The sequence below is a fragment of the Dreissena polymorpha genome, chromosome 16 (assembly GCF_020536995.1).
Source record: "Dreissena polymorpha isolate Duluth1 chromosome 16, UMN_Dpol_1.0, whole genome shotgun sequence".
NCBI lineage: Eukaryota > Metazoa > Mollusca > Bivalvia > Myida > Dreissenidae > Dreissena > Dreissena polymorpha.
Genome location: NC_068370.1, coordinates 9,925,420 through 9,977,474, shown reverse-complemented (window position 1 = coordinate 9,977,474; position 52,055 = coordinate 9,925,420). Strand labels below are relative to the sequence as shown.

Genomic DNA, 52,055 nt, shown 5'->3' with positions numbered 1-52,055 from the left:
TATTCCTACGTCCTCTTCAGCATTATCTCTCAGCTTGTTGGAAATGGTCTCCGGGCAATCTGTTAAAACAGATTCCAATCCATCCTTCCCTTGTGTCTCATCTTCAGTGGTGGCTAGACGAGGAGACTCTCTTAGAAGGAGTACCACTTCTTCATCAGCAACCGTCATTACATCTAATCACGGATGCGAGCAAGGAAGGATGGGGTGCTCACCTGGAACCTCTCAGTCTAATAGTTTCAGGGTTGTGGTCTCATCAGGAATCTCACCTTCATATCAACAATCTAGAAATGCAAGCAGTATTTCTAGCTGTATCTCATTTCCAGTCACATCTTCGAGACTCTTGTGTGATGGTGTCAACAGACAACACATCGGTGGTGGCTTACATCGAGGCACAGGGGGGAACACATTCTCAATCCCTGTATCTGGAAACGAAGAAATTACTTGTTTTTTGCAAAACACTCAACATTTATATTCTGGCCAAATACATACCAGGTCGCCTAAACGCCCTGGCGGATGGGTTGTCTCGCAAACACCAGATACTTCCATCGGAATGGACACTTCATCAAGAAGTGACCAACCAGATCTTTTTTCAAGTTCGGTTTTCCCCTGGTCGATCTATTTGCGACCAGACACAACTACATACTACCTCTGTATGTGAGTCCAGTTTACGATCCAGCAGCGTGGGCAATAGACGCGCTTTCGTTCGCTTGGGACCAACTGGAAGCTTACGCCTATCCCCCACCCATTATAATTCCCCAAAAATTGGCGGAAATCAGGGTGAGCTCATGCCGGATACTCCTGATTGCCCCTTGGTGGCCCAGGAGATCTTGGTTCAACGATCTTCTCAGTCTCCTGTACGATTATCCCAGGAAACTTCCTCAAAGGTCAGATCTTCTATCTCAAAGCGGCAGACTACATGCGGATGCAGTAATGTTCCACTTACACGTCGCCGCTATCAGGCAATCTCTGCAGAAGAAACGTTTTTCTGTCAGGGCTTCAACCCTCGTTGCAAGGAGAAAATCCACCAGAGCAGTCTATGATGCTCGCTGGAAACTCTTCTCTAATTGGTGTATTCGAGGGAAAATTGATCCCCTTAATCCCTCTGCTAGACGCATAGCGGATTTTCTCATCTATCTTTTTGATGATAAGAAACTTTCTCTTAGCTCTATCAAAGGATACAGATCTATGATTTCGCATACATTGGCTTTTTACTAAGTCATCACAAATCTGTGCTGATCCAGCGATTTCGGAACTGATTAAAGCTATGGAACTGAAACGTCCTGTATCTCGAACACTGGCTCCTAAATGGGATTTAGCTTGTGTGCTTGGTTCGCTTACTAAGGCTCCCTATGAACCTCTTAATCCGGCTTCTTTACAGTTCCTAACCCGGAAGACCGTTTTTCTTCTTACTATGGCTTCATCCAAACGGAGAAGTGAAATTCATGCTCTTTCTATAGGAGATAACCATCTTCGTTTTGATGCTGTCGATGGATCTGTTACATTATTATGTCAGCCAGGATTTCTTGTTAAAAATCAACTTCCCTCTATGGCTTCCAAACCCTTCAAAGTTCCAAGTATTTCTAGAACTTGTGGACATGAAGATGATGAAAGACTCCTTTGCCCGGTAAGGGCTTTGAAGTTCTACCTTAAAAGAGTAAAGTTTATTCGAGGTTCTCGTAAAAGACTTTTCATTCCATTAAAAGGGGGGGCGATGTGTCTGCGGCTTCTATTTACCGTTGGATAGCTTCATCCAGTGATTTATCCCTGTTTAAGATAAAACCGCATGAATTAAGAGCTCTTTCGGCTTCGTGGGCTTATTTTAATTACACCCCACTGTCTGAAGTGCTTCAAGCTGCTTTCTGGAGGAATCCTACCACCTTCTCCTCTTTTTATCTTCGTTCTCTTGAGTGTCAACAAGACAATTTGTATAATTATGTTGGGTCCTCTTGTTGTGGCTCAAACTGTAATTTCTTCTATGGCGTAATTACTCTAGGCCATCCGAGAATTAAGTACGTACAATATGGTACTAACGAAGATAATCTGAGGACATGATCTACTATCTCTTGCTAAAAACCCTAAATATGGGTTCTGCTGTGATGGGAAAAAATATGCGAACCTTCCCGCCGCAGCTGCAAAATCAGCTAGAGATAACAGGTATGCATTTATGATATTGAAACAAATTTTTAAAGTAAAATTCATTTAAATTATTAAATACTTACCTGTTATCGGTAAGTCCCACCTCCCACCCCGCTCATCGACATTTTATGTTTTTGTAAAGGAAAGATGAGTTGTTGTTCTTGTTTTCCGGTTAGGTTGCATTGTACTATGTTTAACCTGACTTGGTTTTCTTTATTAGAGGTGGATGATTCCCAGCGCTTAAAGTTTTCCGGATAATTAACTCCCTGGAAAGGGATTAGCTAGAGATAACAGGTAAGTATTTAATAATAAAAATGAATTTTTCTTTAAAAAATTGTATTGCTGTTCGAAACAGGGCCTCCGTATAACATTGAAGAACAAGAGATGTGTTTGTCAGAAACACAATGCCCCCAATTGCGCCGCTTTGAAGTCATAAATTTGACCTTGAAGGATGACCTTGACCTTTCACCACTCAAAATATGCAGCTTCATGAGATACACATGCATATCAAATATCAAGTTGCTATCTTCAATAACGCAAACGTTATTGCAAACATTAACCTTGGTTAAAGTTTTGGGACAAACACATACAATGACTGACTGACTGACTGACTGACACAATGACAGACAGGCCAAAAACAATATACCCCCGATCTTTCGATCTGGGGGCATAAAAAGCTTGTAAACACTTTAAAGGCTACACCTATTGTCAAATATTCATGAAACTTTGTGAGGACGTGCCCCCAATTATATTTCAAATTAGTTTGATACATGGTCACGTAGGGTTCAAACTGTTTCAAGTATAGCTATACCGAGACCGGAACAGGGTTACATTGTGTTAAACATTAGGTCATTAGTTCGACTTAACGAAAAAGTTCTGAATACTGGTACTCGTCAGGTCACATTTATTAACCAATATTCATGAAACGTGGTCTGAACATAATAATGATTTCGCCACTGAGTGAAATAGGATTCCTGTCCAAATACATGCATCCATGAGGCGGGTCAGTTTTTCTTATCTGGTTGAATGAAGACCATTTGAACACTCAAGAAATCACATATGTAACCCACTCACGTGACATTTGCATACAATCTTCTAAAAAAATGTTGTATGATGACTGGAGGGGGTTGAAATGATAGTTCCAAGTGTTGTGGCAGATTTATTGAGAAACAAAGTGAACTGCTCAGCGATTGCGTTTAATAATGGCTTAGTTTAATTGCACAAGGGCACTTGTTATTCCCCGATAAATTTGTTATTAGATGGGTGTACTTTCCAAGCTTGCAACCGTTGGTACGAAACTATAGGCAACTACTTACGGACACACTGCTTGATACGTTTTATTAAGGTTTAATGAAACCTATAAAAGCAGTTCCAAAGAACAGCTCCGAGTATTTTTAAAAATGTGAAATGTTTTTAGGTAAATGATGCTATTAAACGACGGTGTGTAGTGCCCGTTGTTGTGCCTCATTTAGCTAGCCGTGTATATACTCACCAAACTTTTATTATGCCCCCCTTTGAAGAAGAGGAGGTATATTGTTTTGCACATGTCGGTCTGTCCGTCGGTCGGTCCATCCACCAGATTTTTTCCGGATGACAACTCAAGAACGCTTAGGCCTAGGATCACGAAACTTCATAGGTACATTGGTCATGACTGGCAAATAACCCCTATCGATTTTCAGGTCACTAGGTCGAAGGTCAAGGTCATAGTGACCCGAAATAGTAAAATGGTTTTCGGATGATAACTCAAGAATGCTTTCGCCTAGGATCATGACACTTAATAGGTACATTGATCATGAGTGGCAGATGACCCCTATTCATTTTTAGGTCAAAGGTCAAGGTCACAGTGACTCGAAATAGTAAAATGGTTTCCGGATTATAACTCAAGAATGCTTACGCCTAGGATCATGAAACTTCATAGGAACATTAATCATGACTTGCAGATGACCCCTATCGATTTTCAGGTCACTAGGTCAAAGGTCAAGGTCACAGTGACTCGAAATATTAAAATGGTTTCCGGATGATAACTCAAGAATGCTTATGCCTAGGATCATGAAACTGCATAGGTACATTGATCATGACTGGCAGATGACCCTATTGGTTTTCAGGTCACTAGATCAAAGGTCAAGGTCACAGTGACTCGAAATAGTAAAATGGTTTCCGAATGATAACTCAAGAATGCTTATGCCTAGGACCATGAAACTTCATATGTACATTGATTATGACTGGAAGATGACCCCTATTAATTTTCAGGTCACTAGGTCAAAGGTCAAGGTCACAGTGACTGGAAACAGTAAAATGGTTTCCTGATGATAACTCAAGAATAATTAGGCCTAGGATCATGAAACTTCATAGGAACATTGATCATGACTGGCAGATGACCCCTATTGATTTTCAGGTCACTAGGTCAAAGGTCAAGGTCACCGTGACAAAAAACGTATTGACACAATTGCTGCCACTACAACTGACAGCCCATATTGTGGGCATGCATGTTTTACAAAAAGCCCTTGTTTTAATTACCTACCAAAAAAGCTTTTTAAATATGTTTGTTTAACGGAAAAAAATGATGAAAAGGCGTTGCTTATCGAAAAAAGTGTGACATTGACCTTTGCTAAGTGATATTGGTATTGCTTGTGCCTCACTGTCTAATAACAATAAACAATAACATCCGGGCATTTGAAAATACCGTGATGTATGGTAGAACCCTAACAAAATATCGAGTATCTTACCAAAAATTGTATTATTAGACCTCGCTGGTTTGACCTTGACCATAGATAGCTTAACCTTATATGTGGCACACAGCAAGATTAATGAGAACAATTGTAGAAAGTTATGTCTACATTATGAATAATGCAGCAAATTTGTGATATTTGACCCAACGTGTGAACTTGACCTCTCCTTTAGGGCTATGGGTCTTGCATGTGACTCGATCGGCCCCAGATGATTGAGAACTGTGGTTAGTTTCATGGCTGTGGCTCATATGTCATGGCAGGTACAGTTCAATCCACAAAACCCTATTAAAATGTCACATTGAGCATCGCTGTTTTCTTGAAAAACAGCTTGTACGCACAATTTGACACAATCTTTAAATTGTATTTTTCCATCTATGTGTGTTTGAAAATGTAATGCACATGCTGATTATAATGTATCAAACGGATATCGGAATAAACAATCGCACAAAACAAGAAACGAAAACTGTTAGATAAAAACGCTGAGGCTTACGGAGAGGATACGGTTTGCACATTCGGAGAGGTTGCATATACCAAGATTTTAGTTTACCCCACCTACGTTTTATCGTTATATCACCATGTATATATCTGTGCGATATTTAATTACCTTAATAGAAATGATAAGCGTTCAAATACTTAAATTTTTCACAATTATACAGTTTTAATCACATAAGAAAAATTATGAAATTTTAAAATAACATTTCTAACCTGTTTGAACTTTGTTTAGAAAACAGACAGTTATGTCTGGCAAAATACATGATACATGAACAGTCTAATGCCCAAGTTCATCCGTGAAATCACTAAATTACTATTTAAAGCGATTGAAAAAAAGTAATAATTTTAAGTGGATCTGCATTCAGTGCCGCTGTTGATTTCTAACGGAGATGATAGGCTTCATTTTGCGAGATAAATGATGGAGAGGTTACTGAACAATTTGACACCGTGACATTGTGAATATATAGTATCAAGTAATTAAACATGTGTGTATTTGTAATTAAATAGCATACACATAACTATGATTAAACGAAATGGGGCTTGTATTTTTATGTTATTTTGAAATCTTATTGGTCATACATCTTGGTAGCCATTGGGCGCGCATACACAATAAGATCGTAATGTATTAATTGTTTATAATAACGGCTATCAAAAATGCAATAACATCAAAAGTTTAATAGGAAACAAACTACTAAGGTATAACCATATCGTATATAAACTAGGGAAACCCGTATTATATGATTGACTTTCTTTGCCTTTTATGTGATAAATTGCCTGACTTTGCAACCTAAAACAAACGCACACTATTTGCAATCAAATGACAGTACTGGTGTGACGATGAAGAAATGGATATAAAAGCATCAATTTAAGTTTGTCAACATCACCACATTTGTGTATGTGGGTACGAAAAAAAATTGAGTACGAACATTTTGGGTACGAAAAAATAATGCCAAAATAATTGGGATACGAACAAAATTTGGGTACAAAACAAAATTTCGGTACGAAAAAATATTTCGGTACAAAAAATTGGGTACGAAAACAATTGGGTACGAAAAAAAAATTGGGGGTATTGGGATGCAGTACCCGTGGGGAACTTGACCCATTCAGCGAAACTGGGAGGCACCATTCTCGATCAAATCAATATGAAGAAATATCTTTAAAAAAGATATACGGCGTTTATGTTGTAATGTTTGCGACCAGCATAAGGAAATGGAATGAAGCGACCATGTATTTTAATGAAGGTAGTGAGTGATAATAAGATAATATATCTTACTGTATTAACAAATAAGAAATGAAGAACAAGAAGAGGTGAAATTGTATGTTCTATTGTCAATAAGTATTGTAATGACTAGGTTTTCACAAGGTGGTTTTCCCGCGATGGTTTGTTGACATCCAATTGTCCCACACATAGCCGAAAAAGTCACGTGGTACAGGCACCTTGTTTCATAATTGAACGAGTAATACATTAGTTTTAATAGGAAAAAACAACATATTCGCCACTGAAATACCATGATTATAATGTTGGAATGAAATAAAAGATAATGTGTTATAATTTGTAAAGGTGTTAGTAGAATGTAAACATAAAAGACTCGATATTGCAAGCATCATAGTGAGATGATTTTTTTGCAGAAAGGCAAAACTTTATATAAAAAATGAACAAAACAAAGTACAAAGAAACATATTTACACTAATAAACGCAAATATGGATTAGAAAAAATCAAAGACAGATATATTTCCAACACCTATATATGTCATTAGTATCGGAGGCTTCCGCCCGCTTTGTCGATAGTGGTTAACAACTGCGTACCGGTAAAGTGCAATCTAGCCTGTTTTTGTAATGTTAAGTGTGACCGCTACGGCATGAAACAATAGCTTTTTTTAATTATAGAGACATGTGATTAATGCTATACTGCTTCGTAAACTAAGGAGAAACGTTTCGATGTAATGTTTAGACGATGTTTTGTATCATGACAGTTTTTAATTTATTGTAATTAACATTATATTCATATTTCAGGTCAAATGATATGCATCCATTGTTTACGGTGATTTTTGTATTATTAGCCAATGCACAATTCGGATTTATTCATAGGGGACCTATCATGAATGAAGGTCATCTAAGGTCAAAAGTGACGTTAAACAGCTTTGCCGAAAAATAACTACATTTGGGGTTTTCCCAGCGTCACAGTGTTTGAAGTGCCACCTGGCAGTTTCGTGTCTGGTTCCTGTCCCGAATCTCTCGATAAATTTGAAAGAGGACGGGAACCAATCTGCCTTTATCAATGATAATAAGCGACGTATGCCGATTGAGAAAATTTAGTTAACTCAATCGGACTGGCTCAGTCTTTTACATAGGTCGCCATTGTGAAGAATTTGTTTCATGGTATGATAACTTAGACGAGGTGCTTCGCTGAAGCAGCATCGTCAAAAATGAACTGATGTCAATGCCTTGGAAAGTTCATTATACAGGATTAGGATACTAAATGGTTCTTCTGGCCCCATAACTCACACAGAGCGAAGAATTCAAGTATCATTACGATCCTGCATGTAGTCATCAAAACAATACCATATAATAAGTATATCTCATATGAAATAAGGGAGCTATTTCGTTTTGTATATCACAAAGTCTTGCCTATTTGCAGTTATTACTAAATTATATGACGGTTGATGATAAACTTAACCATCTTAATTGCGCACATCACATATACGTAATAACCTCTTCATTTCAGAGGACTAATAACAATTTAAATGATTAAAAGCATTACATTTTTATCATACAATATGAGTTTAAGGTAATATTTCAAATTCTTTAAAAAAACTCATGGTTCCGCCATTGTATGTGTGTGTGATAATGCTTATATTAAGTAAGAAAGCTTGCGATAATCTAGAATGCGTCTTGAAGCATCAATACTCATTTTCGTTTGGTCACATTCATGACATTCGAGCATGACAGGATCAGTATTGTCCGCTTTAACTTGTATGGATTGTAATCCAAAATTTTGTAATGGAAGTGTATGTAGCAAACACCAAAATATAAATGTAGAAGCGAGCGGAAACAAATATTTTTAATCACACGAACGAATACACCATTTGTATTAGCAAGAAAATGCTCAAGATTAACTATGCGTTAGCCCGATCAAATTTGGCAACGTTTTTTACGGGTATGCGGTTTTCGTGCAATCGTTTACAACAATAGGCATGTATTCAAGAACCGATTATTTTTGACGTGTGAGATTATTTTACCAAAGTCAGTGAAACAACACAAAAACATGATTAGAAAATCAAACAAATGCATTTATCACTTACAAACGTAATTATGCTACCGATTCCCTCTAATTTTCTAATTCAATGACGAGTAAATATGTTTTTATTGTTGGCGTGTGTATGGTTGTGCGTGGTACAATACACCACGTAATGGTATTCTAAGTATGTAAATAGTTCACAGCTCATGTATTATAATTTGATAATCAAAGAGAAGTACACATTTTTTTTTAAAGAGTTGTTTCATGCCTTTAATACTTATGGAGCGACTTTTTCCGTCTTGAACACTAATCGCTTCACTGTAATAACATTGTCAAGCAATAAATGTCGGTGGTAAAATGGAACACGCAAAATGTAAACAGACCATTCAAACAATGTTCTACGTCCTGATATGATTTAGTGTCGAAATTTCAAATTAATTGAAGTAAAATTGTTGATTTATTCTTAAGATGTCTTCAAGGATAGTGTGATAGTATTCTTCTGTTATCAGGTGAAAGTTTCAAATGCGATATGGGAGCTATGCATTTCGACAAGTTTTTATATTCAAGTATCATTCCTAAATAGATATAAATACATATAGCAAAATACTTTAATCCGAAACTAAGAAACGCATATCTCTCAGGCCATATTTTAACGATAAATAATGCAAATTAAAATTGATTATAAAAATAATTAAACACGAGTGTAAATGAGTAGTCCTATTATAGATGAAGTCACGCTTATAATACAAACCACTATAAATATATGTGTCTTGTTCTGAGAAAACTGGGCTTCATTCATGTGCGTAAAGTGTCGTCCCAGATTAGCCTGTGCAGTCCGCACAGGCTAATCAGGGACGACACTTTCCGCTGTAATGGTATTTTTAGTTTCAAGGAAGTCCCTCCTTACAGAAAATCAAGTTTAGGCGGAAAGTGTCTTCCCTGATTAGCCTGTGCGGACTGCACAGGCTTATCTGGGACGACACTTTACGCACATGCATTATGCCCAGCTTTCACAGAACAAGACACATATGATTATGATTATATGGAATTGTTGAATACATTTAAATGCACGAAGGAATGACAAAAGTACATTGTGTAATCGTATAGCAAAATATCTTATCCGCTTATATGATTAACATTCTATTTTAAATGCAGACAAGAAGCACGTTTTGCAAGAACCCGTCTTACAAAGACAATTCAACGCATCATTAAGTACGTTATGTTCACACCTGCTGTCTGCTAACACCATACACACAAATCCTATTAAATCAGTGCGCTTATTGACGATGCTGCGAAGCATCGTCTAAGTTATCATTTCATTAAAAAAATTCTTCACAATGGCAACCTATGTAAAAGACCGAGCCAGTCCGATTGAGATAGCTCGATTTTCTCAATCGGCATACCTCGCTGATTATCATTGATAAAGGTATAGGAAGCTCAGCTATAAATAAGACAGCATATTCTGGGAAAAGATTTAATAATAGTTTGAAAACGTTAATTTTAAATCAGTTATATTCAATCCATTATATGTCTATAGATCAATGAAACAACTATGCATTTTCTGTATTGTATTTGACATTTGTCGTGATTCAGTAAATAAATTGCGAATTAAAACATGTATAATTAACTTTCAACGCGATCATGAGTGTAAAGAAAACGAATTATTTCGAACCTGCCATTTGTAAACGTTTTAGCGACTATGGTATATAAACAGCATATTAGCCGTATCATATCTGTGAACAGGTCGAACCTCAAAGACCTCGTGAAGAGGCCGGTAGGACCTGTAAATAAACTCTGATTCAAAAAAAAAATCATATCTGTGATACTCGCTCTTCTGCGTGCTTCCTCATTTTGCATATTTTATAAACTTTTCAAACATTAATTACAGAGCCACATCAGTGCACATACTATGTTTGACAATTCATTCGTTTGTTGGATATTGTTTTCTGTTTTAAACACATATTAGGTCATATCGCGGAGATTTAGTAAACCTTACCATGTGTTCATGGGCGAACTCACGTATTCAAGTGCTCTTACGACTATGTGCTCATACCCACTTTCGATCGGGAATCATCATGAAATTATTGCCGTGCTTAACGAACAAACATGCCTAAGCTTACTAAATCAGAGAAAAAGAACAATAATCAAAAGAGAAAAAGTATATGCTCATGCACATGGGATTGTGAAAACACGTCCGTACACATAGCATAATTAACTTAGGAAAGGAAACAACGAAATATAAAGTTTGGTATGATATACATGTAAAATTAAAGAGCATGGTGTAATTAAAGAGCATGTCAAGTTTTGAATTTATATGCTGAAACGTAATGTTATAACCCACACACGTTTTACTGTAACAGACAGTTTTTTAAGATAAATGGTAAAGAAAATACAAGTCGAATACCTTTTTAAAGATATTTCTTGTTATATTTGATCGAGAATGTAACCCGCCTCTCAGTTTCGCTGAAAGGATCAAGTTCCCCTCGGGTACTACTTCCTCGTACCCCCAATTTTTTTTTCGTACCCTACATTTTTCGTACCCAATTCTGTTCGTACCCAATTTTTTTTCGTACCCAAAGTTTTGCTTGTTACCAAATTTTTTTTCGTACCCAAATTTTTTTCTTAAACAAATCTTTTTACGTCCTTATTTTTTTTTTTGGCATAATTTTTGTACCAAAATTTTCGTACCCATTTTTTCCTACCAAAAATGTTCGTACCCACATACACCTTGTGGTTATGTAGATAAACTTAAATAGATGCTTTTATATCAATCCTCTTCAAAAGCATCGTCACACCAATAATATCAGTACTTTGATAATATATCTCCTGCTTACCGGTATGCACTTGACATTTTACTTTACTTCTTTTAAAATTCTGTACAAACTGCACATGTAATACAATCCGTATCATCCTGCTAGTTTATTTCAAATTTCGATAATGAACATTTTAAAACTATATGTTAAAACAACAAGGAAATACAATCCGTACTTTAATATATCAACATTTTGCAAAACCGTTCTGGCTTTATTTAAACACACAAATACAGCGTTATGTGCAATGCACACATTATTTGCGACGGATGTTGTTTTGAGAGCCAGTATTTGTTTTAATAATTGGAATACGTTATGACGGATGAACGTGACTTCATTCATTAAAACAAATGCTTGCACGGATGGCCCATGGCATTGTCACTAGTCATAAAAACGACATAAACATAATAATGAACACTTGTGAATAACGCACCAATGTTGATTTATACAGAACACAAGAAGTTGTATTAATTAACATAACGGGATATTTATAGGTACCAATTATTGAAAGTGTTTTTATTACCAACAATACAAACACGAAATTTCTTCCAAGTTAGTGTCAATACGAACCTGAAATCACTTGTCTTAAGAGGTTGAAAGCAAACGTATAAATAAACATATAATGTGCATTCAATTCTAGAGTTACACAGTCATCTGGCGTTATTTTATACACGCACAACGTGTATGACACCTACTTTTGAATTAACCGAATATAAAGATAATCTGTTTATACTTGATTAAATATAATCTGCACGATACGATAATTCTGTGCATGTTGCTAATGAAGCTTTTAATGTGATTATGTGCACGTTTAATTGCCATATAGGATCTAGATTAATGGAGGGAAATTCAATTATACTTCAGGTATATAAACGTCTGCATTTTGGCTTCATTATTGAATGCTCAGAATCCTCCGAGCCACGACGAAGGTGAGTCTTTATTAACCAGTGTAATTTGCTTATAATGATAATATTTTTTAAATTATATTTTTATTTTGTTGAAAATTTATTCTGTATCATACTTTATCTTAGAATGAAAAAAATTGAATTAATTGTTCCTGAATAACAGAAAACAATTGGACATATAAACAAAGATGATTGGATAGATGATTTTTGAAGCAACGTTATTTATGCAGTAGACGACTTGTTGATAATATCCTCTAGCTGCTGAATGCTGTCACACTCAGAGCGTCTGAAGCGCATGTTCAATAAAATAACTAAAACAAACCATGCATAACATGTTTTAAGGGAGTACATGTAATGATACCATTTACCGTGTAATTTATTCTGATATCATCAATAATACTACTTATTATCATCTTGTATATTTATGTTGCAAATACAACTTGTAAAGCTAATGTTGTTGTTTTTTTTAATAGTAAAATATTTAAGTAATCGTTATTAATATAATAAATGTTAACTTATAACAACGATAAGGTTAATTACCTGTACAGCTTTTTTAATATGGGCGAACCGAATCGTGAATGACCCGGAACCTGCATCATATATTCGATTGAAGTGTGACGCCGTGTCAGGACTCGCCATGCGAAGTACCCGAGCAAAAACTGATTTTTGTTTTGACTTGAAAGCAACAACAATAACTTTGATCAAGATCATATTCATCAGTCATCGTTTACTTTATAGTAATCATCTTCATCGTCATCAACATCAACATCACCATTATTATCATCATCTTCTTTACCACCATCGTTGTCGTCGTCGTCATAATCAGCACACTTCAATAACCATTCATTTTAAAATCACTGTAATATGTTTTGATCATTTATGATTCGCGTTATTATTATCACGATAAATATAACCAATGAAATGATTACAATATTATCGTTATATTATGATTTAAACGCAATATGAAATTATAATGATCACAATGGAAATTTAACTCACCCGGACAATTATCAGCGTGTATTGTGCACGAGAGGTCTTCACATCCATGGGTGTTGAGCACGTAGTCTATCATCGAGATGACAGCGTTTGGTCCCTGTGCATTAGCTCCATCTGCACCGATGCTCTCATTTTTGTCGATAAGAACATTCAATTGACGTGATTGTCCATCAATTCTCATTCCAAAAATATGGACTTTTCTTAACGATGCGAAATATTATGACCTCATCTTGCAGGCAATCCTATTGACTGAAAGGAGCTTTTTTCAAATCAAATGCACATCAGCCTCTTGACAGCTTGCTTTGTACAGCTTATGCATGTTCATTTTCGTTGTACCGCTGTGTAGGTATATCGGTGCCGTATCGTCTCTCGGAGAGAGGAGCTGCAGGTTGTGGAATTCCGAATTCTTCCGCAATGTTGCAGAAGAATTGGACCACACGCTCGACATCTGTGAATACCAGAGCATGTTGTGGTTTCCTACCAGTATTTCCATGCCGGCGTGGTCCCGGACCGGTCTTGTTCAATGACTGCCTTATTGATTTTAATGCACAGCGTCCTTTGTCAAATAACAATCTGAGCGTGTATGCACATATTTCCTGACCGCGGTAAGTGTATTTGCCACGAATTTGCATTCTCTTTTTCCCACGCTTTGTAGAGTCATTTGTGGGACCTTCGGACAAACAGCCTTTAATGTACATTTCCTTTTCTTCCCTCGTCATTTCCCGCGTTTCAAGAATGTGCGTTCTGATTAGGGAGGCATCATATTTCTCGTGGCATTTCTTAGCACACCCACAGCCAGGTTCATGGAAACGTCGGATGCTATTATCCTGTGAAAACGCATCACCGTCATAACTATCATCATCGTCATTGGAGTCACTGCTTGATTCCACAGGCTGCCCAAAAACGAAGGACCCAATGCGGTTTTTCTTTACGGCATTACTTGCATCTTCAACCTGGCCACTGTAGTCATCGGATGACAGTTCTTGAGAATGTGCAGGCGTACACAATGGTGTTCTGCCAAAATGCTCAGAATAAAGACCGGACGACATATCGATTCTTTTCTGTGCATGAAACATAAAATAAAATAAAATCGCTTCAATTAACATTTCATTAAAATACTTGTTTTATTTAATATTTTGACCTAAAATAATTATCTAAAAATACTACAGACAGACTCTGTTCTTCAGCGTGGTGCGAATCTGGCTTACCATCTGAGCTATTGATGCTGACATTTTTGCGCCTCGCACAATAAGATAAGGAAATGAAGTAGAATCATTTTACAACAAATAACATATTTCAAACCTCTGTCGTTAGTTATAACAATAAAAAAAATATGTAATTTATGATTAATTTTGAAGAAAACATTTAATATTTATTGTATTTAAAAACGAAAATGATAATAAATTTACATTGCTGATGTTTTCTTTTTTCACAGAATTCGGGATTTAATAACATCATAACCAGAACAATGTCGTCTGTCCGGATATTGGTTGTCCTCATGGTTGTGTGCATCCTCTCAGGGAGTTTAGTGCAGAAGGCAGAAGGTATGCCATTTCAATGATATGTGTCTTAATTTTTAGTTTCCTTCTTTAAATCGATGTTATTATTACAATTGTTATTATGGACTTATTAAAATTTGTGATATATTGCAGTCGAAATATTGTATTGAAAGAGGCAATTTAACGATATAACTATAGACCGAAACATGCGATTTAACGAAGTTTTTTTTCTCTCGGTCCCTTCATTAATTTATTAATTAAAATATGTCAAAATATATTAAGAATATATGTGCAACTGTGACTTTCCACACCCTATCGCAAAGATATTCATACCTGACTCAAGCCGAAATAAAATACAAATTATTATGTAGGTTTTATTTATTCACAGTTATAAATGCAACAAAAACATTCAAATCATGTTTCGTATAAGCTGAGTCGTATTAGTCTATACATATTATTGTCTAATTATCAAGAACAAATACTTAGAAAATAACATACGGAAGGGCTTGGCCGAACGTCTTAAATTGACCAACTAGCCACTTTTCCTGTTGGTTCGGCCACCTAAGCGTTCGAAATTGCGCATGCGCAACTTAAATATTAATTCAAATTGGAGATGATGAGATCTAGAACTAAAAACATCCGTAAAACGCAAATAAACCGAAAATTTTGAACTCAAACTTGTTAAACATCGATATACTTACATGTATATGTTGACAGTCGGAAGTCTGTATCTGCTGAACGTTTACTATTGGTTCGTGAATTTTATTGGTCGAGCGCACGCGCTCAATTGTGAGGCTCAAGAATGGGGCATTGGGTTGTAAATCATTCACTGATGTTCAAGTCTCAATTATGTAATGTAATAATTGTCTCAATAAATAAATAATCAGTGAACACAATTGTAACTAAGCAGCAAAAACAGCAAATATGCACAAACTGTGAGTAATTAATGAAATTGAACAAATGAAGATTTGATTCGTTGGTACAAAAGTCTGCAGTAAGAAAACAACTGAACAACGATAAACAACATCGACAATTTAAATGCAATTAGGGCACAGAAAATTGTCGCCTCGTCTGAGAACAGACTTGGCATGACAGAATTCCAAGTGAACCCAATGTCCACACTCGTCGCACTGTCCCCAGTTGAATATCTTTAGGTGTGGTCGCTTGTCAACATTGATGGGCGTGAATCGCTCGCAAACGCAGCAAACTTCTGTGTCGTCAATATCTGACTCGCTTTCAGAATTGTCGGTTCGGTTGATGATTTAACCGCTTGTAGATTGTTTGGGGCTTGTTTGTGGCAGGTTTGTCCTGGATGATGATGGTGCCTTGCTTTTCTTTTGTGCGTCGTATATTTCGAGCGCATCACTGGTGAGTAGTTTCCCGCCAGGCTTCGGTTTTGGGGTTGTGGAATTTTGCTTCCCGCATTTGCATTTGCAAGGGGCTGTTGTGCTGGTAGATTCGGATTTCGCCCGAAGATACTCATCCACCGCCTCTTTGCCAGCGCGTATCGACTGCATCTTGAGCATTGGTGTCTCATCTCGGAACGATTCACACGGCAAGAGCTTTTCCATCGGAACAGCATTTTTGTTCAGGGGATGCACGCCGGTTTTTCTAAAAGCGGAAACTATGTTCCAGGGACAGAGGGCTTTCAAGTACGCCTTACATGCAATGCCTGCTATTTCGTATTTCGTGACGATCTTGCCTTGATTCGCCTTCATGTACGAAGCACATTCGCTATAATAGAAGCGCTTGAACGGCCCAAACACTCCGACATCAAGGGGTTGCAGGACATGCGATGTGTGCGCTGGCAAACAAAACAGGTGGATGTGTCGATCTCTGGCCCATTTCACCATCTCTTGGGAAGTGTGTGTGCTGTGCCCGTCAAGTAATAGAAGTACTGGTTGGCTGCCGTCTCCTCTATTGACGTACTTCAAAAAGTGGTTTTCGAGGTAGTCCTTGAAGGTTGCATTGGTCGACCAACCAGTTTCCGACATGGTCACAACAGCACCGGGTGTAAGTTCTTTCGACAAGTTGTCGTTAGACCTTTTTCCTGCATTAATTATTTATGTAAATAACTACAGCGTTTAAATATTAATAGATAGTACATTAATGTTGTGTTTCAAAGTTAACATTCTTTTGCAATTAATTAAATAACATCAATGTATTGATTTACGCGACTGACTTATACTTTAAATGCATGTTTTAGTTTTATAAATACTGTACTACATAGTTATGAATGTAACTCATTTGCTTAGCATATATGGATTAAAATTTAGTTTGCTTAGATTTTAATAAACCTTTAAACACAAAATATGGCGGCAGATGGTGTCCTGGTGCGCTTGCGCACGCGATCAATGTTGTTGTTGCTGATCGTGGCGACGTGACCGCCTGCGCTTTCTCTTTGATTGGAGCGATAACGTTTGGTAGTCGATGTTCAGGAGAGATGCCCGTTTCGTCCAGATTGTATATGCAATCAGGTCTCTCCGGTAGCCCGTACTCCGCGATAGCCACTTCGAGGTTATCAAAATATTTGGCAGCAATTTCTGGAGTTGAGTGTTTGGCTCTGTTTGAATCCAACGCTGAAGGTTTCAGTGTGGATATTCTACTCTCCCATCTTTTTAAAAAGCCATATAGCCAACAGTAACTGAGTGGCTTGTCAGTAGCGCGTTTTCCAAGGTGGTGCGCCAACTCGCCTGCCATATGTTGCATGGCTGTATTACTGAAGCCGTACCCTAGTCTGGCAGAGTCTTCTGTGTGTTCCACCAACCCCAGTTCATCGTCTTCAGTGAAAATCGTTTCAGTCGTGAAGTTATTTGGATCCACACGACCACTGATCCGATCACGCAATGTCTTGTATGGAATGTTGTATTGAAGAGCAACACGAGGGATGGATATTTTTTTCAACTTTACTTCTTCAACTGCTTTAAGCAGTATGTCAGGCCTATAGTTTTTATATTTTCCATGATATTTTTGAGGAACTGCCTACAACGTTAAAAACACGCGACGTTAATTGGATATTAATCAGTTTGCGTTCAACTTTCCATTTCCCCCGTTACGGGCCTCTACTTTACAAAAACGTCGACTTTAGTCGATATTGTTTTAGTCACGTTACCTTGACATTGTAAACAAAAGTCTGGGGCAGATGTAAAACCTAAATAAGCGTAATATTTAAGGTATACTGTTATTTTCTCAGTTATTTCAGTGCAAATTGCAATTATATGAATGTGTATACAGTAAGAAAAAGCAAAATATTACCTTTTTGTCCTCATTTTTCACTTTTACCGAGAGTGCAAAATCTTCCGGATATACTAGTATTGAATTCGGACACGTGCGACGCACGGATGTTTTTATTATTGCGTCACAAAAAAATTCACGAACTAATAGGAATTCACAAACCAATAGGAAAGAAGGATACCTTTGGCCCAAGGGCCGTAATAAGGCTGTTGCCGATTATAGAAGTCCGGTCCATGTCTGACGTATCTTATCGTATATCATACATATTATCCTATTTTTTGTCCGCTAAAATTAACTTCCAAACCAGCTTTCGGAACTTGTAGTTTCATTCCAATAATAAGCAATTTATGACGGATCTCTAGTTAGGTGATTTCTTTGACAAAACACAACTTATTTGAGATGGACTCTCTGAATATTTGGGAAAACGATCTGGATGAAATGGTTGATCTAACAGAAAAATATTAAACTAATAAATCAGAATCCGCAGGAATATACAGACTAAAAATGAAAACATCAGAGAAGTAGCATATAAGACCTTAGTTAGACCCCAGGTAGAATATGCGTCCTCTGTCTGGAGCCCACATACCAAATATAATACTGACAAAATAGAAAAAGTACAGCGTAGAGCAATCCGATGGGTGAAAAACAACTACTCATTCTACAGCAATGTCACCGGTATGCAGACTGAGCTTGGCTGGCAGACATTAAAAGGCCAACGTGACCTCTTCCGACTGACCATGTTCTACAAGATTGTGTATGGCTTGGTGGCCATTTCGCCGCCATCATATCTTGAGAGGTCTATGAGGATGACTCGTCATATGCACCCACTCTCATTCAAACAAGCCCATACATCAGCCAACTACTTTAAATATTTCTTTTTTCCTTACACCGTAGTTCTTTGGAACGGCCTACCTGCCTCAGTTGTACATCAGTTTAAGCGTTGTCTTAGCCCCACTCTACTCCCCAGTCGTCCCTGAATGCACAAAACAGTGTTTTGCAACAACGTTTAACCTATAAATATGTTTATTTTTGTTTAACACTATCACACTTTTATCTTCACCTCACTTTCATGCTTTGAAGTCTCCCTTTCAATGCTTGTAAACCCTTTTATTTTGCACTGACACGCGCACCTGCTAGTAATACCCACGAGGGGAGTCCGGCAGTATTAAAAGATAGATAGATAGAATCGACACAATTTAAAACATATTTGTGATTTTAAATTAGCCGTACATACTTGGAAACTTCATTAGGAATAAAATTTTGTTTTCAAAGTATGGCGGTTTAAATTAAGATTAATGGATAGGAGAAATGGAATTGAAGTGCATATTGTAAGAATTACATTGTACGAAACATACAAATTAAGTTGTCATTGACGTAAGCGTGTCGTAAATTAAATTGTATTTGATGACTCCCTTTTCAAGCTATGTCTCAGCCTCAATCCATGTATGCATCGTTTCTCGTCTACAGTTTCAGTTTTATTTAGTATTTTCATTTGTACAATTGTATTTTCGTTTTTTTCAGATTGTTTAATTGATTGATACATGGCTTAATTTTATTAACCACGCCATTTTATAACAATCGGATTCTTATCAACTATAGAAAATTCGACAGCGACTAAATATATCATATCGGCCGAGCTGGAACGGGGTAATGACCCGCATGCGGCGTCATTTTGTTTTAAATTTTATAGTTACCAGTTGTATTATCATAACTTTGTAGAGTCAGGAAGAACATTGCTAGCATTGAAACTGTAAAAATTTTAATTACCACATTTTCTACTTTATAAATCGGATCGTTATAACGATCTCTTTAAACAGTTATAATACTATAAGAAAAACTTATATAGCAGTATACCAGTACGTACTTGCAAGTAAATAACATTTATGGAGAATAACCATTTATTATTAATATTAGATATTACACTTTATTTTCATGATTATATGTACTAAAATAAGGTGTTTAATTGTCCGTCTGGCTGGCTGGCTATTCTTTGTTGTCAATTCATCGCACTGTTAACGTCGGGTCATATAAGAAAACGCGTTTGGAAAAGGCAGACATATCAAATAGGCGGAAATTTTAATGCACTGAGTTTTATACTTTGACAAATTATCGTTACGCGTCACAGTCTATATTAATTAAGTTGATTTTAGCATGGTGTCGTTGCGCGGAAATCTGTAGCAAGTCAGAATGTTGGGTAGCAAGATGTGGATGGTGGGGTTGGATTTGCTGCCACTTCCAGAGCCCTGTGTGTGATTACAGAATTGGGTGAGAATTCGAATATTCGCTTTTATTTTAAACTAACGAATCATCTGTTTTTGTACTTGTTGATAAAAATCTACATTAGTCTTTTTCTAGCTTGTTTTGCCATGCAATATAAACTGTTTGAACAAACGTATTTTATAAGCATGCTTGTTCCTGATATTCTTCGGATAAATTACTATGTTTGTTATTCAATTCACTTTGGGTGGAATCGAATTCAATTTTAATTGTATTTTTGGATGTTATATTGTCACGATTAATTAAACATATTATTAAACTAATCCTTAATACATGTGCATGTTGTTTTCTAGTTTCTAATTTATTTACTTTCAGGTAATCAAGTTTAGGAACATGCAGTCAAAATAAAAGACTTGAAACTTGTATGCGATTATGTGTGTATTCAATTTTATTAAATTCTATAATATTTGATACAGTCGATTTTATTAAGAATAGTCTTTCGATAGTCAAGATTATTCGTATACTCGCATTTTCGAATAATCGCTTCTTTGTGTACTTGTACGTGTACATGTCTGACTTTATATTTTCAGTATCTCTATAAATATGACCTTAAGTCGAAACCAAAACTGTGTACATCTAAAGCAATATGACTTAAATAACTGGATATAAATACATAGAATTATTATTTAAAGATATTATACAGCTTTTATTTGTAGTTAACAGCGTCCATATTATCGTATAGTATGTTAATTTTGGTTGTGTGATGCTTGGCGAGTATTATGCACTTCCTTTCAGATTTTGTGTCTCTCGATGTCAAATCCTCCACGTTCACACTTGATAACTCGAGAGTATGATTGATGTTTCTAAAATGCTTAGGTGTATAACATCGTGGAAATCGTTTCTAAAAAAACGTTATCTTCCGCATAAACTTGATTCGGATAAGCGCATCTTTTTTCAATTGAATAAAGAATGCTAAATGATGGGACCGTTGCAGTTGTTCGTTACTTTACGAACACCATCACTTCGTATTTAATTGCGATTCGTACACTCTAGATTCCACTATATAAGGTTACAAAATGAACGCGGAATGCTATGATCGAGTCATACGCCCAATGCGATGTCTAGTACATTTCTTATTTTTATGCCTTCATCATAACCGCATCAACGAAAAAGTACTCCATTTGAAATTGTGTGTTTGTAGTCAGCCTTGAAATACAACAAATTCGCGCATTATAGGGACACCATATTGTTTATTTTCATGACGTCATTTTATGTGTTGCTTTCATTTACTTTATTGTGTTTGCCTTCGAAATAAAGACAGGAACATGCCAAAATGATTGGATGCTCAGCACGAACACCACAGGGCAAGTGGTTAAGGTGTTCGAAGCCTCGCGACACAAGAAATAGTAGAGATAACTAAGAGCCTCCTTGCATTGTCTTGATCGAACAGTAGGCGCTAACACGTTAATAGAACAGAAGCCGAAGGATGTGATTCGTTAACTTTTTTAGAACTGACTAGGAGATCAATCACTATAATACGAGGAGGCACTCAGTGATCTCTTCTATTTCTTGTATTATTATTCTGAATATAAGCATGCGCACTTTGTAATACACCAAAGACAAATATTTAGCTTTGTTACGTCAAAAATATAATTCTTCCGAAAGATTAGCGAATCGACCAGAAGACATTGTGACAACAATAAAAATATTTAATTGTGAACTTTGCTACAAAAGATACAATGCACTTAATCTGAGCGAACACTAACACAAATTTATGACCGGAGTCGCGGTCACTATACTACTAGTACTAAAAAATATTCCAAAAATACAGTGTCCGAAAATTTAGAAACACACTAACAATATACATCATGGACTAGATGTTGCTATAATCATGTGCATAACGTCACCTATGAATAATAGCTTGTGGTTATATATACCACGCCGTTTAGTATAAATTACAAAAATATATGTTTTCAATGTATTACAAATGATGTCATCGTGTTTGACTTTGTTTGACCGAAAGATATTCTATGGTTTTCTTTGACCACATCCTGCGACGATAAGCTGAAAAGCATTTGATAAACTGATATATATATATTTTTTAATTTGCACCCAAAAATGTGGAAATGTTGATTTCGCTGTCTTTTAAACAATTTGTCAAATGTGTCACACTTAACGCAGGAACACACATCCCTTCATTAATTATCGGGTTAAGTCACTCCATATTGCCAGTATACATGTGTATTTACCTAAATAATGCAAATGTAGCTGTCCAATTATGGCGTACCATTTGGGTCGAAAGTCAACAAGACCTACTAGGTAAAAAGAGAAATGTACGTCGACGTACAATATATACGTCGGCGTACAAAAATTGTACTTCGACGTACAAATATGAAATACACTTCGACGTATATATTTGTACGTCGAAGTACAATTTGTACTTCGACGTACATTTTTGTACGTACAAATTTTCTGAACAGCCAATCAAAACACTCGTCTCAAGAGTCGCTTTTCCTTCAGATTTATTCATAATGTTGAAAATCTATTTTTTAATTGAGGAAAAAAATGAATTAAATATCAAAATTGAAAAAAAAAAATTAAAAAAAGTATCTACTTGACGGTATTTATTCTAAAATTGTTTTAAGTAATAAATATTATTAACTGGTGAGGCCGAATATTGTCAGATCGCGAAATCTGTCAGATAAACCGGAAATCTGACGATTCTCACAGTACCCCCCGTGAGATTGCTCAGATCAGTCGCCGAGAAAAATGTCAGATTGATGAAAAATAATATTTAACGCATGGTTGTTTCAATTAAACTTAATTTCGCGTTTTAACACCTTGCAGTTATTTTCGGACATCTTTTTTTCGGACGTTGAACGTAAACACGTTGTTCACAGCAAAGATATCAAAACAGTAGTTCTAACACCATGCAAACATTTGAATTTTAAAACGATTTTCGTTTCAAATGTTATATTTATCGATGATGTACATGCATTACGTTATAAATAAATATTTTTATGCGTAATTTACAGTGTTGCAGTGTTTTAGTACAAAGATATAACATTGATTTAAGAAAATATTTTCAAATTATATATATATTATTTCAGATAAAAAATTTGAAAAACTGAATATAAACAAAATTCAGTTCCAGAAATGTATAATCCCAATCGCTGTTTTTATCATTATTTTAGCTAATTCACATGTACACTCAACTCAGGAAAATTATTGTATTATAATATATTTCACACAATCATAGTTACCACTATCATCATTTATTTAGTCTGTCAATAAGCTCGATTGGTCTTTGTCGGTTCGGCTCAGGTAGTGCTTAAAAGTACCCCGGGTACTCTTAAGTATACTTTAATGTACCCCGGGTACGCTAAATATACTAAAACGTACCGTCGGTTTGTCTGTCAGTGCAGTCTCTCACAAACTTTTCAGGGCTTTATCTCAGAAACTCAATATAAGTTTTCAACATGAAACTTTATGGGTGTATAAATATCGCTGAGGATAGGTGCCATGCACAAGAACCATAACCCGTCGCTTTCTGAAATAAGAGTTATTGCTCTTTGTTGTTTTTGTATGATGTAACTATTACTATATCTCAGATACTATACAAGATTTTAAAATGAAACTTCATGGGTGTTTATCAATGCACAAGAACCATAACCGTACACTTTCTTACATAACGATTATTGCCCTTTCTTGTTATTGTATGATGTAACTTTTCAGGGCTAAATCTCATAAATAGAACCATGCATATGAACCATAACCCTTCACTTTCTTAAATAAGAGTTATGTCCCTTTGTCGTTTTTGTATGATGTAACTTTTCAGGGCTATATCTCAGAAACTATAAATACAAGATTTAAAAATGAAATTTCATGGGTGTATAATTGTCAATGAGAATAAGTGCCATGCACAAGAAACATAACCCTAGTACATATGTACATGTCTGATGTTACTTTTCAGGGCTATATCGTAGAAACTATACACGATTTAAAGATGAAATTTAATGGATGTTAAGATATCAATGAGGAGAAGTGTCATGCAAAAAATATGTAACCCTACACTTTCTTAAATAAGAGTTATTGCCCATTGTTGTTTTTTATGTTGTAACTTTTAAATAAGTGAGAAAGGGTACAACCCTTCAAATAAACTTTTCTGTTAGTTCTGCACCCATCAATAATCAACATTTCTTTGGCGGGGGATATCAATTTAACGAATTTGCTTGTTATTATTAGTCTTAAGGTTGAAATGGACTTAACATTTTAAATAGCATTGATAATATAAGACACAACAGACTCATCAGTCATCAGTATTATGTTAGCATATCTTTAGTCAGTTACTGACCTAGGGCAAAATATAGTTGAAGTTTATCAGGTGAACATGAAATGATAAGTCATTTCTGCCATCGGGTTAATTTATTTTAAGTCAATATGTTCTTGGAATCTTAAGGCACTCTTGAAATACATCATCACATAAATAAATATTAATGTCAATTGTGATTCTGTCAAGCAATGATTATCATATCAATTATTATCTACATAGTTATTCTTTTTTCTGGCACTTATCATAATCTAACCATCTGCATTATTTTGCCAAACAGTTGGTTTTGCAATCTGAGCACCACAATCATCAATATTTTTGTGTGGATAAGATGTTATAAAAAGTTTAGGATTATAGACCTTCAAGTTTTATTGTGCTGTACTTGTTTAGGAGATGTGTAATACCAACTGGCTACTTCTGTTTTCAGAAATAAAACGCACAGAAGGATTTTATTAATATTTTGTGGAGTTCTCACATTAATCGAGCCCAAAGCACTTCCTGCTTCAAAAACATATTTTCGAGCAACAACACATATTGATATTATACTCTTGGTTTATTAAGACATCAACAATAATCAACATGTATGCATGGGCACATATAGTAAATATGATTCATATATAAATTAAGAAATGTTACAGTTGTCTGTACCCGAATAACATGGTGTCATTAATACTTCATAATGTAAATTGATGATTTTTATATTTCCTCTGATTATCCATTATTAACCGGTCAAAATGAGAAATGCATTTCTCATTGAATCACATGTTATTAAAACCATCATTTTGAATAGAAATTACACATGCAGTAACAACCAGCTGCAAACAAATTTTTGTTTCTTACATGATTACTTTTTCATGTCAAGGATAGGAAATTACACACATAGTGAATGAAATATTATCAATGTGCAGGTATCAACATTTGTCTTTGATTTAATCTTTCTTGAATAATGCATACTTTTTAACATGAAAATCTCAATTTCCAACAAAACACTAAATTAAAAGTTACAGGAAGGTGGTAAAAATTACATCGATTCAGTTACAAAGCAATGAATTGAAAAATATCTGTACATTCAAGTTAACTGTATAAAACATGGCATCACCTTAAAATCAGTATCATTATCACCTAAAATCCGCAAATGTTCAGTAAGATTGCCTTTTTAAACAAAAAATTATAATTGCCCTAAAATGAGTGATTTAACAATATACATAGAACTATCATAAACCATTTTCAACATTTACTTTGTTGTTCTATAATTTAAATAAATATGCATTTCCAAACTATTTATGGAGGTAAACCATGTACACACAAAATTTTAGTGCTCATCTTTACTTTTTAGTATTTTTTTTTATTTGAAGTTGTACATGTAGTTAAGTTTTAGTATTTTTTTTTTTTTTTTAAATTGTAGTTGACCTTGATTTAGTTTTAGTTTCAATACATCAACTACATTGTGTTATACAAACATCACACACAAAGCTATCTTGGGATGTAGGATTTTAGACGCAGGTCTCATGCAGCCACCGTTTGTAAACATCGCATGAAATCTATTTTATTATGCCGTGCTGGTCTGACAGCGGAGTGAGTCGCACAGATATGTTTGACGCACTCCATGAATCAGAAGTCTGCGTCTCACGTAGTCTCGAAATACTGAAACATGGGGCTGTCACAACATTGTGGGATGCTTTTTCCTGACCAAACTTTCGGCAGTCTGGAAAGAAAGTAAAATTTATTCATAATTTACTTAAAAAAACAACATTTGTTTGTAATAAGAAAAGCATATATTCACTAGATTAAGTGTGCACAAAAATATTCTATTTCTGAAAATAAAATTGCAAGAACGATAGTTTGACAGTGAAAAGTATTCATGTTTTATGCATCATTAATATACAATCACATTATGACACTGAAAAACAACTTTTCATACAAAATAATATAATGGAGCAAAGAGAATGCTTTTTTTCATTATATGACACATTAATAAATTAAAACATGTGTAATCTTCCTGTTTAACCTAATTTTCAGGGTAAGTTGACAAAAGTGGGACTCTTTTTGATCCTCAGGTTATGATATTACATATGAAATATCATGTCCTTTATAAATTAAAAGAAAATGCATGGCTCTAAAAACCAATGCACCAACAGAAAGGTACGATGATTATATTCTACATTCTCCCATTATTTTGTTGAATAAAAGTTAATGCAGATATTTACTAAGCAAAAAATATATTTACTAATCATATAAAGCTAATTTATTACCATCAATGCAAACACTCAACAGCTGTTTGTTGCAAGGTGGCGCTTTGAATTCCCACTTTTCCAAGCCATCTTTCACAATTTGTGCTCGTTGACACATGAACTGGCTGCAACAAATATTTTGTTGGTAAAAATCTGCGAAAATCATGTGCCACTTAAGCGGTATTCATCTATAACACATTGTTTTGGTAATCAGTTTTCAAACATATGTGAATTTATTAACACAATATTTGAAACACATACGTGTGCGAGATAAGACACAATAATAAATAAGAATGAACTAAGAAAGCAAGCTTATATTTATATATTTTTCATTTTTTAAAGTGTAGGTGAAGGTGGTCATAACAAGTTAATATTTAAGATAAAGATCCAAATATATAAAACAAATAAGATTTACAAAGTTTTTGAATATCTTGTTTGGTATATTGCCTGATGAAGGATAACTGGAACAGGTAAAACAAGAAATATCTTTAAAAAAGATATACGGCGTAAATAGTTTAATGAATGAGATCAAGGATAGCGAATGTCTTTTTCTGTGCAGTTCTTAGCTGCATCACACGCAGTACGGGATGTTACGGGGAGTTTTCGCGGCTTATTTTACATTATAACATATTGCTGGTCATAAACCTATAGATACAAAACAGAAAACCAAAAGAAGAATGGAAGTGAAATTTAAACATATGAGTCAACCGGCCACACGAAAAGTATCCGTATTTATAGGCGCGTTCTTCGAACAAACCTGTTTTAGTGGTTTGTCGGGCATTGCTATTTGATTCGATTATTAACAGTATCAATTATCATCGTGCTAATGCTTAAAGGCACTATAAAGGTGACGATCCGTAATTATTTACCGATTTTTAAATATCTTTTCCTTATTTTATGTATAAAGGTTATTAAAAAACAATATATATATGCTATTGGACATTACCATAAAAATATGAGCAATACAACTTGTTTTGAGCTCAAAATACAGTGTCCTCCAAGTCAATCGTGTTTACAAACAATCAGTTTATTTACATCGCTGTTTACTAAATCATGCCGAGCGATTCCGGCCGATTTTCCGGCAACAAATTTTGATTGGTCGGCACAAGACATTGTGTATCACGTGAGCAAGTCAAAGGTGAAGAGGCCAGACATTCAAAACAAAAATGGCGTCAATTGCAAAGAGAAAGCGTACACTATCGATTGAAGAAAAATCGAAACGCAGAAAGGATGCGAAAACATCGTATAATCTTGGCCGTATTACTATTGGAAGTGAAGTTGTAAGGTGGAGAGACTTTCAAAGGCAGCACAAATTTCGATCGAACGAGGAAACTGCCCGTTTTCTTTTAGATCAGTGAGTAGCCTACGAGTACGAGTACGAATAAAAATAGTGACTAGATCTAGTGTTGTTTACTTTTCTATTATTCTTGTTTTAGGTGAAGAAATGTTATTTCCATGTATTTGTACGTATATATTACATATTATTAGATAGTTTGAATATATACAGCGAACAAAGAATAACGATGATAATCTTCCAAACCATTTTCATTTATTCAATACAACATGTGTTGCAAGAATTTTCATGTTTGTCATAATGTTTGTTTTCAGTTTTTCCAGCTGTGGGAAGAAAGTAGAACAGAAAGCTACAACAAGCACTCCATTCAAAACAAGACCATCTGTTTTTGAACCTCCAGTATCTGGAATATCTTCCATTTCCAGTGAAGCAGAGAGGCAAGATAAAACTTACTTAGATTGCTTATGAATTTTAACCCTTTGCATACTGGGAAATTTGTCGTCTGCTAAAATGTTGTCTGCTGAATTTCTAAAATAAGCATTTTCTTCGATTTGTTTTTCAAAGAATACTATCAAAATAGCAAACAGTTTGGATCCAGATGAGACGCCAAATAAAATGATATAGACAAACTTTCAAAATAATAAATAAGATTGATTGTGAGATTTTGAAAACAAATGTATAATAAAGGGAATGTATTTGCCTAATTCAATATTGAGTAAAACCTTAAACATTACATATTTAACAAATGTATACAAACATGTATAATATGTTAGTTATCTTATAGGCTTTTCCTGCAGAACTTAAGTTCCAGATTCGATAAAATGATAAATGAATTTTTAGGTTTAATGCCGATTTTTTTTCAGACCAGATGATGTTAACCAAAACTATGAGGAAGCAGCATTTGAAGAAGAGGCATTTGGAAAAGATGGTTGTGATGATGATGCTGATGCAGAAGAAGAGTCTGCAGATGATGACCCTTGTCCTGGCATTCAAAGGCTAAAGACTGAGGCAGACAGTGTGCACTTGATAGGTTCCGCTGTCTGTTTTGCATATGTCTCGGCAATCTTGTCTCTAGCCCGTATTAAAGTGATGTCCTGTTCAGTGACAGGATGCACAGATCCAACCAATATCTGTGTCACAGATTATTTCATTGGATCAGCGTTGTATCTCAAATGGGTAAGATAAAAATCAATCATGCATTAAAGAAGGATTACAGATATAAAAGGAAAAAAGTCATTGCTAGCTACATGTTGTAAATTTATTACAACCTTCAAAGCTATATGCATCTGTACAGCAAAAAAAGTGAGTCCCTGTAACTATTCAGAAATCAGACTTGTTATGCCCCCCGTAGACAACAAGTAGAAATAGGACAACATGCGGTACTGGATTAACAATTTTATTCAAAATTCTAGTGTTTGTATATTGTTTTTCTCGATGTCGGTCGGTCTGTTTATCAGTCAGTAGACCAGTTTGTTTCCGATATACAACTAGAAGACCCATATTTCAGTTGCTAAGTCTCACTGATATGATAAGGTTTACTCGTTTGGTTAGTTTTGTTTAAACTAAAACTGAGTTAAGGCACTTTTTGGAGGGCATTAGTGCGACTAAGGAGGCCTTGCTACAACAGTGTAACATTTTGTTTATATTTACATAATAAAACAATAATTGGGGGAAATTATTATCTGATACTGAACTACAGTGACATCTCTTGTGTCATTAGAGATGTGTATATTTCTGAAGAAGGTAAATTCAAAGCATATCAGTGACAATAAACTTATTGATAGTGTCATGCCATCAAAAGTTTCATATTAAATACTTATAAATCAGAATCTAGCTGATACATTCTTATACTTGTTTTTATAAAAAGTCACCTTTATTTTTTCTTGAGCATATGGCGCGGAGTTTTACATCACATCACAAACAAGCACGAATGGATCCTGTCTCAAGGAACTGGAATAAATGGGTGTCTTCATGATCCTTTAGATGAAAACGAAGTGCGTGAAAAACCCTGGCTTTCAACTTCAGACCATGCAAGAGTTTTACAAGACCTGAGTGCTGTGATCCTGGACAAGAGATTCTTGAGCAAAGTGTCATATTACCTGAATTACAGGTAATTTGTTTTTATGTTAGTTTTTCAATATATTTTTTTGTATTTTTAACTTTATGTGATGCTCATCAGGAATTCAATAAAGCCAACATGGAAACATTTTCAAAAGTTTATAATTGTGTCCTATTATTTCAGAACCACTGCTGACATAGAAGTGTTCCACCAGTTAATTTTGATGTACTGTGCAAAGAGGTTTGCATATACACCGCCTGTGTACAGAATCCGCAACCTATTGGCAGCTATCGACCACAACTACCACAGCAACAGACCTCTGAAAACCAACAAAGATGGAGAAATAAGGTTAACTGGTTTATATTTAATTATAGCTTTTTATGTCTGTTTAGATGTAACATAATGCAGATGTAAATATGTCAACAAGTCAAGAATATATAGTTCTAGTTTTGTCCGTCTCTCTCTTCCCCATAAAACTACTAAACATGTTTACTTCAAATTTCATTGTTGAAAAGTAGATGATACTTTGTTTTGTATTTATTCCCTTTTGTTATATTTTCTTATCCCTTTCTTTTCCAAACCTCAGGAACACTCATTGATTTTCTATGAAACAATAGAAAAAAGAGTTTTTGAACCTTGTTTGAAATAATATGCACATTGTATATCAATATGCCCCTTTAATTGCATTTAATTATAGCAGCAGTAAACAAACATTTTGTGTTATTTTGAATAACCTCAAACTGATATCATACTATCAAATTATACTCATTTATCAGTCACTGTAGTTGCACAATGCATTATGAAACAATAAAGATATAATACAGGCAATAAGTACTAAACCTGTTGGTTATTTAAACCAGTATTATCTGTTGAACATAAAATATTGACCATAAGTACTTCATTCCTTTTGCAATATTTGATTATTCAAGAAATTAAATGAGTTTTTTCACTCATTTAATTTTAAATTTATTCAGTAAATAATTTTTTAGAATAATCATGATTTTATGTATTTACACAAATACTCTTTTTTTTGCCCTGATGGCGGATATTTGTGAAAAAGCCTATTGGGGGAACATAGGTCATCTGTGTCAGTTTCATGCAATAATATTGTTAATACAAATTAGTTAGTTGTCATATTATTTTTTGGTAATACATTCTTTTTTGTTGTTAACACAGGTATCACAGATGCTACAACAAAAAAAGCAAGCGCTGGTCAGTCTTTCCAGAGAAAGTAGCCAAGACCTATGGCTACGTTCCAGAGATTGCAGAAATGCTGTACAAAAAACGGATTAAGGATAAAGTAGGAATGGGCAAAAAAATGGTCTTGGAAGAAGGTGATCCAAGAAGACTGGCAAAACACTTGGCCCCAGAATCCCCTCCATCTACCTCAGCAATTGTTCAGGCCAAACAGACCAGGTTCAAGAGAAAATGAAATTGAACTGAAAAAAGAAGTACTTGGTACAATAATTGTTTGAACAGAGCAACAATAATGTTGATATTAGATGTATTGTTTATGATAAATTCTCAATAACATTGATGTCACATGCATTGTCTTTCTGATTTACATGGAGTATGATGTGAGTGAAAAAGTGTATATTTAATAGATTTAAGCACCACCTTTTTATGCCTTCAGATCGAATGATCGGGGTATAATGTTTTTGGCCTGTCTTTCTGTCTGCCATCATGGTATGTGTGTGTCTGTCTGTTATTGTACGTGTGTGTCTGTCATTGTATGTGTGTGTCTGTCCCTAATTTTTATGCCCCCCTTCGAAGAAGAGGGTGTATATTGCTTTGCTCATGTCGGTCGGTCGGTCCGTCCACCAGGTGGTTGTCAGACGATAACTCAAGAACGCTTGGGCCTAGGATCATGAAACTTCATAGGTACATTGATCATGACTCGCAGATGACCCCTATTGATTTTGAGGTCACTAGGTCAAAGGTCAAGGTCACGGTGACCCAAAATAGTAAAATGGTTTCCAGATGATAACTCAAGAACGCTTAGGCCTAGGATCATGAAACTTGATAGGTAGATTGATCATGACTCGCAGAGGACCCCTATTGATTTTCAGGTCACTAGGTCAAAGGTCAAGGTCACAGTGACCCGAAATAGTAAAATGGTTTCCGGATGATAACTCAAGAACGCTTAGGCCTAGGATCATGAAACTTGATAGGTAGATTGATCAGGACTCACAGGACCCCTATTGATTTTCAGGTCACTAGGTCAAAGGTCAAGGTCACGGTGACAAAAAACATATTCACACAATGGCTCTCACTACAACGGAGAGCCCATATGGGGGGCATGCATGTTTTACAAACAGCCCTTGTTAAACTTTGCCATAACTTTTGCAATATTGATGATAGCAACTTGATAACTTGACATGCGTGTCTATCTCATATAGCTGCATATTTCGAGTGGTGAAAGGTCAAGGTCATCCTGCAAGGTCAAAGATCAATGTAGAATATATGGGTGGGGGCATTGTGTTTCACAAACACAGCTCTTGTTGAAATATATAATATTCTCAAGTTTGAAATTTCATTCTTGTTGTTAAAAATCTATTTATCTGAAATCATAAAAAATATTTAGACTTACTTGGATTGCTTGTTCAGGGGAACTTGATTAGGCAGGTATCCATCAATGATTTTTACATGGTTATGGCCATTTTTTAACTTGGACTTTTCATTGTGAACGTTTAAGCCAAGGTCCCTGTCTAGGCAACTTTAAAGTTCTTTGGTTCACATTATGTTATCCACACAAGGGAACACATTTGTCAAGGCTAGGTAACCCTACAATTAATGGTCGCTACTTTTTTTATCTAGCACTGGGAAAAGTGAAAGACGCTGGGAGTAGACGGCTGTTTTAAAGTTGGTGGCAACCTTAATTAATTGTTGCTGTAAGGAGTCCCTATTAGTAAGATTGATTTGATGAAATGGTGTCAAATGATGATGTACCTTCAGTGCATTTTTGTGTTTGAGTTAAGGGGTTTCAAGACCAGAGGATAAATTATTTTGTGAATAAGGTTCATTGCGAAAGGCATATGGTATTGGAAGAAGCCAGGGCCAGTCATATCAAACATCCTACAACATTGGCACCATGCGATGCAATTTTTAAAGTGCCATAAATATGTAACCGTCACATTTATAATTACTTTTGTTGCACATTTTCAAATTAGCTGTCAAATATCCTTTATATTTGAAACAAACAGATCAAAATAACTTATATTTTAATATTTCAAAATTCAATCGTAAGTTAACCTTTTAGTACTGTCTTTGATTAGACAGACCCCAGATTAGCAATAGCTCGGGTGAGTTGTGAATGATATTCATTGGTGTAATGATTTAATATGTTATTAAATATTTCTGCTTGTAATTGACATGATATACAGTAATTATTTTGTTCTAAAAACAACTCCTATTTTATCATTTATGTTAGCCTTTATTGTTGTTGCTTGCTGACTGAATACAGAATTAATTGCAATGTATATTTTGCAACCATTGTCTTTTGGTTTCTGTGGAAATGTGTTTATTTTTTTTTTACATAATTTCATTCAAAATATAAGTAAAAATACCGAAGTTCAAACATAGTTACATAGACCATGGATATCAATTAACATTTTGAACACATGAGCCAAACTTTTTGTAAAGATTATAAAATATTTGTTCTAAAAACATTTGAGCGCATCACAAATTTTAGGGGCAAAGGCTACTCAGCTCGAGGTAATATTTATATCCTTGTAGTAGACATTATAAAAAAATAACATACATGTTACCTTTGTTGTAATTTTGTCAAACATGCTCTTAGCATTGAATCTTAGTATGCAGCGTTCCAAACAAAACTAGATAAAATTACTTTAATAAGTCAGAAGCAATTGCAAAGCAGTTTGATACTTGAATTTTCTGTCTTAAGTTACTGAAATTGCATGTTATTTGTAATGACTGTGCATATATACTTATGTAGTGGTTAACATGTTGATATTCTTACTGCCAATAAAAATAAACAAACTTATTTATATGCTGTTTTTTCATTTAATGCATAAAATACTCTATAACAAATATCATATACATGCATCATATGTGTTGCGTTTTGAGAAAACTGGACAAAATGCCTGTGTGTAAAGTGTTGTCCCAGATTAGCCTGTGCAGTCCGCACAGGCTAATCGTGGAAGACACTTAAACCCTAAACAAGATTTTTGGTAAGAAAGGACTTCCTTTAAACGAAAAATACCATAAAAGCGGAGTGTTTTTCCAGATTAGCCTATGCCGACTGCACAGGCTAATATGGGACGATACCTTACGCACATGCATTATGCCCAGTTTTCTCAGAATGCGACGCATATATAAATTGTTCTATGCAGAAATGTTTATCAATTACATAAAAGTTAACACAGTTTGAACAAACTGCTAACAATACAACATACGTGGACTTATTCACACAGAAAATAGTGTAACTAATTACATTACAAACAAGTAAAATGGATATACGAAATAAACAAGGAATGTTTGTGAAACATGTCTTCCCCCTAAAATGTCCATACAGCTGTTATATGTTATAAAATTGAAAGGCTAAAATATGACTTTGACCTCTGAACAGAACTAGTTACATGCAACTTCCATACCAAAGTTGAGATTTATCACTAAGACACACACTTAGACACAATACATATATATATTGAAATTAAAATATGACTTTCACCTTTGGTGTATCAATACAAATGGATACTTTTGTCTTGTCATAAACAAAAATTATACAAAATGTGAAGACGGAAAGTCAAACAGAACTTTGCAATATCACTCATACAAGGGTGTCATATATCATGTCGATAAACACCGTTATACACATTAACAATACAATTTTTCTTGACCTTGAAGGTATCAACGCCAAAATCAATATGGGTCTTATTGATGAATGCAACACCTATACAAATTATGAAGTGGGACAACAGAACTAATGACCACACTTGGACAAGGCTGTCACAGAAAGTTATTTAAATGAACCTGTGACCTTAACTTATGAGGTATCAATGCCAATATCAGTGTCTTGTTCCAGCGGTATAAAACAACTACACCAAATTCAATAATTAAGTTGCAATAAGAAATTTGGTTTACAACAAAAGAGACTGACCGACGTGAAAGCTTAATGGACCAATTTATTACATAGTTTGCAAGTTTACAATCTTACCAGAGACAGTAAGTCAACTTAAATAAACATAAAATAAAAATACTTTGACTCAGTGCGGGAACCGAATTTTGAAGGCCTTTGCAAACAGTTTAGATACAGATGATATGACACAGAACGTGGCGTCTCATCAGGATCCAAACTGTTTGCTATGCTGATAGTATTCTTTAAAAAAATCAATGAAAATGCTAATTTTAGAAATTCAGCAGACCACATTTTAGCAGACGACAAATTTCCCAGGATGTAAAGGGTTAACATTATAACATTGGGAGACACATTTACAACACAGAAAATTTGTATTAATTTTATAATTTACCAAAAATCACTATTATTAATACTTTATTATATTGTTTTATTCAAAATGATAATGTTTCATAAATAAAAAGTTGATGATTTGTTGTTTTGCAATACATGACAGGGCTTTTTTTTTTATTTGGGAAAGGGCATGGCCTTCAATTTTGGGGAATTTTTTTTCAACAAAAATGAAAAAGGGGAACACATTTCCCAAAGTAAGCATATTATTTGGGGTAAAACGCATGATTTTTTAAAGAAGTTCCCTTAGGGAAGGGGCCTTTATAAGGCCCTTGTTACAGAAGGAAAACAAGCCCTGCATGACCATAATTCAAGCTGATGCCTTTCAAAGCTGTAGGGTTAATGTCACACCTTTTCAAACAAGACGGGCAGGAACAAAACCCACATAAATTTGGAAGGGGTTAGGGTACTTGTCTCTGATCGCCCAAACACAGCATGATGGAATAACTCTTCTGTTGCCTACTCCAAGCCTTCCATGTGCCCACAGTATATATTGTCTGTAGGCAGCATGTCTGTTGGCCTTGTGCGGGTCCTCTTCATCAGCATCATCCAGCAGAAGGATGTCCCTTCGCTGCAGTCTCGCCAGTCTCAGTACTGCAGGGTCCAGCACAAGAACTGTGAAGTCCTAAATTAACAACTTGACAATTAATTTCAAAATCATTATTGTCTCATGATTTGTAAACATACACACATGCAAGTGTTATTGGTAATTTGTAGCCATTTTTAGCTCATTATTTTTTGAGAAAAAAAATTATGAGCTATTGTCATCACCTGAGCGTTGGCGTCCGGTTAAGTTTTGTGTTTAGGTCCACTTTTATCATATAGAATCAAAGCTTTTGCATTCAACACTGGCTGGCATTTTGACAGAATTATGTGCCCTTTATATACAAAGAAAATTAAACATTTTGTTAAGTTTTGTTTTTGGTCCACTTTACTCATAAAGTATCATAGCTATTGCTTTCAGACTTGCAACACTCGCTAACTATCATAAGCGGACTGTACATGACAAGTTTCATAACTCTGGTTGGCATTTGGACGGAATTATTGCCCTTTTTCAACTTAGTAACTTTGAATATTTGGTTAATTCTAAAGTATCAAGGCGATTGCTTTCAAACTTCATATACTTTCATACTATCATGATCGATCTGTACCTGGCAAGTTGACATAGAGGTCATGTTCTTTTATCATTAAAACCTTTAGATAACATTTGTCACTTACAGGCAGTAGAGAAAAGCAGTGTCTTGGCTCCCTTTCGCAGCATATTCGCTCTGCCTGGGTTGGAATTTCCCTGCATTTTCCACACACACACCAGTCTGGTGACTCAGCACCCTCAGGTGGATGGTATCCACCTTCACCCCTGGCTACTGGCTTATGAAAGTCCAATATAAGACCAGGGTTCTCATCTAGGACCCCCAATATTATTTCCTCAAGCTGTTCTCTTGGCATGGTCTTCATGTCTTCCTAAAGAAAAGAAAAGAAACTGTTAGAAAATAAACAATAATGTTATAAATAGTAATTAAAATTGGAATATCATTTTTAAAACTAGAAATGCGTTCATTGAACACGGATGCCTTGCTGACTGCCATTGGTAGCAGAAATAGACACTTTCCTGATACGCTCCAGACAAAATCCAAGTGCCAGTATTAAAACTTTAAAATGGCACTTACTCAAAGAATACAATGTAGTTATATTATGTTTTTCTTGCACGAAACTTCTCTTTAATAAATTCGTTTATCTTATGATGTGAAAAGTTAATGTAATTTTTCAAGTTATGCTTCAGGCAAACTAAAAGTATACAAATTTGCAAAAGGCGATAGGTAAAAATCTATAAGAGGTATAGTATGTTTCCTTTGCATTGCACTTCTTCTCAGTGATATTTTTCAGTCTAAAAAGTTCATAGACACTATAATTCACAGTTTTTTAGGTTATGCTTATCACAAAACTTGAAGATCAACTGCACATATTATGTGCTAGTTAATACTTACTCGAAATCTGTCTTTCCTTGTTTGAATGACAGAAAGGGCAACTTCATCCCTATTTGGATCAGCTTCCCGAACAGATTTTTTGCCTTTTCGGGAAGCCGGACCTTTGCCCTTTCCTCTGCCCCTTCCTCTGCCACGAGCTGAAACATTTTGTTATATTTTTTTAAAAAAATGGATGAACATATTTCTTGATTTTGTGGTGTTTTCTTTTTCGTACCATTTGACATACGACTATGTATGTCCTATGTATTTAAAAATACCTTAAATTTTCTTTGAATTTAAGTTTTCACCTACAAAAAAAACTAAGTTGTATATTAATTATTTTTTTACAAATGATGCATGTAGCAATTATAATTCACTGCTTTTGAATAAAGTTTGAAAAAGTCAAAAGGCATGTGTACAAAATATTTTGTTCACGAATTTCCGTATATGGTGAAAACCAGAAGTCGAAATTACCTGCCATTGCCAAATATAAGGGGTCCAAATGAAAATTCTTAGGGTCAAAACACTAAAGTAATTTTAAATGTGTTCTTTTCTGAATGTTTAATATTTTGTTATAGCTTATTTGTCATATTCATGGTTAAAAAATTTCAAAAAAGCATTATTTGTAGCAACAAAGATCATTTCTTGTCATTTTGGAAGTAAAATGATGTAAAGCTATTTTTTTGCAGGATTAAAAACGGAAAAAAAACTGCAGTTTACTTGCATCAAAACGCAGGTTTCTGCTTCAGTTGAAATCCCTGTTATTGTCCATAAAATTGACAAAAAGGGACCACCGCCAAGTTTTTTTAAGCAGCTTCCTATATATACCTGGTCGAATTGGGCTCTCTGTGGCACTTGTGCTTGGGGATGCTCTTCTTTGGGAGGCTCTCCTTTTTCCTAGACGCACAGGACTGTCAAATATGCTGTTTGAGCTTGATGATGACGTCTAAAGTGAATATAGAAAGATAACACATTTTAATAACATTTGAATCAGGTGACCAAACTTTGTGGCACTTGTATTTGTAGAATGCATGCTTCGTCTGACAGCTTTTCTAGTTGTACATGTACATACTTTTTCAAAACAGATATTTAAAGTAACAAAATGTTTCAGCTCGTGGCAGAGGAAGGGGCAGAGGAAAGGGCAAAGGTCCGGCTTCCCGAAAAGGCAAAAAATCTGTTCGGGAAGCTGATCCAAATAGGGATGAAGTTGCCCTTTCTGTCATTCAAACAAGGAAAGACAGATTTCGAGTAAGTATTAACTAGCACATAATATGTGCAGTTGATCTTCAAGTTTTGTGATAAGCATAACCTAAAAAACTGTGAATTATAGTGTCTATGAACTTTTTAGACTGAAAAATATCACTGAGAAGAAGTGCAATGCAAAGGAAACATACTATACCTCTTATAGATTTTTACCTATCGCCTTTTGCAAATTTGTATACTTTTAGTTTGCCTGAAGCATAACTTTACATTAACTTTTCACATCATAAGATAAACGAATTTATTAAAGAGAAGTTTCGTGCAAGAAAAACATAATATAACTACATTGTATTCTTTGAGTAAGTGCCATTTTAAAGTTTTAATACTGGCACTTGGATTTTGTCTGGAGCGTATCAGGAAAGTGTCTATTTCTGCTACCAATGGCAGTCAGCAAGGCATCCGTGTTCAATGAACGCATTTCTAGTTTTAAAAATGATATTCCAATTTTAATTACTATTTATAACATTATTGTTTATTTTCTAACAGTTTCTTTTCTTTTCTTTAGGAAGACATGAAGACCATGCCAAGAGAACAGCTTGAGGAAATAATATTGGGGGTCCTAGATGAGAACCCTGGTCTTATATTGGACTTTCATAAGCCAGTAGCCAGGGGTGAAGGTGGATACCATCCACCTGAGGGTGCTGAGTCACCAGACTGGTGTGTGTGTGGAAAATGCAGGGAAATTCCAACCCAGGCAGAGCGAATATGCTGCGAAAGGGAGCCAAGACACTGCTTTTCTCTACTGCCTGTAAGTGACAAATGTTATCTAAAGGTTTTAATGATAAAAGAACATGACCTCTATGTCAACTTGCCAGGTACAGATCGATCATGATAGTATGAAAGTATATGAAGTTTGAAAGCAATCGCCTTGATACTTTAGAATTAACCAAATATTCAAAGTTACTAAGTTGAAAAAGGGCAATAATTCCGTCCAAATGCCAACCAGAGTTATGAAACTTGTCATGTACAGTCCGCTTATGATAGTTAGCGAGTGTTGCAAGTCTGAAAGCAATAGCTATGATACTTTATGAGTAAAGTGGACCAAAAACAAAACTTAACAAAATGTTTAATTTTCTTTGTATATAAAGGGCACATAATTCTGTCAAAATGCCAGCCAGTGTTGAATGCAAAAGCTTTGATTCTATATGATAAAAGTGGACCTAAACACAAAACTTAACCGGACGCCAACGCTCAGGTGATGACAATAGCTCATAATTTTTTTTCTCAAAAAATAATGAGCTAAAAATGGCTACAAATTACCAATAACACTTGCATGTGTGTATGTTTACAAATCATGAGACAATAATGATTTTGAAATTAATTGTCAAGTTGTTAATTTAGGACTTCACAGTTCTTGTGCTGGACCCTGCAGTACTGAGACTGGCGAGACTGCAGCGAAGGGACATCCTTCTGCTGGATGATGCTGATGAAGAGGACCCGCACAAGGCCAACAGACATGCTGCCTACAGACAATATATACTGTGGGCACATGGAAGGCTTGGAGTAGGCAACAGAAGAGTTATTCCATCATGCTGTGTTTGGGCGATCAGAGACAAGTACCCTAACCCCTTCCAAATTTATGTGGGTTTTGTTCCTGCCCGTCTTGTTTGAAAAGGTGTGACATTAACCCTACAGCTTTGAAAGGCATCAGCTTGAATTATGGTCATGCAGGGCTTGTTTTCCTTCTGTAACAAGGGCCTTATAAAGGCCCCTTCCCTAAGGGAACTTCTTTAAAAAATCATGCGTTTTACCCCAAATAATATGCTTACTTTGGGAAATGTGTTCCCCTTTTTCATTTTTGTTGAAAAAAAATTCCCCAAAATTGAAGGCCATGCCCTTTCCCAAATAAAAAAAAAAAGCCCTGTCATGTATTGCAAAACAACAAATCATCAACTTTTTATTTATGAAACATTATCATTTTGAATAAAACAATATAATAAAGTATTAATAATAGTGATTTTTGGTAAATTATAAAATTAATACAAATTTTCTGTGTTGTAAATGTGTCTCCCAATGTTATAATGTTAACCCTTTACATCCTGGGAAATTTGTCGTCTGCTAAAATGTGGTCTGCTGAATTTCTAAAATTAGCATTTTCATTGATTTTTTTAAAGAATACTATCAGCATAGCAAACAGTTTGGATCCTGATGAGACGCCACGTTCTGTGTCATATCATCTGTATCTAAACTGTTTGCAAAGGCCTTCAAAATTCGGTTCCCGCACTGAGTCAAAGTATTTTTATTTTATGTTTATTTAAGTTGACTTACTGTCTCTGGTAAGATTGTAAACTTGCAAACTATGTAATAAATTGGTCCATTAAGCTTTCACGTCGGTCAGTCTCTTTTGTTGTAAACCAAATTTCTTATTGCAACTTAATTATTGAATTTGGTGTAGTTGTTTTATACCGCTGGAACAAGACACTGATATTGGCATTGATACCTCATAAGTTAAGGTCACAGGTTCATTTAAATAACTTTCTGTGACAGCCTTGTCCAAGTGTGGTCATTAGTTCTGTTGTCCCACTTCATAATTTGTATAGGTGTTGCATTCATCAATAAGACCCATATTGATTTTGGCGTTGATACCTTCAAGGTCAAGAAAAATTGTATTGTTAATGTGTATAACGGTGTTTATCGACATGATATATGACACCCTTGTATGAGTGATATTGCAAAGTTCTGTTTGACTTTCCGTCTTCACATTTTGTATAATTTTTGTTTATGACAAGACAAAAGTATCCATTTGTATTGATACACCAAAGGTGAAAGTCATATTTTAATTTCAATATATATATGTATTGTGTCTAAGTGTGTGTCTTAGTGATAAATCTCAACTTTGGTATGGAAGTTGCATGTAACTAGTTCTGTTCAGAGGTCAAAGTCATATTTTAGCCTTTCAATTTTATAACATATAACAGCTGTATGGACATTTTAGGGGGAAGACATGTTTCACAAACATTCCTTGTTTATTTCGTATATCCATTTTACTTGTTTGTAATGTAATTAGTTACACTATTTTCTGTGTGAATAAGTCCACGTATGTTGTATTGTTAGCAGTTTGTTCAAACTGTGTTAACTTTTATGTAATTGATAAACATTTCTGCATAGAACAATTTATATATGCGTCGCATTCTGAGAAAACTGGGCATAATGCATGTGCGTAAGGTATCGTCCCATATTAGCCTGTGCAGTCGGCATAGGCTAATCTGGAAAAACACTCCGCTTTTATGGTATTTTTCGTTTAAAGGAAGTCCTTTCTTACCAAAAATCTTGTTTAGGGTTTAAGTGTCTTCCACGATTAGCCTGTGCGGACTGCACAGGCTAATCTGGGACAACACTTTACACACAGGCATTTTGTCCAGTTTTCTCAAAACGCAACACATATGATGCATGTATATGATATTTGTTATAGAGTATTTTATGCATTAAATGAAAAAACAGCATATAAATAAGTTTGTTTATTTTTATTGGCAGTAAGAATATCAACATGTTAACCACTACATAAGTATATATGCACAGTCATTACAAATAACATGCAATTTCAGTAACTTAAGACAGAAAATTCAAGTATCAAACTGCTTTGCAATTGCTTCTGACTTATTAAAGTAATTTTATCTAGTTTTGTTTGGAACGCTGCATACTAAGATTCAATGCTAAGAGCATGTTTGACAAAATTACAACAAAGGTAACATGTATGTTATTTTTTTATAATGTCTACTACAAGGATATAAATATTACCTCGAGCTGAGTAGCCTTTGCCCCTAAAATTTGTGATGCGCTCAAATGTTTTTAGAACAAATATTTTATAATCTTTACAAAAAGTTTGGCTCATGTGTTCAAAATGTTAATTGATATCCATGGTCTATGTAACTATGTTTGAACTTCGGTATTTTTACTTATATTTTGAATGAAATTATGTAAAAAAAAATAAACACATTTCCACAGAAACCAAAAGACAATGGTTGCAAAATATACATTGCAATTAATTCTGTATTCAGTCAGCAAGCAACAACAATAAAGGCTAACATAAATGATAAAATAGGAGTTGTTTTTAGAACAAAATAATTACTGTATATCATGTCAATTACAAGCAGAAATATTTAATAACATATTAAATCATTACACCAATGAATATCATTCACAACTCACCCGAGCTATTGCTAATCTGGGGGTCTGTCTAATCAAAGACAGTACTACAAGGTGAACTTACGATTGAATTTTGAAATATTAAAATATAAGTTATTTTGATCTGTTTGTTTCAAATATAAAGGATATTTGACAGCTAATTTGAAAATGTGCAACAAAAGTAATTATAAATGTGACGGTTACATATTTATGGCACTTTAAAAATTGCATCGCATGGTGCCAATGTTGTAGGATGTTTGATATGACTGGCCCTGGCTTCTTCCAATACCATATGCCTTTCGCAATGAACCTTATTCACAAAATAATTTATCCTCTGGTCTTGAAACCCCTTAACTCAAACACAAAAATGCACTGAAGGTACATCATCATTTGACACCATTTCATCAAATCAATCTTACTAATAGGGACTCCTTACAGCAACAATTAATTAAGGTTGCCACCAACTTTAAAACAGCCGTCTACTCCCAGCGTCTTTCACTTTTCCAAGTGTTAGATAAAAAAAGTAGCGACCATTAATTGTAGGGTTACCTAGCCTTGACAAATGTGTTCCCTTGTGTGGATAACATAATGTGAACCAAAGAACTTTAAAGTTGCCTAGACAGGGACCTTGGCTTAAACGTTCACAATGAAAAGTCCAAGTTAAAAAATGGCCATAACCATGTAAAAATCATTGATGGATACCTGCCTAATCAAGTTCCCCTGAACAAGCAATCCAAGTAAGTCTAAATATTTTTTATGATTTCAGATAAATAGATTTTTAACAACAAGAATGAAATTTCAAACTTGAGAATATTATATATTTCAACAAGAGCTGTGTTTGTGAAACACAATGCCCCCACCCATATATTCTACATTGATCTTTGACCTTGCAGGATGACCTTGACCTTTCACCACTCGAAATATGCAGCTATATGAGATAGACACGCATGCCAAATATCAAGTTGCTATCATCAATATTGCAAAAGTTATGGCAAAGTTTAACAAGGGCTGTTTGTAAAACATGCATGCCCCCCATATGGGCTCTCCGTTGTAGTGAGAGCCATTGTGTGAATATGTTTTTTGTCACCGTGACCTTGACCTTTGACCTAGTGACCTGAAAATCAATAGGGGTCCTGTGAGTCCTGATCAATCTACCTATCAAGTTTCATGATCCTAGGCCTAAGCGTTCTTGAGTTATCATCCGGAAACCATTTTACTATTTCGGGTCACTGTGACCTTGACCTTTGACCTAGTGACCTGAAAATCAATAGGGGTCCTCTGCGAGTCATGATCAATCTACCTATCAAGTTTCATGATCCTAGGCCTAAGCGTTCTTGAGTTATCATCTGGAAACCATTTTACTATTTTGGGTCACCGTGACCTTGACCTTTGACCTAGTGACCTCAAAACCAATAGGGGTCATCTGCGAGTCATGATCAATGTACCTATGAAGTTTCATGATCCTAGGCCCAAGCGTTCTTGAGTTATCGTCTGACAACCACCTGGTGGACGGACCGACCGACCGACATGAGCAAAGCAATATACCCCCTCTTCTTCGAAGGGGGGCATAAAAATTAGGGACAGACACACACATACAATGACAGACACACACGTACAATAACAGACAGACACACACATACCATGATGGCAGACAGAAAGACAGGCCAAAAACATTATACCCCGATCATTCGATCTGAAGGCATAAAAAGGTGGTGCTTAAATCTATTAAATATACACTTTTTCACTCACATCATACTCCATGTAAATCAGAAAGACAATGCATGTGACATCAATGTTATTGAGAATTTATCATAAACAATACATCTAATATCAACATTATTGTTGCTCTGTTCAAACAATTATTGTACCAAGTACTTCTTTTTTCAGTTCAATTTCATTTTCTCTTGAACCTGGTCTGTTTGGCCTGAACAATTGCTGAGGTAGATGGAGGGGATTCTGGGGCCAAGTGTTTTGCCAGTCTTCTTGGATCACCTTCTTCCAAGACCATTTTTTTGCCCATTCCTACTTTATCCTTAATCCGTTTTTTGTACAGCATTTCTGCAATCTCTGGAACGTAGCCATAGGTCTTGGCTACTTTCTCTGGAAAGACTGACCAGCGCTTGCTTTTTTTGTTGTAGCATCTGTGATACCTGTGTTAACAACAAAAAAGAATGTATTACCAAAAAATAATATGACAACTAACTAATTTGTATTAACAATATTATTGCATGAAACTGACACAGATGACCTATGTTCCCCCAATAGGCTTTTTCACAAATATCCGCCATCAGGGCAAAAAAAAGAGTATTTGTGTAAATACATAAAATCATGATTATTCTAAAAAATAATTTACTGAATAAATTTAAAATTAAATGAGTGAAAAAACTCATTTAATTTCTTGAATAATCAAATATTGCAAAAGGAATGAAGTACTTATGGTCAATATTTTATGTTCAACAGATAATACTGGTTTAAATAACCAACAGGTTTAGTACTTATTGCCTGTATTATATCTTTATTGTTTCATAATGCATTGTGCAACTACAGTGACTGATAAATGAGTATAATTTGATAGTATGATATCAGTTTGAGGTTATTCCAAATAACACAAAATGTTTGTTTACTGCTGCTATAATTAAATGCAATTAAAGGGGCATATTGATATACAATGTGCATATTATTTCAAACAAGGTTCAAAAACTCTTTTTTCTATAGTTTCATAGAAAATCAATGAGTGTTCCTGAGGTTTGGAAAAGAAAGGGATAAGAAAATATAACAAAAGGGAATAAATACAAAACAAAGTATCATCTACTTTTCAACAATGAAATTTGAAGTAAACATGTTTAGTAGTTTTATGGGGAAGAGAGAGACGGACAAAACTAGAACTATATATTCTTGACTTGTTGACATATTTACATCTGCATTATGTTACATCTAAACAGACATAAAAAGCTATAATTAAATATAAACCAGTTAACCTTATTTCTCCATCTTTGTTGGTTTTCAGAGGTCTGTTGCTGTGGTAGTTGTGGTCGATAGCTGCCAATAGGTTGCGGATTCTGTACACAGGCGGTGTATATGCAAACCTCTTTGCACAGTACATCAAAATTAACTGGTGGAACACTTCTATGTCAGCAGTGGTTCTGAAATAATAGGACACAATTATAAACTTTTGAAAATGTTTCCATGTTGGCTTTATTGAATTCCTGATGAGCATCACATAAAGTTAAAAATACAAAAAAATATATTGAAAAACTAACATAAAAACAAATTACCTGTAATTCAGGTAATATGACACTTTGCTCAAGAATCTCTTGTCCAGGATCACAGCACTCAGGTCTTGTAAAACTCTTGCATGGTCTGAAGTTGAAAGCCAGGGTTTTTCACGCACTTCGTTTTCATCTAAAGGATCATGAAGACACCCATTTATTCCAGTTCCTTGAGACAGGATCCATTCGTGCTTGTTTGTGATGTGATGTAAAACTCCGCGCCATATGCTCTAGAAAAAATAAAGGTGACTTTTTATAAAAACAAGTATAAGAATGTATCAGCTAGATTCTGATTTATAAGTATTTAATATGAAACTTTTGATGGCATGACACTATCAATAAGTTTATTGTCACTGATATGCTTTGAATTTACCTTCTTCAGAAATATACACATCTCTAATGACACAAGAGATGTCACTGTAGTTCAGTATCAGATAATAATTTCCCCCAATTATTGTTTTATTATGTAAATATAAACAAAATGTTACACTGTTGTAGCAAGGCCTCCTTAGTCGCACTAATGCCCTCCAAAAAGTGCCTTAACTCAGTTTTAGTTTAAACAAAACTAACCAAACGAGTAAACCTTATCATATCAGTGAGACTTAGCAACTGAAATATGGGTCTTCTAGTTGTATATCGGAAACAAACTGGTCTACTGACTGATAAACAGACCGACCGACATCGAGAAAAACAATATACCCCTCCTATTCAGGGGGTGGGGTATGAAAATTTGATGGGGGAATTAACATCATAAGTGTAGGAGAAGATAAGAGAGAATAGTGAAAGACTCACAGGACACTTGGACAAGATGCACTATATGGAAAAAAAGCACCCACACAAATATTACATACCAGAAATTCTTCATAGGAGTCAGCCTTGCTGCAGGCAAACCAGAAGTGGTTTACAATGTCCTTCAGCCATGGTATTAAAATTTGGTTTGCTTTCTTCTTCACAATCTGAAAATAACAAAAGAATAAAAACACATTTAATTACATGTCAGTTAAAACTCCAAATAAATTTACAAACACTAGAATTTTGAATAAAATTGTTAATCCAGTACCGCATGTTGTCCTATTTCTACTTGTTGTCTACGGGGGGCATAACAAGTCTGATTTCTGAATAGTTACAGGGACTCACTTTTTTTGCTGTACAGATGCATATAGCTTTGAAGGTTGTAATAAATTTACAACATGTAGCTAGCAATGACTTTTTTCCTTTTATATCTGTAATCCTTCTTTAATGCATGATTGATTTTTATCTTACCCATTTGAGATACAACGCTGATCCAATGAAATAATCTGTGACACAGATATTGGTTGGATCTGTGCATCCTGTCACTGAACAGGACATCACTTTAATACGGGCTAGAGACAAGATTGCCGAGACATATGCAAAACAGACAGCGGAACCTATCAAGTGCACACTGTCTGCCTCAGTCTTTAGCCTTTGAATGCCAGGACAAGGGTCATCATCTGCAGACTCTTCTTCTGCATCAGCATCATCATCACAACCATCTTTTCCAAATGCCTCTTCTTCAAATGCTGCTTCCTCATAGTTTTGGTTAACATCATCTGGTCTGAAAAAAAATCGGCATTAAACCTAAAAATTCATTTATCATTTTATCGAATCTGGAACTTAAGTTCTGCAGGAAAAGCCTATAAGATAACTAACATATTATACATGTTTGTATACATTTGTTACATATGTAATGTTTAAGGTTTTACTCAATATTGAATTAGGCAAATACATTCCCTTTATTATACATTTGTTTTCAAAATCTCACAATCAATCTTATTTATTATTTTGAAAGTTTGTCTATATCATTTTAGACATTGATTGAGAAAAGTGTCTGCCAACCAGGAAGCATTGCTTTCACTTCAAACAACTCTGTAAATTCATAATGCAGCTTAAAAAATAATTAATGAAAGGAATATATATTAAACAGGTAATTAGAGGATTAAACTGTACAATTTATGTTATTTTGACTCCTAAATAGCTTTATGATTTGAATATGTGTACTCTGCAAATATATTTAACTATTCAACAGAGAAGCGTAATTAAACATGTAATCATTAAGCAATAAACAGTTTTTAATTTTATGTATCACTAAGTTTTAATTAAGTGTGCCTTTAAAAGGCTGTTTAAATATAACATATTGTATCATTCCCTACAATATATGATATTCAGCAAAAACTAAACTGTTAGAACTTACAAGACAGCTTCAAAGCTGAAACTAGGTTCATAGTCCGAGTCGTTTTCATCTTCATCCTCATCCTCAATATTTGTGACATCGATGGACAGGCTGTTAATAAGAGACACACACTCCAATTTTGTTTTCTGTCACTGTTCGTATATCCAAATCAAAATGCATGTTTGTTTAATTAATTTCGAGTTGATGAATCCAACCTAATGAACTGAATTATAGTTCTGATAACCATGTGTTTACATTTCATTGAGAAAGCTGGTATATGTAGAATTATTTATACTCATGATACAGTACCAGTTACTGGTAACAAGCCTTCTTGAAACAAAACAGAGGCGAATGAGGTATGCAACACATTTTGAAGAACAACTTTTATCTATGATAATTGTTCACAAAAACACTTTTTTAACAATGATTTACTGTATAACATTTTGCTTACTTAAAAGGGTCTGTGAATGAGGCAAACTTTGGGTTGGATGTTATTCCATGGCCCTTTTTCCGCACTGCAGGAACCGTGGTACAAGTTCCTATCACCTCTGTACCACCGGCATGACTGATGTCAGTTCCAGGTGCTGTCATTGTGGTCTCATAATCTGAGGAGCTTTTGCCTTCTGTGGCAGTTATGGTTGTTACACTGAAATAATTATTTTTAAAAAATACATTTAATGTCCAGTTATGTTCCTATATTATAAGTGTAAACTTTAAAAGGTATACTTTTCAGCTTCAAATAACTTTTGATGATGTTATTATCTTGATAATTAAAAAAATCCAAATTCATTGTGTGTTTTTTTTCGGCTTATATTGGGGCAGAAAAGGGGCCAAAAAGAAGAATTTTTTCCCACATAGAAGTAAACAATTCCCAATATGGAGTTGTTTTTGAGCATTTTTTTTATTGAATAATGGCTGATACAATTACAAAATAACAAACATTTGAATTGTAGATGGAAATTAGATGAAAATTTATAATATATCAAAAAAGCTCATGATTTCCCAAGTCAGGAAACATTTTCCCAATTCAATAGGCCCGGGCTCCATTCCCAAAATAAAGAAAAATCAATGAAATATTAATTTTTAAAAATCTAAATAATTAAAGCAAGAAAAGAGATGTACTTTAAATAAAAAAAAATTAACCGTTAAACAAAAGTTATGATTTATTATTCTGCTTGATTTGATGCACATGCTTTTTTGTTCAATCAAACATTCACAAGGAAATTAACTCTTCCAGTGCGGGAACCGAATTCTGAAGGCCTTTGCAAACAGTTTGGATCCAGATGAGACGCCACAGAATGTGGCGTCTCATCTGGATCCAAACTGTTTGCTATTCTGATAGTATTCTTTGAAAAACAAATCGAAGAAAATGCTTATTTTAGAAATTCAGCAGACAATATTTTAGCAGACGACAAATTTCCCAGTATGCAAAGGGTTAAAATTCATAAGCAATCTAAGTAAGTTTTATCTTGCCTCTCTGCTTCACTGGAAATGGAAGATATTCCAGATACTGGAGGTTCAAAAACAGATGGTCTTGTTTTGAATGGAGTGCTTGTTGTAGCTTTCTGTTCTACTTTCTTCCCACAGCTGGAAAAACTGAAAACAAACATTATGACAAACATGAAAATTCTTGCAACACATGTTGTATTGAATAAATGAAAATGGTTTGGAAGATTATCATCGTTATTCTTTGTTCGCTGTATATATTCAAACTATCTAATAATATGTAATATATACGTACAAATACATGGAAATAACATTTCTTCACCTAAAACAAGAATAATAGAAAAGTAAACAACACTAGATCTAGTCACTATTTTTATTCGTACTCGTACTCGTAGGCTACTCACTGATCTAAAAGAAAACGGGCGGTTTCCTCGTTCGATCAAAATTTGTGCTGCCTTTGAAAGTCTCTCCACCTTACAACTTCACTTCCAATAGTAATACGGCCAAGATTATACGATGTTTTCGCATCCTTTCTGCGTTTCGATTTTTATTCAATCGATAGTGTACGCTTTCTCTTTGCAATTGACGCCATTTTTGTTTTGAATGTCTGGCCTCTTCACCTTTGACTTGCTCACGTGATACACAATGTCTTGTGCCGACCAATCAAAATTTGTTGCCGGAAAATCGGCCGGAATCGCTTGGCATGATTTAGTAAACAGCGATGTAAATAAACGGATTGTTTGTAAACACGATTGACTTGGAGGACACTGTATTTTGAGCTCAAAACAAGTTGTATTGCTCATATTTTTATGGTAATGTCCAATAGCATATATATATTGTTTTTTAATAACCTTTATAAATAAAATAAGGAAAGATATTTAAAAATCGGTAAATAATTACGGATCGTCACCTTTATAGTGCCTTTAAATGCACCAAATTCATGAAACCATATTTATTAATTACCAACTTGCTCTACTTTACGGGTATATAAACGATTTATACAACCGCTAAATTAGACGATGCCTATGAAGAAGCATTTTTCTAGACATAAGAACAGGGTTTTTTTAATTCAATGTCCGAAAATATATGGACACCGACGTGGAATTGACAGTTGCAATAAGTTTCTTTAAAATTAGTTTGTCTGCAAAGTCGTAATTACAATCAAGGCAAAAGTTAAGTCAAGAAAATGAAACATAAACTAAAGCAAGTATGCGTGATGCAATTCCATGTAAAACAAAATATTGTAACACAAAAATATCTTACCGAACTCATGTTGGCTTTCTTTGTTTACGAGGAAATTGTGTTGTTTGCCCTACGTCATCAATATATGCGTACTTCACGAAAGAAGCCGAGGAAAAGCGGAGATCGCGAAAATGTACGGAAATTGCAAAAATGTAAACATTTCTTCAAATTGTGAAATGGATATATCTTCCATAACTCTTGACAACGTTGCACCTAAGCTGTGATATTATCATTTTTTATGCAAGAGTAACTGAAATGCGTTAAAAAATAGACCAGTTTTTATGCATAATAATTGGATTTGCCACCTTATACGAGACTTTAAAGTGATATTATGGGCATTTTGCACTGTTGAATTGAGCTGAAAAGAATTAACAGGTCAAAATAGTTAGTTAAAATGTGGTTACTGATTAATTATCTGCAACTCACCTTGCTACCAGTTGTTTATAAAAATATATTTTATATTCGATATTCTTACGTGACCCACCCAGTCCTGTAAGCTGAAATGATCCGTAAAACAATTTCGTGTCTTTGTGTCGTATGAACAAATCTGCACTAAAACTAAATTTAGGTTCAACTCGTAAACGCATGATCAGTTGTCAAACGAAAGTACGGTTGATATTCAAATGCATTATTTTTCTCTTTCTGGTATATTGTTTTAGTATGATGATGCTGCATTAATTAATATAAGTGTATATGAAGTAGAAACATCAAAAATAATCAACGGTTGCGATAGACACCTATAAACTGTTACATGCTCATAATATCACTTTAGTACATTAGGCAATATGGACGAATAATTATTGTTAAATTTATCAACAATAATATTTATCATTGTATTGTTGAAAACACATTAAGAATCTATTATTTACATACCATAATTATTTTGCTGAATATCTTCATTT

At 34.8% G+C, this 52,055-nt stretch overlaps 4 protein-coding genes and 1 long non-coding RNA gene across 5 annotated transcripts; 3 read left to right on the top strand and 2 right to left on the bottom strand.

The window, feature by feature from the left end:
- The first annotated feature begins 14,737 nt into the window (after nt 1-14,737).
- On the top strand, nt 14,738-20,686 carry LOC127861900 (uncharacterized). Its single transcript, XR_008040357.1, has 3 exons — nt 14,738-14,851; nt 20,191-20,305; nt 20,633-20,686. It is a non-coding gene; the product is annotated as an uncharacterized LOC127861900 (long non-coding RNA).
- A 9,291-nt stretch (nt 20,687-29,977) lies between these two features.
- LOC127861896 (uncharacterized) lies at nt 29,978-34,174 on the top strand. Its single transcript, XM_052400622.1, has 3 exons — nt 29,978-30,222; nt 30,355-30,519; nt 31,348-34,174. Exons 2-3 carry the CDS (start codon nt 30,395-30,397, stop codon nt 31,601-31,603), a joined length of 381 nt encoding a protein of 126 aa, XP_052256582.1. The 5' UTR covers nt 29,978-30,222; nt 30,355-30,394; the 3' UTR covers nt 31,604-34,174.
- On the bottom strand, nt 33,815-38,564 carry LOC127861895 (P2X purinoceptor 7-like). Its single transcript, XM_052400621.1, has 4 exons — nt 38,449-38,564; nt 37,642-37,778; nt 36,875-37,117; nt 33,815-36,281 (listed from the first exon to the last, which is right to left on the bottom strand). Exons 3-4 carry the CDS (start codon nt 37,109-37,111, stop codon nt 36,012-36,014), a joined length of 507 nt encoding a protein of 168 aa, XP_052256581.1. The 5' UTR covers nt 37,112-37,117; nt 37,642-37,778; nt 38,449-38,564; the 3' UTR covers nt 33,815-36,011.
- Nucleotides 38,565-38,730: 166 nt separating this feature from the next.
- On the top strand, nt 38,731-42,689 carry LOC127861893 (P2X purinoceptor 7-like). Its single transcript, XM_052400620.1, has 3 exons — nt 38,731-38,868; nt 39,386-39,628; nt 40,222-42,689. The coding sequence occupies exons 2-3, from the start codon at nt 39,392-39,394 to the stop codon at nt 40,489-40,491; spliced, it is 507 nt and encodes a 168-aa protein (XP_052256580.1). The 5' UTR covers nt 38,731-38,868; nt 39,386-39,391; the 3' UTR covers nt 40,492-42,689.
- Nucleotides 42,330-50,090, bottom strand: LOC127861882 (uncharacterized). Its single transcript, XM_052400596.1, has 8 exons — nt 49,939-50,090; nt 48,917-49,111; nt 48,487-48,576; nt 47,538-47,850; nt 47,126-47,230; nt 46,281-46,504; nt 45,984-46,148; nt 42,330-45,155 (listed from the first exon to the last, which is right to left on the bottom strand). The coding sequence occupies exons 1-8, from the start codon at nt 50,085-50,087 to the stop codon at nt 44,900-44,902; spliced, it is 1,497 nt and encodes a 498-aa protein (XP_052256556.1). The 5' UTR covers nt 50,088-50,090; the 3' UTR covers nt 42,330-44,899.
- Nucleotides 50,091-52,055: the final 1,965 nt, after the last annotated feature.

Excerpts from the sequence above, each read along its gene's own strand:
- LOC127861895 (XM_052400621.1), bottom strand. The coding sequence starts at position 37,111 with ATGAAGACCATGCCAAGAGAACAGCTTGAGGAAATAATATTGGGGGTC. Across the intron at positions 36,282-36,874 it reads ACTGCTTTTCTCTACTGCCT|GACTTCACAGTTCTTGTGCT; the intron begins GTAAGTGACAAA and ends TTGTTAATTTAG.
- LOC127861893 (XM_052400620.1), top strand. The coding sequence starts at position 39,392 with ATGAAGACCATGCCAAGAGAACAGCTTGAGGAAATAATATTGGGGGTC. Across the intron at positions 39,629-40,221 it reads ACTGCTTTTCTCTACTGCCT|GACTTCACAGTTCTTGTGCT; the intron begins GTAAGTGACAAA and ends TTGTTAATTTAG.
- LOC127861882 (XM_052400596.1), bottom strand. The coding sequence starts at position 50,087 with ATGTTTGTCATAATGTTTGTTTTCAGTTTTTCCAGCTGTGGGAAGAAA. Across the intron at positions 47,231-47,537 it reads CAGCGTTGTATCTCAAATGG|ATTGTGAAGAAGAAAGCAAA; the intron begins GTAAGATAAAAA and ends TGTTATTTTCAG. Across the intron at positions 46,505-47,125 it reads ACTCCTATGAAGAATTTCTG|AGCATATGGCGCGGAGTTTT; the intron begins GTATGTAATATT and ends TATTTTTTCTAG.
- LOC127861896 (XM_052400622.1), top strand. The coding sequence starts at position 30,395 with ATGTACTGTGCAAAGAGGTTTGCATATACACCGCCTGTGTACAGAATC. Across the intron at positions 30,520-31,347 it reads AACAAAGATGGAGAAATAAG|GTATCACAGATGCTACAACA; the intron begins GTTAACTGGTTT and ends TTGTTAACACAG.